Source organism: Cupressus sempervirens, chromosome 9 (assembly GCF_028749045.1).
Source record: "Cupressus sempervirens isolate cs-2001-9-10 chromosome 9, ASM2874904v1, whole genome shotgun sequence".
NCBI lineage: Eukaryota > Viridiplantae > Streptophyta > Pinopsida > Cupressales > Cupressaceae > Cupressus > Cupressus sempervirens.
The window spans coordinates 205,013,940-205,086,028 of NC_143126.1; positions in this window are offsets into that span (position 1 = coordinate 205,013,940).

The following is a 72,089-nucleotide window of genomic DNA, read 5'->3' on the forward strand; positions in this document are numbered from 1 at the left end:
ACAACAGATGCTACATGTTCATTAGAGCTATTGCATGTTTACATTAGAGCTAATGTTATCACTTTGGGCAAGATTGCAAGTTCAAGCTCATCCTCTTATATTGAACTAACATTTAGTCAAAAGAGGTTAGCCAAGCTTATTACTAGAGATACATAGATAAGGCATAAGTTGAAATTGATTTAACTTTAGTTATTGCCACATATAGAAATAATTCAGAAGGTAATCTTTGTTGCTAGAGGTATTTCGAAGAAAGAGACAAAATTTTACACATTGCAGGATGCATTGATCTAGCTCCTAAGCTAGAAATTCAATTTGAAAATTTGGAATAGGTATAGGAACAATAGAATACAAGCTATGCCAATATTGTGGCAAGTCATCAAAAATTCTTTGATAAGTATCAGTTAGCCCCTACAGCCCCAAGTTCCATCAATGACAAAAACAATGGGGAATGAAATAATGAGAAAGGGGGAAATAAGAAATAAAGGAGGAGAGATAAATAAAAGGGGACATGGAAGAATAAATCAAGGAGAAACAATGTCCATATTAAAAATTAGATATTAGATTTTAGAGGATCTTACTATGGTCTCAGGGGGAGAATACATTTTTGAATGAAATTATTTGATGACAAAGTATTTTTTCCACTAATGTTGAAGGGGGAGATTATTGATCTCTAAGCCTATGTTGTCTATTAATTTTTAAACACTTAGTAATTTACTAGTCAAGATTACAAGATCATCATTGTGATTGAGTTATCTAGTATAGGCCAAGCATATAAAGCTTATACCAAGTAGGATAGTGATTACCAAGTATTTAGTAGAGACTGAGTAGATGAACAAGCCAAGCAATATAGTTGAGACTGAGCATATTGACATGTTATTAAGTACTGAGAAAATAGGTATATAGAAGCCGAGTAACAACATGAAGGTTTATGCATGACTGAACATCATAGCATTCAAGTGCTAGGTAGTTTAGTTTGATATATAATTTTATAATTGCACAAAATCATATGTAAACCATTTTGGATGACTTTTCTATGATATTTAATGTTTTTAGATCTAGACAAGGAGTTGATTACACATCATTATAGAAGGTAATGATCCCAAGACATATAATTCAACCAATTAGAAAATGAGATATAAATGGAAAAAGATGATAAAGTGTAAGTCATCAATCAAGATCTAGAAACTTCACTGAACATCTATTTAAGGAGGATTCTAACCCTAAAATCAAAAGTGTTGAGGAGTTGAAATGCACAAGGAGTGTATGCACATGTGAAGGAGTGAAAAAAAGTTTCAAATATAGATCAACTAGAGAGCAATCATAGTAGTGAAAAACTAATTAGAGTTATTAGATTAATAGATCAGACCAGAGATATAGCAAAGAGGAGACCCAAGATTATCTTATAGAGAAAAATGAGGGTCAAGTACTGAATCAATTATTTTTAATTGAGATGAGGTATATCTCTTAATAGAACGGTCTTAATAGATCTATGTAAACCTCTTAACAGAGTCCTCACTTCATTGTGAGTGTAAAATCCTTTAAAAAGGCGAGACTTAATAGTCTCTTAAGCTTTTAACAAGGTAGACCTTTCATAGGGTAGATCATATCTTATGATCCAACATTGTAACCTTAATAGGTTAACTTTATTGGTGCAACAATGAAGATTTGTGGGTTTCATGCCCACCCTAGTTTTACATTCATCTTGAAGTATTTTTGGGTAACCAAATTATTGTGTTAGGTGTTGAACTCTTTATGGATATGATGTATTTCATTTCTATTTCAAAATTACATTTTTAATGATAAATCTATGAGATGAATTGGGTATGGATGAATGAAATTGGTTTTGAAGTCAAAAGTTTAAGATCCAGATTCACCCCCCATCTCAGTATCTTATTTCCCATATACTCATTCCAAAAATATGCATTGTCCAAAAACTCTAGTGTAGCATCATCAATACCATTTATATGTATCCTCATCAATCTTTTCCATGTAGGGAAATTTTCTTTGTTCAACTTTAATACCTCCTTTTTGTACATCATGATCTTTAGCTTTGAGTACCTTCAAACATTTCTCTACAAACACTAATGCTTTGATACCAATTGTTAGAATATTTATAATAAATAAGAGTGGGTGGGCATCAGGCGTGGGTTAGGGGAGGTGAATTAGTTATCCAAGGTCCAGATACCAATTGAACAAACAATCACTTAAACAACTTTAAATCTTATCATTTCGTAGCTCAATCTTTATAGTCAACTTTTACTAACATCAATTAGCTGTCCATTGTCCTAAATATAATAGACTCGAAAAATATAAAAATTAATCACTAAAAAACCATAAATAACATCCACACAAGTTTGACACTAATATTTAACATGGAAACTCAATTTGAGAAAAATCACCAGTAACATGTCACCAATTTTCACTCTTTTGAAGCAAGCTCTATTAGGAGCCAATCTTGTTAAAGGTTACAAAACACATTGTTAAATGTGACCTTGTTAAAGGATTTAATCACCCTATTAGGAGTGGCATTATTAGAGGACTTTATAATATTTCATTAGAATGTCACCCTACTAAAGGATTTAAAATACTATTTACAATGTGTTGGTGTTTGAAAATGCTGGAGGGTTTTCAATTATCCCCATGAGAATATGACATATCTAGGGGTAGCTAACTCCCATTTTCAACATATCATTTCAGACATAGGGCCAACTATAAGGCTTGACCCTTCTTCTACTTTAGGCTTTGCTAAACCTAGGCAGGTAGACCTCAGATTCAAATGATACTGTACCAATGCAAAAATATATCCCTAAATCTATTAAGCAGATTTTACCCTAATTTCTCCTAATGATTGATGAAATGACATAGATCTATAGTAGCTAAATGCAAAGCTATGAATCTCATAAGTTGAGTGAGGGCATTTTATTACAGCTCTTCAACATGAAAGGGAAATACAATTGATTATTGATGTTGATTTTCAACAAATCCTCAAACATGCTGCAATAAGAACAAATTGATCCTACAAATGACCAATGCCTAATCTATTGGGCAATTCCATGAATTGAATACATACATCTATGGTATCTAGGAAATATTTCATACACCACGTTATTAGATCCATCCTATCACTTTGTGATTCAGACATCAATGTTCATTAAGACCTCATTCTTATCAAATATCCTTGTCAAAATAACTAGCAACCCTATCAAACAAATCAAGCACTTACTTGGCCCTTTGTTCCAACAAAAAAACATAGGTGACATAGAACTTTAAAGGGATGCAAATGGGTCTCAGCTCTTTGTTCCTAGACCACATAAGACTGCAAATTATTGAGATAGGAGATGAGAATCAGAATAAAACTAAAGAAATTCTAGCTCACTTGTATTCATTTCCTTGAAATTATACATTCACATGCATGAAATTCAAAACACACAAACACCTAATAGATCTGAAACTTGCTGAATTAACTTCACTACTATTGTTCATACAAAAGAGAAATTGCTGAATGAATGGTGTCTCAGTATTGGGAATACATCAAAAACTAGAACCAAGACCTGGTATCACAGTAATGTGTAATTTTTTTTCAAAGAACTGGAACCCTTACAATGGATGAAAGATAGAAAGATATAGCAAGAAGTGAATTCCCAGATCTATTATGAAAATGACATGTGTCCACTTGAAATTCAATCTTTTGCAACTGAAAAACCTCTCTCTTCTCTCTACCATTTTGATTTGATTTGGTTTCATCATTGCTTTGTAACTGATTTGAAAAATATCTCAACTAAATGATGAAATCTTTATGCAACCAAAAATATCTAATATGCCACAAAAAGTGTTGATAAAACTCCATTTAACTGACTTAAAAATGACCCCACCTACATTTTCCCTATCTTTTATGCATATTCAAGTCATTACCTTGCTAGAAATCACAACTGAACTCTGATACCTGAATTCAGTTGCAAGATAGGAACCTGAGACAAATCCTCCTATAGCTTGATCTAGTGGAATTTTGTGCAAAAATTGACCTCAAAATTGGAAAGTTCATCTTCTCACGATTCTGACGATATATAACATTGCTATATTAGCCTCTCAGAAACCCCTTGCAAGCCAATTTGAAAAATACTCCTTTGGTAGAAATGTCAGGTCTGTCACTTTGAGAGATTGAATATTCAAAAATTTAAATTTAATCTAAAGTTTGAACTTTAGATTAAACTCCCTTTTCAAATTTAAAATTCCTGCACGTACATCCTCATAAAACATTTTAAAAAAGATATTTTAAAAATATTTTATTTTTTCACTCAATGTGCCATTTGGGTCAATAGGCTTTGACCGGCTGCCACGTGTCACTACATGAGTGGTTGCTCTACACACCTACAACATCACCATTTGCCTTGGCTCACTGACATGTGTCAACCACCCGCAAGCCCACATTTCTTAACTAGTGAGCACTTTCGCCTTGCTGGCTTGTGCCCACCATCGATCTTGCCACGTGGCACCATCTTATGCATCGACCTACGAATCTGCCATGTCATAAACTATTTTGGGCCCATGCCACATCATCACATGTCAAGACCCACACTGCCATGTGTCCAATTTCTTCATGCTCACATTGCTTATCCCATGTGCACCTTGGTATTGCGGGCCTGCGCCCACTGCATGTTTTGGCCACGTGTTGTCATCTCCTTGCATCTGGGTTTTGGGCACCACATCAGCTTCTCTGTGGATTCATTCAAAATTTAGCTTACATCACCCAAGGTGGGCCCCTGCACAAGGCTTTATGTCCACACAAGACCATAGACTTTAAGACATTTGTTAATGTTGTAGGATTGTATTTAAAAACGAAAATGTCCCTTGGTAGCATGATGTGGGATAATTGTGCTAAACTATTTCTCTGTTCCTCCTTCCAACGGCTTCTTGTTTGGCACCTGCTAAATGGTCTACTTGTATTTATGGCATCTTCTCCTCTTTTATCTTCCCTCATTAGTTGATCATTTGCTTCTTCACAGGGAATCAGGTGCTAAGATGGGGGCTCGTGTTCCATAAAAATATCCACATCAGAAACTTCAAAAGCTTCTACTCCTCCATATTCGCAAGCTGCACTTCTAAATCTTGGTGGCTTCATGGCATGGATCTTCATCAATTGCACATTACTCAGCTAGCCATCTATAGCAATAATATTTCTGGGGCTATTTCCGAAAGCATTGATGGTTTGACTTCACTCCAGAAACTAGATGTATCTAACAATCAACTAGTGGGACAAATCCCATAATCCATAGGTAATTGCAACTCCATAACAAATTTGGTATTCAAGGTGTTAGATCTGCCAGCAATAAGTTCGTTGGAACAATTCCTCCTCCTTATTAGCATGCCACTCTATCTTTTTGTTCATGCTGCATGTATTCACCCTTGGCGTAAATTACCTCTTCTTTGTCATGCGTGGGTCTGTGACTTGGCTGAGTTTTTTCCTTTTAATGTGCAGACTTCTTTAAAACCTATAGCTTATGTCTTTTGTCTAGCCGTGGACATCTCTGCCATATTTGCGCAGGGTCTCTATTAATACTCCTACAAGGGGCTCTTCAACTGCATTGGTCTCTGTTTTGACATGTTTTTCTCTTGGAATGCATCTTTAAATAGTGTGGAATCCTATTTGAAAAGCTGTGGATGACTGCTCCTTTTAACGCCATGGTTTCCTCTACTCGTGGCTTGTTCTATTTTAACTGGTGCATTGGTTTGAGCATAGCAGTTTCTTTTGATTGCTGCAGCTTCACTTTGACTGTGGCAACCTATGCTCTAGATGCCCTTTGCTTTGAATGGGCAGTTACTTTGTCTATTGGCATGGGTGCCCCTTTTTAACTCGCCTGGCTTCTCCCTTTGAAAATGCGAGAGCTCCCTATAGATTCGACCATTTCACCACATTTATATAGGGCCACACCATCTTCCATTGTCACGTTATCCATACCATTTCAATCTGAAACTTGTATGCTACCTCTAGTCTGAGGTGAAACTTTTCGATTTATCTCTAGTCTTTCTTGGCCCATAGGAGAAATCTGAGGCAGTCCACTATAAAGTGGCAAACTATTGGATGATTGCAATTGAATGTGTTGCCACAACTAGAATAATTATAGAACTCGCCCCTAGGTGCATGCATGTAATACACACTATTATCCAGACCTCTAAAAAATGTTGGACCCATATCATTTCCTTCTGCAGTATGGTTGAATACCACACCCATGAACACCTCAATCCCATGCTTGTGTGCTTCACTTACAAGTGTTTTGAACTCTTTAATTGCATCATGTCCACAATTCCTCACACCTGAGGTAGCATATCAGATCATTGGAGAAAATAGTTGATAGTTGAATACCCCCAAAAATTCATCTTGTAGTCACCTATAACAGAGTTGTATGAGTAATACTTAACTCGTTAAATTCTTGACAGGGTATAAGTTCAATCACATTAATTCCCAATTCCCTTAAGTTTAAGTTTTTCACTATGACTAGACCAAGGTATGTCCCTAGATGATTAACACTACTTTATTGGTCATAGAGATGCCCTTCTTCAAGACAACACTCTCCACCAACTTGATAGCCATACAACATACCATCAAACTTTCCAACAAGGAATGTGTGCCATACATCTCCTATTTTGTTAAGCAAGGGATCAAGAGGAATTTTCTTAGTTACCTTACCTTTGGTCAGCACTTTCCTTAGGGATAAAAATGATTGTTGGCTCCCATGGCATTGTCTGCTCCCTTGTTGCCTACACGGCTTCCATACTTTTGTGTATAATTTGAAATTTATCTCACCTTCTGTCAATGTTAATAAACCTGTATCGCCAACCCTGCCATCTTCTTTAATCAAGATATTGATGACATATGAAAAATAGTCAACTTGACCTCTTAATGATTATGTTCATCTTTATATTTTGATATCTTATTAGTCTGGTGGAAATTAGTTGGGCCCCAAAGTGGGTTTGGCTAAATTTTTTTTCGGTTCCAAACACTTGAATCCTCAAACTGGCCTATTAACCTTTTAATATCCTTTTGGAATTGATTTCAAGCATTAATTGATCATTAAAATCTCATTTTATCATTTTCTACAAATTTGTCACTTTTGTGCTTGGAGGTCTATTGACTGGCCTTAAAAACTGACCCAAACACCTAATCAAGCTCTGGAATCTGACCCACAGATTCTCTCTTCCGCACTCTTGCACCGTTTCAAATCTCATCTCATGATGAATTTAGAATCAACATATATTCGCTGTCAAAGTTGACCTCCCAAAACTACCTGTAAGAAAACATGTCAGAAAACACTAACTCTTGTTCAGAATTTGCTTTGAAAATTGGGTAAACTAATACTTGGGAAGACAAAAATTGGGACATCGATTCACTGTCATGAGGATAATATAAATCTGTGATTTGGGCTCATGATGAATAACAGGGTGCAAATGGCAAGCGGTCAAAGTAGGCTACTCAAAATTATTGACTGGAAACAATGTCATAAAGTAATTTTTGCAAATGGAATGGACTTGGGAAAGTGTGCAAACAGATTCGTCATGACTTGCAAACTGACACACTTAAAGTATTTTTGAAGGACAACATAGTGGTAGAATCCATTTGATCTTACCAATCATATATTAGGAGATATGACATCACGAGAAGGGGTCCCAACAAATTTGCAAATGCTGACACCAATAAAAAGATAAAAATTGCGTTTGGAATCGCATTCGAAAACTGATCAAACAGATTCGTCATAAGTTGAAACTTGAAACACAACAAGTGTCAAATCTCTAAAATACAATGCCAAAGGAATTTTCACATTTTGGTCAAATGGGTCAAAGTTATAACATGTCAAATAGGGCCTCCTAGAATTTAGAATTAATTGCAAAAGCACGAAAATAGTAACTGACCAAATTTGATGGATTCAAAACCTAGTCAAACGGACTCAAAATGACTTGAAATCTGAAACATAGGCTCTTAGGTATGAACAACAAACACTCCCAAAGTAGAAAGTCTTGAAACATTTCTAGGTGCAAGTTATTTGATTGCAAACATAGCCTCCTGTCACTATTTGACATAAGTAAAAAATGTAGATTTAACAATTTCTCAAAATGAGACTTCAAAGAATGGTTCAAAATGGCAATTTAACTTCATGGAACAAGTAGACACACTAAATGGAAGGTGTTAGAAGCATTGAACACCTCTTAAGCCTCAAAGGTATAGCCAAGTACAATCACATCAAAAGCATTTATAGGGCTTGATTTTCTCAACAGTGCTCAAAATTGGGCCTTCAATTTTGAGCGCCAACACAATGGTTAGTAAGTAACATCAAGCTTTGATCTGTTAGGTACAACTCACTTTGCATGTACATATCTAAGTTTGGCTCATAATTTGATTTACTATTTTTCCTCCATTGTCATCTTAGTCTCTAATTCACTTGGAAAACCTTCAAGGAATCACTCTCCTTCTCTTCTCAACTCTTCTCATCTTTCTACTCAATTCATCAGTCAATAACACTAGCAACTACTCCAACTTTCTACAATACTTTGGATCTCACTTAATTTTTTCCCTAGTACCTCTTTAAATAAGTAATTTAGATCTTTTTAAACTTAACCATCACCATAGCTATTAGGGTTTATGATTATATTCACCATGTACAGTGAGTTTGATCACCATTTTCTTTATCTTCTTCTTTTCTAGAAGCTTCTCTTGGAATCCATTCCTTAGGTCATTTACCTAACTCTCTTCTATCATTAAATGATCAAACTCATCAATCCTTATCTTCAACATGCTTTTTATATCCCGAGAAATCAACATAGTTAGCTTGAGGTTATGATTTCTCATAAACTCTTAAAATAATGTTGCTCGGCCAACACTCTGTTTTGACACTCGGTCATCTCTAGGTTACTTGGTATAGTGCCTCTCCCATTTGACTTTTGTAAGTCATCTTGATGGATGCAACCTTGTTGATCTTTTGTTGTAATGGGTTATGATTGTGACAATGAGTGGTCTACACTATTGAGGTGATTGGATTTATGTTTCTGTCTCAATTTCTTTGATTATGCTTCAATTGATTTATGAGATTATGTTATGATGTATGGTTCACTGAGGTTTGTACCAGTGCTTACCAAGATCGATGTCGTAACATGAGGTTGTTCCATGATTACCTTGAGATGTGTGCATAGATTGCACTATGTACTATTACCATGCTACACTGGACTAGGTTCCTGTAGCAGTGGTTAGTCATGTTTATTATTGTGGTTTTTTATGTGTTTTAAATGCCCTTTTAATGCAAATTAATCAACCTTTATTAAATTCTTAAGTAATTAGAAATGGATTGTTCATGTTGGATTATTTGGTTATGTGCTGCGGACATTTACCTTGTCATATTTTGATCTGAGAGATATCTGTGACTTATGTGATGTTTTGTATTTGAGAGGACCTGAGGGTCAGATGTTATACTTTGATTTCAGTATCATAGATTTTAGATTGCTATGCTATTCAGTTGATCATTTTTCATGATGATGCCACTTTGAGATTATATTGTGTTTTATGATGATATCTGGTTATCTAGTATTTGGACATACCTCTGATTATGTTAGGTGATAGATTTAATGCTATGGTTATTTACTTCATTCCTACATTGTTATGCTTTATGCAAACCTAAGTGATGTAAATAGATTATTTTAATATAATTAAATAAATGGTTAAATTAGGTGATTTAATGCATTTATTGCTTTGGCTATGTTATTATATGTAATTGCACTTGATCGTGTTGTTTAGTGTGCATGATTTATATCCCTGGCAGTGGCACATGAAGTTAGTGATTTAGCCATTCATATTTTACCAATGTCGTCCTTATATAGTTGATGTATCCTTAATTAAATGCTTAATTTAATCCTTTCGGTGATTATTAAATTCAAACTCATTTGCATTATGTGATTAGACCAATAAGCGTGTCTGTGCATTTAGAGGTTCGCATTGTTGCGAAAGTTATTAAGAAAATTTCTATGTTTTTGGGTTTTCGAGCTTTTAATTGATTTATTTTTAATTTCTGGCAGCTTTTCCATAGATGAATTCCTATTTCTAGGAATAGCTTGTTTTCATTTGGGTCGATTTGGAGTTTAACTAGGTTCGTTGGTTAAACGCCCTAATTGATTATTCACCTGAAAAGTGAGTAAATATCTAGAAAGGAATTTAATTCCTCACTTCTCACTTTTGAATTAGAAAGTTTGAGAATAAAACCCAAAATCCTCTTCATGAAGATTTACTATTTTGTTCATTGTGGGAGCTACGGGCATGGGATCATCATGAGGTTAGGCTCATTGGATCCAGCTTGGGGAAACTTTGAATTGCCCTGATTTTCAACTACTTTTGTGGGCTATTTATTTTATGGTTTGGATTCCCATTTTTCCCTTTTGGCTGTGAGGTAGGACTTTCTTGTTTTATTTTTTCTACTCTGTTTCTGTTTCTATTTTTGGTAGCCATTTGTTTGGAGGCTGAGAACTAGGCCCATGGCTATATAGCCACAAAAATGCACTTCCTTTACATTGCTTTTCCTAACTTTTTAAAAAATTAACTAAGTCCTCTCCTTCATATGGAAATGCATTTTCATGGCTGTATAGACATTGCCGAGAACTAGTGTTCCCCTCCATTTCTGTATGCTAGTTCTACCCAGTTGGGTGGGTATGAACATTTCCCTATTTTTTGGGATGAGGGTTTGGGATTTTGCACTATTATGCTAGCCATTTTTGCATACGATGTCCGATTCTATTTATTTTTGAATTTTTGGTGTTTTTGTACCCAAAGGTCAAATGGGTTTTAATTTTGGAGTTTTTATCTCATTTTGCATGCCGCCCTATTTTTTCAATTTTTTCTTGGCACAATGTGGGTCATGGACCTAGATGATTTGTTTGGATATCAGTTAGACCACTATTGCACTTTTATGTTGCATCGAGGTGTGTGTCGCATCCATACTCCTAACATTGTGTTCTGTTGAGTGATTTTCATACCTGTTGTTATGGTTTCTTTTGGACCTTTGCTTTTGTTTCATGGACACTAGGATTCACGTAGAATCCATACTCTCAGATTGAGGCCGATGGAGTGAGTTCATGACTTTTGGTCTTGATACATCATTGGGATTCATGTAGAATCCATACTCTCGGATTGAGGTCGGTCGAGTGATTTCATGATGTATGGTTTTGTTGGCTTTGGGATTCAAGTAGAATCTGTCCTTCCTGTATTGCTTTCGATTGGGTGTTTTTCTTTGCATTATGTTCTCATCCTATCCTTGTGTTGTGATCTTCATGATGGTAGTGTGCCACATACAAGTATGTGTGTGTACATTTATCGAGTGACTTGCAAGGCCCGATCTTTTGTGGTACTTCAAGAAGTTATGATCATTGGGGTTGGGATGGGAGTATGCATGCCCATGGGCACTTGTCATAGGATGAGCATGGGTAAAGTAGGGTAGCATATGGAGGGGGCTTCTATCTCACAGCCTGGTGACCTCAGTCCCATAGGGTTGGCAGAGGATAGGAAGTTTTAAATAAGTTATAACTAAATAAAATGTGTGTATGGTAATAAAACTTAAAGGTAATAAAATGTTGTGCCTAGCCATTCCATTGAGGGATGTTGAATCTGCATGATCCAAGCTTGGGCTTTTCGATGCTAAGCGACTAACCATGATGTTAGTCCCTACTTAGTAGCCTTTTGAGTGTTTGACTAGGACCTGTACTCCTTGCATTGTCTTAGGTTCTTGGTTGCAGCCATCATACTATCTGGCATGAGTGTTAGCCATGGATGTTGTTTTGTGTGTTTTGTGGTTGGATCTTTATCTCCATTAGCATAGTGGGTGTGGACCTATGGGTGCCATGTGGTTGGGAGGTGTAGCTACCTTCACCACTACTAGGGACCAGTGTATAAATATGGTCTTTTATCCTAGTGCGACCGTTGTTGGATGTTTTCACTTGGTACTTTGGGTTCTGGAGTATGCTTTCTTGTGATTTATGCTTTCATTAGAATGCTTGGATATCATGTTTAGATGATGTTAGTTTATTTGACGCATTCCCATATTATGATGTTTAGCATATGCTTAAATGATGTGTATTTCTGTATTAGAGTATCTATTGCTTATTGGTTTAGCAGGTTAAATTTCCTTATTATGATGTTTAGCATATAATAGGTGATGTTATCCACTTGTAGGATTATCTAATGCTTTACTAATAGCATGTTAGATTTCCTTATGCTTATGTTGGTAGCATGTTTAGTAGCGACGTCCCTATTACGACAGTATCGACAATCAGATTGGTGGCTTGGGATGTTACACGTGGGGGATGGCTAGGACCCATGATGGTCTTATGATGCTATTGATATTTGGGAGGAGCCACATACTTAGTTTGGTTGTTTTATTATTGTGATGCTAATTCTGTACATTGTGATGTTACTTCTATTCACTATGATGTTGCTTTCAATATGCTCTTTACTGTTATGGTTTAGATGGTAGATGTTTCTCTTTCCTTGTTGTTTATGCATTTTAGTGTTCATTCCTCAATTTGCGTGGATCTGGTACTCCCCAATGTGAAGGTTTCCATGTTTTTTATGCTTTTTATTTGCATTCTATTGTCACGTTGATTTGTTTTCTTGTGTGGAAAGGTATTTCTTCGTGTGAAGCCATTCAAGTCCTCGCATGAGAGTGCAAGTCCTCGTGCTATGCACAGCTATTCCTCCTGCGAAACCATGCACTTTCTCATGTGCAACAGTGCACTTTCTCGTGTGAAACTTGAGACTAGTGTACTTTCTCATGTGAGAAACATGGACTATCTAGGTTTGTCGGATGAAAGTTCAAAAGTTGGTTTTGGACACCCTTTTGGGTTTTACACCTTCCTAGTTCAAAATAGATTTCCTAAGGAGTTTAAAATATATCATTTAAGTATAAGTTGACGTATTTTATACTTAAGATATATTATAATATATGCGACGAATCTTTTGAGATAGGTTTTAGACCTCTTTGAGATAAGATAAAGATTCTAGGAAATTTCAAGGCTTCAGAAATCCAGACTTAGCCAATTTTTAGGGCTTCAGGATTTCAAGCTTTTCCAAATTTTAGGATTTTGCATTTTACCCCAGCTTGGTGTTTTGTTGATGAGTGGTCATCTCTTTGAGCCCTCATCATGTGCATGGTCATTGTTGGCTTTTGTTTGCTTGTGTCAGTTTGGTAGTGGCATTTAGAGATTCATTAGTTGCCGGGGTTGTGGTGAAGTCTTCCGTTGCAATCTTTGTGATCCCTGTATGATGTTGTCATGTACATTCATACTTGTAAAAAAAAAAAAAATTCTGGGTTGTATTTCATCCTTGTTTCCAAGGATCTCTAGGTGGGGCATTACAGTCGATCTCTACTAAATTTCTTTCATGGCACATAAACTATCACTTAGTCGATACTAATACTCAATCAACACTAATTCTACTCAGCTTATTCTAGTGCTTAGTCGACACTAGCATCACTCGACATATACTTTGAGTTTCTTAATCTTTTGCTCTATTGCTTGGTCAAGCCTATGCATTTAATCTATTTTTGATCAAATCTTCAAGGCTTTAGCATTACTCTCTTCTCCCTTGCAACATTATTTAAACAATCACTTTATCTTGTCAGAGTCCAACTAATAAAGTGTCCATTTATAGTTTTCTCTTCATAATTCAACCTTTCCTCTAGATACTTTTATTATGAACAACTTGTCAAATTCTCTTCATTAATCAAATAGATATGACCCTAAGATCAGATGGAAAATTGTCTCATCAATAGGTTTCACATCAATGACAACATAAAAATTGTTCCAATTATAGTTTCCAATACTTTCTCCTTAACATTTTTCTTACTATCTATTAAATTAGTTAAATAAGTTTGAGGACCAATATTTTCCCAAAAATTGTTGAATGAAAGCATTAGCAAGAGTTTAAAAAGAAACAATAGAATAAGAAGGTAGAGAGAAATACAAGGCTCTATCCCTACAAGTATTTGGGAACAACTTAGCCATAAGCCTATAATCCTGAGAAAAATCACTACATAGAGTATGGAAAGTTTTAACATGAATCATGAGATCTCCCTTACCATTATAAGTCTTAAGACGAGGTATCTCAACATGTTGCAAAATAAAACCATGGAGGATATCTAATGAAATGGGATGAGTAACATCACATGTAGGAATATTATAATTTTTATACATTTGAAATTAAAAAATATTGTACTTAGATTGAGTTAACTGAGAGGGTTATTTTTGTAAAGCAGTGCTAGTTTTATCCAATGTACTAACAGTAGGATCAAAAGAAATTCTAGTAGGCATAGGTATGCTAGATGGATTAGGAAAGTTATAAGAAGTGGAAGGAATATGTAAAAATGTTGGCAAAGGATGAGAATGAATGGGCAAAGGGTTCAAATAAGTAAAATGAACCACATTATATGAAGGTAATGAATAAGGAATAGAAATGAGAGAAACACTCATGGGTAGTGAAAGAATAGGAAGACCAACATTTAAAGGAGTGGACACTTGGGTGAAAGTAGTCATAAGAGGTAGAGCATATGTAGGTATGCTAGAAAGAGTGGTAAAAGTTGGGATATAATGTTAAATGTTTGTGGGAGGACGAGGATATCCTAACTCTTGAACACATTCTGTCAAAGACTTCACATGAGTATTGACAAGGTGAGATATACCACAAAAAATATAAATATTATTATCATCATTATTAAAAAGCTTCTTAAGAGATTCCAAAATAGTAATGCTATGAAGATTCTAATTTTCTTGAGCAAGCCAAGTTTCTAATTTATCAAATTCACTAGAAAGGTTATCAACTTGTGAAGGAGGAACTCTTAAAGCATCATCGTCATCATGGGATAAGTGACAAGAGTTATGCTCCATTCTTTGATAAATATCATGAGTAAAGATGTGAGTGTCATCATGAGTTCTAGGAAGAAAAGAGGAATCATGATCAAAATAATCCATGAGTCTATGACTTTGCTTAATGGGAATGTTATAGGTTGGACTTCATGTAATTAAGCTCATAAAAGAAGAGATCACTAAAGGAAACTATAATGAGATATAACCATGCATATATAATAAAGAGCATAAAATAGAGATTTAACCACAAGATAGACAAATCTAACTCTAAAAAGAGAAGGGCACAAATAGGGTTCACCAAAATAAGGTGAAATCAAGGCTAAAGAAGAGAGATAAAGGGATCTAAATTTAAAATAAAAAAGAGAGGACTCATCAGGTTTACCAAAAGATGATAAACACCTAGAATAAACAATCTAACTCCAAAAAGAAAGGGGGACAAGTGGGGTTCACAAAAATTTTTAGTGGAATGAAAGCACTTTAAATAAGATATAGAATCCCATTGTATGGGATCATTAAGCCATTCAAATATGTGTGCGAGGGAAAGGGTAATTTCCAAGTATGATTCCACTTATGATCCAAATTAGATTAACTAGGACCTAAAGGAAGAAGGGAGTTAATATTAAATTTTAATTACAAGAAGGAATGCAATACAAGTAAATGGACTCTCTTAGGTCCTTTATAAGATAATGTGAATGTGGAACTAAACTAATTTCTTAAATAAAGTAAATCTAGAAGCTATGTAAAGATTATTATCCCAATTAATATGTAAATCTAGGGTAAAGATATGAAAGTAAATAAAATATAAATAACTCACATTGAAATATGTAGAGGAAGATGTATTTTTTCTCCAAAACTTACATATCTAAATTGTATTTGAATATCTATCCACGAATCTTAGAATAAAATGACAAAAGGAACAAAACCCAAAAATCTCCCCATACTTTGAGAAAAAAAGACTAGGTTTACCTAGGAAGACATCCTACAACCAAGTTGATGTAGTCTGGTGATTTGGAACTGGCAACTCCATAAATCTTATGAACTATAGGTTTGTAGATCTATAATCCTTTTCACTCCCAACCTGCAAATCAACATAGAAAAGAAAGATTTGGTGGTTGGCGTTAAATGAGGGCTTGCCTTGGTCAAGCCCTAGGTTAATGAATTAATTTTAATTTAGAAATGTAAATGTAAATGACTAAAAGACAAGATAAATATTAGGATTCACCTTTTTTGTATGTATGTAAATTTAATGTAGATCTTGAATTAAGAATGTAGGGTATTTATGCTCTTTGCAATGGATAAACCACAATCCCATCATGGTGTCATGGATATAGAAGTGCATCAATGAAGAATAAGATGACTTCTTTAATGTATATCTCCTCCCTTGATGGCCAACAATAAGCTAGATCTTGAAGAGGAAACACTCAAAAAGGATTCTCTACCGCTAGATAGAAATCTCCTTGCTTGAATGCTTGAAGAACTTCAATACTTGAACTCCTTGAATGAAAAAGACAAAAAATTGGACGTAAGAGAAAGAGATTACTTGAGTGTATGTTGTGAAGATGAAGCATCCAAGTCTCCTTATATATGAGTTTTTGGGCAAGAAAATAACATTGGTTGATTGCATAATGGTGAAAAACTAATTAAGCCCCTGAGGCCTTTTAGACCCTAAGCTCTAGAACTATCAGGCACCAAGTCGACCTGGGTCAACCTAGTCCAAGATCAGGTTGATATAGGAGGACTAGGTTGACCCTAATCCAAACTATGTTGACTTAAGTCAACTTGGTCCTAGAGGTCTAGTCCCAAGTGCCACATAAAGAAGGGGTAGGTGCCAAAAGATAAGGGTGGAAAGAGGAAGAAGATAGAAGAAAAAGGAGATTAGAAGAGGGAGCTAAAAAAAATAAAAAGGCAAGTGCATCCATTTTAAGATGGTACAACCATTAATATTGAATTTGCGATCTTTTCAAGTGTTCATAGACTGCATCAACCCCTCATGCAAACTAGTTCCTCATTGACCTTAAATAACTATTTCATGTTGGTTTCATTGGTGATCTTAGTAACTATGTTTCATTCTTTTCCCTCTAGAGAGGCTAGTTGCTTAAGCGATGACTTCCTAATTAATTTCAAATAAGATACCATTAATAGTGACTTTGAGGTATTTCTAAGTGTTCACAAGCTACATCAGTAACTTATCAAACCCTTTCATGGCTTCCATGAATGGCAGAAGCCCTCCCTTTATAAAGGCCATTGAGGCACAAGGGTTCTATCATCACTCATCTTCAATATACCAAGGTTTGATTCTAACTATCTCACCACCCATGTCAAATACCAAATCAATATCTTGGATGTCTTCCCAGATGAAATTATTAGGAATATTGTAGAGAGAGGCGATATTGAAATTGCAGAGGCATTGCGTATTAAAATGCAATGCACTAGTGAAGTAAATAAAATGAATGCCTTTCCATAAAAATATTTCTCCAAAATAATTATTCTGACTAAGATGGTTGTAAAACATGGTGAAGGTACTCAACCACATGTGAGAGGTAATTCAAATAAATCCACCCACAAATGTAATTATCTTGGGAATTGCTTCTATAGTTAAAAAAAACACTATTCAAGTCAAAATTAATGTTCCATCTCTGATCGTACTTGATGGTGTAACCCCATATTTTAACAATATCCTTTTGGGAATAATTCCTTAAACAACTCAACTCCAAATAATAATACCTAGATGCCATTTCACTCATATTTATATCACCACCAATAGTCATGATGAAAAAAGCACCACTAAGCTAGCCCAAAAGCATATCCAACCCAATCATCATTAGTAAGGTTACATGGAACTTCATTCTCAATGAGAGTTTGAATTTCCATTTTCAAATGTTGCCAACATGCACCTCATCCCATTCAACTCTATTCCCCAACCTTTCCTATTTATCTGCAACCTTATTTCCCTCCCGGTCATGAACTTGAAGCCCTAGAGAAAAGAAAGAACTTCCTCTCCTTGTCAAAAATACATCATCATATTATATAAATAAATATAAATTATTAAATTTTTTTATAGATATATTCTAAATAGATAAAAAAAATTGTAGATATATTTTAAATAAATTAATTAAATCAATCCCATTTACCTGCATAAAGAGCATTATTTTTTTAATTAAAAAAAGGTAGGATAAGGTCCTGAACCCATGTAACAAGAATACCAAACTCCCTTAACTTCTCCAAGCCATTAAAGCCAACACATAGAAAAGGGAAACTCAATGCTCAAACAACATGAGTCCCACCAAATTAGAATTAATAAAAAACCACCAAGTTTGAAGAGTGATAACAATATCCAACCTAACAACACTAAAACCATTAATTAAACTAAAATAACTAAAAAAGTTTGAGAAAGTTTTCCAATTGCACATGTAGTGGGGATTAACAAAATGCATATGAGTTTTAATTCCATGTCTCAAAATTATAAGCAAGACAAAAGCAACCAAGTCTAAATTGAAGAAACACATAAGTATTGAACAAAAATAGAAACCAAAAAAATGAAAGTAGGGAAAAAGAACTAAGCCAACTTAAAATTTTCCCAGTCATCAACTAGGAATTATAGGTCCTCCATCTAGTTGGTGACATCCTTTGGGCTCTTCACCTCCTCATAGATTTTCATCCTTGAGTAGGAAAACCTTCTTGAGTTTTCTCTTTCCAGTAATGGTGCCAAACACAACCTTCCTCATCATTTCCATTTGAAATCCACAAATAGAGGAAACCACCACCCCAAGCTCGATATCAGTGTTTATAACACTTATTCAATTGTATATTGTCATTGATGCTATAGAAATTTTATACTCTAACTGAGCATTTCTAGTTGGGACTGAGTTCAGAAGACTCTAGTATTCACTGAGCAAAAGTTCAAAAGAAGACAAGTTCATGGATTCTTGTGTAAACCAAGTCAAGTTGGTTACCAAAGAAGTTCAGTGTAAAATGAGTTAGGTTGGTAACTATTGTGGTGTCCACAACACACGCCCCATTCCTTACTAGGAATGGGGACCCCCTACTTTTTTCGACTCCCAAACTCACAATTCAAGAGTTGGGAGAAGAAAGTTTCGTAAGAGTTAGAATTTTAGAGTCAAAATTTGAAAAAATTACAAATTTTAAAAAAATAAAATTAAAAAATAACATAAAAATTAAAAAATACAAAAAATAGAAAAGTCAAAATGCAGAACAATTTAAAAAAAAAAAAAATTTATAAAAAAAAAATCATCGCGTGTGCGTGCCACAAAGGGCCGCACATGTGCCACTAAGAGCTGCGCATGCTCCTAAGGGCAGTGCGTGTGCCACCAAGGGCCATGTGCACCCAAAGTGCATGCGCGTCCAAGGGTTGCGCGCCCAAAGTGCGTGCGTGCCCAAGGGCGGCACACGCCAAAAGGCCATGCTCATGCTCCTAAGGGCAACGTACATGCCACCAAGGGCCGTGCACACCAAAAGGCTGTGTGCACGCTCCCAAGGGCCGCATGCCCACCAAAACACTATGCACACTAGAAAGGGCTGCACATGAAATAACACACTGGACGCTCACCTGCACACACCGCACACTTCGCGTGCGCATCATTCCGCCCATTCATCTCTAATTTTGTTTGAGTAACTAGTTTTTGGGGTCTTTCTTTTAGTGTCATTAGGGTGTGTCTTATTTAAGTTATTTTAAAAATCTCTATAGACTAATATGTGCTTCATTGTGTAGGTAAAAATGGCATCAACTTGTTGGGGTCATAAATTTTGACATGTAGGTCAAAATTTAGAACCGTTTACACCATTGGAAAGAAGAATTGAAAATCTAATTTTAGTCCCTAAAATAGTGAGCCTTTAATTGCCCAATTTTACGGACTGACGAAGGTCTTGACTTGAGATTTTTAGTAGAAGACCTTCGAAAAAGCCATTTAAAAATGCCTAGAAAAATTTGCAAAAAAATATGAAAAAGTTTCAAACATTTGATCATTTTGGATAATTTGGATCACTTGGTTTCTCATTGAGAAGGATAGCGCAGTTGGAGAGAAGAAAAAGGTCGAAGGTACAGAGGTTGGACACATGAAACAGAACAAGGTCCTCATCTTATGCAGCTATTAATGACAAGATTCAATGTAGGTGCCTTGGGATTTTAGATCGAAGAAGAAAAAGGAGTTCAAGTTTATGAAAGTGATTGGCTATAAAGATGATATAAATCATCAGAAAGGGGTAAAGAATGTACACAAAAAGTAATCTAAAACCCCATCTAAGAAAAACCCAGAAACCATTTAAAAAATTGAAAACTTTGATTTTTTGGTGAATTGAGCTCTGTGGTGTGCAGGTTTGTAGCTCCACATTTTCGTGCAGCTTCACAGGTCCATAGCTCCGCAAGTCTATAGCTCCATAGGTACGCAGGTTCATAGCTTTACAATTTAGAGGTGCACTGACAGTTAACTACTAGTTCCAAAAATAACACTTTCCATGCATTGGGAATGCATTCTGACGACAGTTTAACTTCGACACACGCCTAATGAAGGACCAGGTTCAATTTTTGGCACCTCCAAGAAATTCTACTTTGACTAATGGCTTCTTCCTAATTTCTCTCTCATATTTTCTCTATTTTTGACATGTAAAGAGCTCATGCATCCAAATAATGAGTAAAATATGGATGGAGTCCCTCTAAGCATCGGATTAGTTGATAGTCTGTAAATATTTAGTTTATTTTTATTGTTAATAATATTATATTGCATGAAAGATATCTCTCACTCTTAATACAAATTGAGGAGATGATTTCTTATAAATACCCCATTGTAAAATGTAACAAAGGCTGCTATTATTATGCAATAAAATTATGCTTTTGGTGCTTGCATTTGGAGTGTAGTCATTCTTGCTTGAATGTGTCATATTTTTTTGAATTTTATTCATGAGATTGTGATTGAGACAAAGGTTTATTGTGTTGTTTTTGGTTGTGTGATCTTTTAGTTTTGGTGCTTGCTATAGATATATGAATTTCATTGACGTAATGAGCTTGAGATGAGATCACCCGATTGTGTTTACATAGCTTTTTGTCTCGCATGAGTGCACTTTCTGTGGCCTTGTGATTTGATGAAAAGTGAAACATCATTCGATTTGTTAAAGTTTCTCACCGATGATTGCATTAGTGGATTCTAGGAAGTGCTACTCCTATTTTCATTGGTTTCCTACCAAATTCTTCGAAGGTTTAACTAGCAGCATGTTGTGCTCTGTAGCTTATGTCCATTTAGGAATTTCAATTTCACGTTATTTCAGTTTTCATGTTATTTGCTTTCAGTTTCATTATTTGCTTTGCTAACTACTTGTTAGAATAGGACCTCATTTTAAGTTGCATTGTTAGATTGCATTCATTCAAAAATAGAAAAATAGAAAAATATTGTTCTTTTGGTGTGATATTTTGAGACAACGAACAAATTTACTTCGATTATGAGATAAAAGAGTTTTTAGAACCAGCAAAGGCCTCCTTGTGAACACTCACATTTATCCTCTACTGAGAGAATTTTTGTACATCACAAGAAAAATACTAAACCTTGGAGTGGATCCTTAAAAAGATTTTCTTTTTAAGAAATGAATTATGCAATGGATTCCTGTTGTTGACCTCGTGCAAAATGAATGCCCAACAGTAACCAAGGAACTTAGTGGTAACTGAGTGACCCAATTTTAGTTGACCTTTAGCAAATTAATTTTATACATTTTTTGTTTTATGCAAGCCAACTTAGTGGATTTTATTTATTTTTTGAAAGGCTACTCAAGCCAATTTGACATTAGGTTTCATATATATAAAAGGTCAAGTTGTGAATTATGAATGAGAAAGTGGTGAATGAGATAAGATGTGAAAAGAGAAGAATATATGATTAAGAGTAGAGTATCCAAGGAGCTGCAAAGGATATTTTGATCAAGGAGGACCCAAAGGATAAGTTAGAATAGTGATCTAAATCTGCAATCTAGTTGCTTCATAAATAAGGTCAATCATTGTTACTCTCTAACAATTGTAGCAGTGAAGAAATCTCTTAACAGAGTTGACTTAACAGTTATTTTGTAAATCCTCTAACCAAGTGGCATTTCTAGATTGAAGTGCCTTAAGAACTCTAACAAGGCCACTCCTAATAGGGTGATTTAAATTCTTTAATAGGGTCACACATAACAATGTGTTTTGTAACCTTTAACAGGGTTAGCTCCTAATATGGCTCATTTTAGAAGAGTGAAAATTTGTAACTAGTTTCATTGGGGCAATTGTGGTGCCAAAAAGATGACACCTTTTTTCTTTTTCAAAAAATCTAATAGCACATACATGCTATGGCCTAGGCTCAGGCTTGTGGAGCCCAAGCCATAGTGCATGTGCTACAACATGTATGCACTATTGTAAATCACATTGAAAAAAAACACCTACTCTCTCTCTCTCTCTCTCTCTCTCTCTCTCTCTCTCTCTCTCTCTCTGCCCCCTCCTTCCTTCCCTCCTCCCCTCTCTTTCCCCCTCCCTCCTTCCCTCTCCATCCCTCTCTCTCACTCTCTTTGCATCTTATCCTATACTCTTTCCCCCATGCCCCCTCCCTCTGCATCTTATCCCATACTCTTCCCCCATCCCCTTCTCTATCTCTCTTTGCATCTTATCTCGTACTCTTCCAACATCCCCCCCCTCTCTCTCTCCCATCCCCTATTCTGTGTCCCTCTCTCTATTTCTATGGATCCTATCCAATGTACTCTTTGAACCCCCATCCCCTACCCTCTATTAATCTCTCACCTCCCTCTCTCTCCTATCCCTTTCTTGCTCTCTTTTTCTTTCCCTCCCTCCCTCCCTCCCTCCATCTCTCCCTCTCTCCCATCCCCTACTTTGTGTTCCTTTCTCTCTTTCCATGCATCCCATCCAATGTTCTCTTTGAACCCCCATCCCCTACTATCTCTCTATCTCTCCCTCCCTCCCCCACTCTTTCTCTCCCCACACTCTCCCATCCCCTACTTTATATCCCTCTCTCTCTTTCTATGCATCTTATCCCATGTACTCTTTGAACCCCTATCCCCTACTCCCTATCAATCTCTCCCTCCCTCTCTCTCCTACCCCCTTCTCTCTCTCATCCCCTACTCTCTCTCTCCCTGCCTCCCTCTCTCTCTCTCTCATCCTATACTCTCTCTCTCTCTCCCTCCCTCTCCCTCTCTCTCTCCTCCTCCCTCTCTCCTTACCCCATTCTCTCTCTCTCTCTCTCTCTCTCTCTCTCTCTCTCTCTCTCTCTCTCTCTCCCTCCCTCCCTCCCTCCCAAACTTGCCTATCCCCTATTTTATGTCCTTCTCTTTCTATGCATACTATCCCATGTACTCTTTGAACCCCCATCCCTTACTCCCTATCAATCTCTCGCTCGCTCTCTCTTCTATCCCCTTCTCTCTCTCATCCCCTACTCTCTCTCTCTCCCCCCTCTCTCCTTCTCTTCCTCTCTCCCCCTACTCCCCCATCTGCTACTTTATATCCCTCTCTCTCTCTCCATGCATCCTATCCCATGTACTATTTGAACCCCCATCCCCTACTCTCTCTCCCTCTCTCCCTCCCTCTCTCTCTCTCTCCCCCACACTTGCCCATCCCCTACTTTATATCCCTCTCTCTTTCCATGAATCCTATCCCATGTACTATTTGAACCCCCATACCCTACTCTCTCTCTCTCTCTCTCTCTCTCTCTCTCTCTCTCTCTCTCTCTCTCTCTCTCTCTCTCTCTCTCTCTCTCTCTCCCCATAATTTAGGATCATCTTGGGTCTTGGAGAAATCTTGCATCAACCAAAAAATATTTCTTTATTTGTAAAGTAGCATTATTGCTGGAACTATATTTTTCTATGTTCTACATGTTTGTTGTGGACACTATAACTAATTTTGAAGAATTATTCAGAGGCTAAAATTTTTAGGAATTAAAGAGTGCCTAGATTATTATTTATGGTTAAAGGAACAAGTCCTAATTCATCATGGTTTGGTAGATATGGCTATTTTTTAAATGCATCAATTTTTTACCAATTTCACAATAAGTTTATGTACATGAATTTTAGGATGGATGCACGGTTCTCCTTAATGAGTCAGCCTTTTTTTAAATAAGAGGTTTTAGGGAACCTAAATTAATACCTTTAGTTCAAATGAAAAGTTCTAATTCATTCAGAGCTAGGAGATATCACCATTTTCCTTAGACATGAATTTTTGGACAGTTTTCATGGAAACATGTGAATTTTTCATTTGACACAATTTTGTATGAGGAAATGGGATATTTTTAAGATAGGGACATGTTATTGGATCATCTGTGGACCTAAATATGTCTTGGTATTAAGTTTCATTCATATTTTCTATAGTTTTGGTTTACTCTTCCAAGGAGGACCTATATTGTAATTAAATGCCTGACTAGCCGACTTGTGGCTTAGCTGGCTATATAAAGAGATTGGATTAATCTAGGAAATAATTATTAAGATTATGAGATGGTAGATGAGATGATGTAGAAGGTAGATCATGAGAAAATCCTAGAGAAGAAGGCTAGATGCAAGTTTGTATTTGATTTCATAACTCTTTGTATATGGTCGTAACCCAGAAGGCCTCATAGTTGGACATGTTGGGATTTATTTTCTAATTATATCATATGGTTGTGTAGATTCTGGTCCCTATTTCTCTATTGTTTATTTAATTTGTATATTTCTTTCATATATAACTCTAAGTAAGGGATGTTCTCTGGTTTGAGTTGGATTAATTCCTCTTGAATTTTCCTGTCCCCAAGTCAAGTGGTATCAGAGCAGTGTTCTTTCTTGAGGATTGGATCATGGAGAAACTTATTAGATTGGTTGTAGGGTGGTAGATCTAAAATCTGATTTATAACTTTTAGAGGGTTATAGTCTTGCAAGAACTATTTTCAAGATGGTTTGTGGTAGAGGAAATGTTGATAATGCTATAATGGACATGTTTTTCCTATCCTTGAGTTAGGTGGTATTAGAGTAGTGTTCTTTCTTGAGGATTGGATCATAGAGAAACTTATCATATTGGTTGTAGGGTGGTAGATCTAAAATCTGATTTATAACTTGTAGAGGGTTATAGTCTTGCAAGAACTATTATCAAGATGGTTTGTGGTAGAGGAAATATTGATAATGCTATAATGGACATGTTGAGACAAATTACAACCAGACTTGAAGCTGTGGAGATAATGCAAAGAAGAGTTGTACATCTTAAAAGATCTTAGTGATGAAGAAGAGGCAATACCTAATCCTAAACCTATACCTAAAGCTGAACAAGATGTGGAAAGACTTTTGAGATTTTTTTAAAAAGCTAATTCCAGACCTGCTGTTGAAGTTGCACACTATGATGGAAGACTTGAGACTGATGCATTGTTGGATTGGATCTCTAAGGTGGAAAAATATTTCGAGCATGAAGGTACTCCTAATAATAAGAAGGTGAATATTGTAGTCATAAAGTTGAAAGGTCATGCATCTCTTTGGTTGGATCATTTGCAAACTGATAGAAAAAAGAGAGGAAAAGAAAAGATCAAGACATGGATGAAGATGCTTGCAAAGATGAAGAAGAAGTTTCTCCCAACAAAATGCCAGGTTAGTTTGTTGATAAAATTTCAAAATTTGAGACAAAGAGACATGAGTGTGAAGGAATATATTGAAGAATTCTATAATCTAGATATCAGATCTGGACATGTTGATGATGAAGTTGAGAAAGTGGCTAGATACTTGAATGGCTTGAGAGTATCAATTCAAGATGAGATCAACTATGCTAAGATGGATAGCATGGAAGAGGCATATTGATTCTATTTGAAAGCTAAACAAAGATTGTCAAAGAGACATGATCAAAGGTAGTGAAGGAGAGGTGGCAAATTTGAAAGAAGCAGAGGTAGAACCTATGGAGAAAGTAGCAGATCTAATGACACAATGCAAGATAAAGGATGGAAAGATGAACCCACTAAAAAAGGTAATTACTTTAGAGGTAGCTATACTGGTTACTCTAGGAATAATAATAGTGGAAAAAGAGAAGAGAGATCTTGGTTTAAAGGTATTTGTTACAAATGTGGTGAAGAAGGACATAGGGCCTTTGAATGTACTAACTCTGGAAAGATGATTGGAGGTAATAGTAGAAATACTTTAACTTGTGAAGAAATTGCTGAAACACCCAATGAACTTAAAAATGGCGAGAACCTGATGTTAAGAAGGATTTTGTGGAATATAGAAGCTGACGAGGAACCTATTTTGAGAAGAAGTTTGTTCAAAACCAGATGTAAGATCACTAGAAAATGTTGCAAAGTAATCATTGATAGTGGAAGTTCAAATAATTTGGCATCTAAAGAGCTGGTTAGCAAATTGCAATTGTAGAGATTGAGACATCAGTCTTACCATGTTGCTTGGATCAAGAAAAAGCATAATTTACTTGTAAGTGAACAATGCCTTGTGAAATTTAAAATTAGGAATTATCATGATGAAGTCTTGTGTGATATTATGCCTATGGATTGTTGTCATATTCTTTTGGGTAGACCTTGTCAACATGATAGAAAAGCTTTGCATGATGGTAGATTGAATCAATATACTATTTGGGTGGAAAGAAAGAAACAAATATTGTTACCTTTGGTGGAAAATTTGATGAAAGTCACTATATTACAGTTAGAGTATGTTCGGTAAAGGTTAATAAGTTTGGAAAGGAAATGAAAGGACAAAATGTTTGTTATGCTTTGATTCCTAGAAAGACTAAGAAACAAAATGAATTGGAACATGCAATTGAGATTGAACCTTTGTTGACTAAATTTCAAGACATTATTTCTAATAATGTACCTAATGGTTACCTCCTATGAGAAGTATGTCATTGTATGGATTTGATACTTGGAGCTAGTTTGCCTAATAAAACACCACACAAATTGACACATAATGAAAATAGTGAGCTGAATAGACAAGTGCAAGAATTGCTAGAGAGAGGTCTGATTAGAGAAAGTTTAAGTCCTTGTGCAGTACCTATTGTGTTAGCACCTAAGAAGAATGGAGAATGTGAATTGATTTTAGAGATAATAGTGAAGTACATATTTCTGTTTCCTAGGATGGATGACATAATGGATAGTTTAAGTGGAGCAAAGTATTTTACAAAGATTGATTTGAAAAGTGGGTATCATCAGATTAGAATTAGAGAACAAGACGGATGGAAAATTGCTTTTAAGACTAATGAAGGATTGTATGAATGGTTGGTTATGCCCTTTGGTTTAACTAATGCACCTAGTACTTTCATAAGATTAATGAATGAGGTTTTAAAGAAATAGAGACATTATTTGATGCCTACTTTTTTTTGTGTTGTATACTGACCATAAAGCCTTGTAGTATTTGGGAAGTCAACATAAGTTGAATCAAAGACATATGAAGTGGGTTGAGTTTTTGCAAACTTTTTCATTTTCATTGAAGCATAAAATTCGATAACTGAATGGAATTGCTGACGCATTAAGCTAAAGAAGAAATTTGTTGATTGAGATGAGAGTTGAGGTACTTGGTTTTGATGATTTAAAGAATTTATATGAGACTAATCTTGATTTTGTAGAACCTTGGAAAACCTGTAAAGAACAAAAAATGAGTGATAAATGAGCTGATTATTTCATTCAAGAAAACATGTTGTTTAAAGGAATTTAGTTATGCATACCTAGAGGATCTATGTGAGAAAACATAATAAAGGAGAAACATAGTGGTTGACTTGCTAGACATTTTGGGATTGATAAGATAGTGAAACTAATTTTAGAAAGATACTTTTGGCCACAAATTTATAAAGATGTACAGAGAATGGTAAGAAGTTTAGAATTAGTCAAATAGAAAAAGGAACTAGTCAGAATTTGGGATTATATTCACCTTTGCCTATACGTGATAAGCCTTGGGAAGATATCAATATTGACTTTGTTCTTGGTTTACCTAGAACTCAGAGGGGTAATGATTCTATATTTGTTGTGGTTGATAAATTTTTAGAGATGGATCATTTCATACCTTGTAAGAAAACATTTGATGCTTTACATGGTGCTGAATTATTCTTCAAGGAAGTGGTAAGATTGCATGGTTCTCCTAAATCTATTGTTCTAGACATAGATACTAAGTTTACTAGTTATTTTTGGAAGACACTTTGGAAGAAGCTAAAAATAGAGTTGAAGTTTAGTTCTACATTTCACCCTTTGATAGATGGAAAAATTGAAGTTGTGAACAAAAGTTTGGGTAACTTGTTGAGATGTTTAGTTGGGGATAAGCCTTCTAATTGGGATTTGGTTTTGGCACAAGCAAAGTTTGCATATAATAATTCTGTGAATAGAAGTACTAAGAAAAAACCATTTGAGATTGTTATTGGATTTCATCCTAAGGGAACTACAAAATTGAGAGACTTGAGCATGGAAACAAATAGGAGTGCTAAGGCTGAAGAATATGCTGATTTTATGAAGAAACTACATCAAGAAGTCAGAGATAACTTGAATAATAGTAAATTGGTATATAAGGAAAAAAAAATGGATCAGAAAAGAAGACATAAATCTTTTGAAGTTGGGGATGAAGTTGTATATGCAAAAACCTAACTTGTTGGGAGCATGCGTAAACAAGAAAATGTTAGTTGTAACATGTACATCTGAAAGATTAGAAACAAATGGAAATACAACTAAAATCAACTTGAGTTTAACAACTTATGCAACCACAAAATAAAGTCATCACATAACCTCAAAGCAACTCAACAAGGGTGCCCATAAGAGGCCTTGTTGGTGTCCTTTGAAGTTATGTGAGGACTTTAATTTGTGGTTGCATAAGTTGTTAAACTCAAGTTGATTTTAGTTGTATTTCCATTTGTTTCTAATATTTCATATGCACATGTTACAACTATCATTTGCTTGTTTATTCATGCTCTCGAAAAGTTACATTTTCACATATACATTTTGGCCCACCTGGTGGGACCCACTTCAAGGGTTCAAACTAATCATCTAATGTGTTTTTGAGTGTATTTTGTGAGTTTAATCTTGTAGGTTGAAGGCTTGCACTTGGAGATGAATTTTCATGATGAACTTCAAATCAAGTCAAAGAGTTCACCATTGTGTTTGAAGCAAAATCATAAAGAATCACTTTTACTAAAATGTCTATAACTTTTGCGTTCAAGTACCATTTGGGATGATTAAAAATGCATCAAAAAGCTGATTCAGCCCTCTATCCAAATCTATAGATAATTTTGTTAGATTCAATTTCTAAAATTAGGTGCACGCATTCAAAGTCACTCTTTCTATATTTCTTGCAAATTTTTTTCTTAAATTTATTTTGGAATGAATTTGAATGCTTAAACACTTGTCTTTGAATGCATGTGGGAATTAAATTTAAATTCAAACACACTCTTGAATGGCTAAAGCTAAAACAATCAAATTCAATCTTGAATGCATGATCAATTGAACAATCCTTTCATTTGGATGAATGTTGTTTTAAAACACAATCTTGAATGCCTTAAGGAAATTGAAATTTTTCATGGAATGAATGTTTACAAAAAATCTTAAATGCCATAAGGAAATTGGATGTTTTCATAGAATGAATGTTTACACACAAGCTTAAATTCCATAAAGAAATTGGATGTTTTCATGGAATGAATGTTTACACACAATCTTGAATGGCATAAGGAAATTGAGCTTTTTCATGGAATGAATGTTTAAACCCAATCTTGAATGCCATAAGGAAATTGAGCTTTTTCATGGAATGAATGTTTAAATCCAATGTTGAGTGCCTTAAGGAAATTGATATGCTTTCATTGGAATGAATGTTTGGATAGAAAATACACTCTTGAATGCCTAAGGTCAATGAAGCTTGCTATAAAATATTTGGATTTGGTGCTTAAAATGAATTCACTCAATCTTGAATGACTTAAGGGAATTGGTTTATTTTTAGCATTTTTCTTATGTTGAAGACGATCAATTTACTTTATGTTGACAAATCCTCACTTTTTATTATGTTGACAACGTTGTCAAGTTGGAAAGAAAAATGCATGCTATAAACATGAGTGTCTTCAAATAGATTACAAAACCTAAAGCTCCATTTTGAAAGAACAAGTGTATTTTAAATCGAAAACCACTTACATAATCACTCCTCTCGCACTTTCAAGTGAGCTTGAGTGCACAAGAAATAAGTGGCCTTATTTTACTTTTTAGGAGGCCTGATTGGGGATTTCATCACCCCTTGGGATGACCTCAACTCTAGTGTTCTGGTAGAGTATAAGAATCAAGATGTGAATCAAAAGAAACCTCTCTTGGAAGCAAAATTTTGTCACTCTTGGCTAAGCCCCAAAGAAATTTATACCTTTGGGAAGTGAAGGTAGAGATTTGGGTTACTGTCTCCCCTTGACACTGTGGCACTATTTTCTTTCATCTACAGATTTGGGCCTCATGTACCTTGCACATATCAAGGACACCCTTAGCTAAATTTGTGTATCCTAGTCGAAACCTTATAGGATTGTTGGTGTGTTCGACGTACTTGAATTTTCAAAACCTCCCCATTTGATAGGGACACATCATCTCAACTTTTCTTGTATATATTTCATTGTATGCTTTGCATGTTATATTTCAAAAAATCCAAAAGCATTATAAAAGTTCAAAATCCAAAAACATCATAAAAGTTAAAAATCCAAAAACATCATAAAAGTTCAAAATCTAAAAACATCGTAAAAGGTAAAAATCCAAAAACATCATAAAAATTCAAAATCAAAAAAAATTAAAAAAAAAACAAAATATACAAAAAGAAGCTCTTGTGTTCCACATCACTTCTTCTATCCATCAAGTTCATCACCATCATTCATCTCTTGTCTTAATCATTCCAATCATTCCTCATTTTCTTAATCATTCAATCAAAATCTATAATGTTCATTCTAGTCATGATTCATAATCCACATCGAGATCTAATTCTCTCATCCCATTCATCATACTCATGATTCTTAATCCAACTTCTTTGTCAAATTCATTCATTCAATCCATTTGTATCTTCATCCAAAATAAATCTTTCTCATTTAATCTATTTAAATCTTCTTCTATTTCAATTTTTCATCAAATCCTCTACTTTGGACTTAGGAGCACCATCATAATCCTTGGACTTTGATCCTTGTTACCTTGAATGACCCAAATCTTATCAAGGTTATCTCAAACCTTCATCCAATATCAAATAAAATCAAGTCAAATCCAATCAATATCAAGTCAAATCAAATACAAATCAAATAAAAACAAAGTCCAAAATTTCTCCTAGTCTCAAGTTCATATTTCATTTCTCATCAAATCTCTCATCACTCCTCATCCAATCTCAATAGATAAGAATTGTCTTAACCAAATGGTTGATGATCTTCAAAGGCAATATGGAGTCATACCTCCCATACAACACACATATCAACTCATTCCTCAAAAATTCATATCCAATTCTAATCCATCTCACATTTATTATTCCTCTACCTATGACAAGGGAAATCTACCTCATTATCCTTCATCAACATTTGATTCTATTCATAGCCTACACAATTCCTCAAACATAAATGTCATGGCCAAAGATATTGAGGAACTCAGGAATTCTATCTTGAGCCTAGTGAGTCAAAAGCAAAAATCTACCTTCCAAGACATATGTCCTCTTTCCCCATGTTTCTAAGACCATAATCCTAATGTCCCATCCAACCCAAATCCTCCATGTAATTCCCCATACTTTTAGGTTAATGTCCAAAGTGATCATCCCATACCTCCACCACCACACAATCCCAATCCTCCAAAATCAACATCATCACCACCTTGTAATAAGTATGTCTTTGTCTAATCATTAGTAGAAAGCTTGGCTAAATACAAAACTAAAAATAAAGTGATCCAGTCACCCAAAGCCATACACCCAATTCCATCTCAAGGTCTTCCTCCAAAGCATGTCATTATGGATTCCTCTTCTCCTCTAGATCTGAGCATTTCTCCATCTCATTATTCCCTTATCCCTCAAGTTCTATATATCCCTCTTAGTACACTTCATGATCGCTTTCATAAGCAAGATCAAGACATTCCCTCTATTGTGCATATTACATATTCCCATCCATCTTAGGTGTTAGCATCCATAGATTCTCTATCTCATGAAGATGTTCCTTCTATAGAATCTACTTGCTTTATTTCTTATCAAGATCACAATGTCCCACCTCATATTTTACCTCCATCTCAAGAGTTAGCATTCATAGATTCTCCACCCATTGAAGATATTCCTTCTACATAATCGACTAGCTCTCCTCCCTATCAAGATCAAAATGTTCCATATCATGATTCCATTCCATCCACTCCATTATTTGATCCTATCCTACTAGATGACCGTATAATTCCTTCTACTCCACCCACTAGCTCTCCTCTATGTCAAGATCAAATCACTCCATTATATGATCCTATTCCACTAGATGATCCTATAATTCCTTCCATTCCACCACATGATCCTATTTTAAATCAAGATCAAAGTATCCCTTCATGTGCGTTTCATGATTCAAATCCATTTTTGAATCCTATTATCCCTCATAATTCCCCTCATGATCCTAATCCTCCACATGACCCTATCAAGCCTATCCAATCCACTCACGAATCCCCTATACATGGACTTGCACCTAGTATTGAAAATACTAAGTATCCCATTAAAGAAATAATGTCTCCAAATGCTAATACACCTTTGACTCATTCCAAATCTAAAATTCCTCCATCCAAACCTAACTATTCCCATCATCCATATTCTAAGTCCATTTTGGGGCCTTATATCAGTAATCTAGTTCCTTCCTCATTTCCATCCATTTTGGGTCCTTATGTTCCAAATCCAAGCCCTTCATCCCTTCTATCCATTTTAGGTCCTTACATTCCAAGTTTGAACCCTTCATTTCTTCCATCCATTTTGGGTCCATACATGCCTCCATCCACCATATCCACCTATTCCACTTCATTCCCTCATGCTACTCATAAAGATCAACAAAGGCACATATCCTTGAATTCATTCCCATATTCACCATCCATAAGCTCTCCATCAAGTTTTTTTCCTCATGGAGTCATAACATGGCCAATGGAAGAAAATTGGATGCCAAAAATAAAGTGAATCTAGCCAAATATCCACGAAAATCCAAGGATCAACATGTACTCTCTAAACAACATGTTCAAGAAAAGAAAAATGCGATCCAAAAGAAATAAGAAATCAGAAGGCCATAAAGGCTGAGAATAAAAAATACAAAAATTATGTGGATTTCAAAGCTACCTAAAGCAACAATGATTCTCAAAGAAAAGAACACGACATTTGATTTTGCTAATCCAAAGGCTTCCCTCACTTATAAATCATCCAAACTTCCATTTTCCAAATCTATTTTGGGTCCTTATGTACCCAAATCCACCATCCTAAATTCATCTCCTTCATCCATTTTGGGTCCCTATACCCCCAAGTTTCCACACTTCCATCACCCTTCAAGGTCTGTGCCAATGATGCTCTTTCCATGTCCTTCATCTACTCGCTCACAAGTCTTCCAACCTAGCATCCATCAACCATGTCTTCCTCCCAACCACTTCAACCCCTTAATCTAAATTTTTTCATAAGTCCTTAACCTCTATTTCCCAACCCATTTTACCCTTCTTTTCACTATCCTAACAACATCTATGAGAAAATTTATAATTTTTTTTTAAATTTTAAAAAGGGATAAATAAATATCAAGGGATACCATCCATGTATCTTGGTGCTTGAGTCCTCCCTTCCACTTCTTCTTATCCATCCATTCACTTTTCCTCTTGCACTTGCACTCTACACAAGGGGAAAGCTCCATCTATACCATACTACCTTGCATATCTTCCATATTTCTATCTACCATTCATCCTGCTTGTCCATCTTTGATCTTGACTATCCTTTACCTCTCATCCATCTATATGCTACACATCTCGCTTGCATCTTATCCATACATTATCCTACATACTCCCATCCGTTCACATATCTTGATCTTGATAGTCTATCCATATCTTGCATCCCATTAGTCCCTTTCATTTTCATATCCTTTATCTTCCATACATAATCCTACGTGCTTCCATTCCCCTTCCATGTGTCTTTGGTCTTGATTATCTCATGCCTTTCCTCCATTTCATGTTCCACTTTTCATCCATATCCTTCATATTATTATCCCTATCATATTCATACCCTCCCTGCCATATCCCTTATTCATTGCACTTTCATGCCTATGCTTGTGATCACTACTAGAAGTAAAACAATAAGCTATTCATATATGCTTTGGAACGACACACGATTTCACTTCTTCCATGCACTAGCCTTCACACCATCCTTCCATGTTCATACATCCTTTCTCACCATATTTTCCTTCCATTTTCTTATCCTTGGTATGGGGAATTTTCAGTAACTCCTTTGAAACATGGTCCTTAGCCCCCCATTGTCCTATACTGGATCCTTTGGCCTCCCATTTTATTCCTTCATTTAGAAATCACCACCCTTTGCCTCCACTTACCATTCCTTGGATCTCCCTTGTTAGTGGTCTAATCTAGTCATTGTCATCAATTCAATCAATTCATTTCTCCTCTAATCTAATTATATTCCCTTCTTCTAATCATTTCATTCACATCAATTTAAATCTTATCACAATCATTTAGCTCATTCAATTCAATTCATCCATCATCTTATCGTATCTTATCCACATTCTTTTATTCATCAGCATATCTCATGACACTGAGCTTCACACCATCACACTGAGCTTATCAAAATAGTAATTTCAAACCAAGCTTGTACAAATTCACATTGTGACTATATGATTTGAGAACCTTGTTCCATTCACACAATTGCCATCAATTTAATCATAAACAACTCAAACAATTCAATCAATTTTTGCCTTATAGGATGTATCCTTCCTCCATAGGCTTAACATCAACTTTCACTATCAAAATCTAGTTCATGGCAAGAACTATGGACTAAATGACTACTTCATCATGAGGTCTTTTTGTGGATTTTATCTTTGTGTATCAGTGATAGCCTCTCCAAGTGTGCCTTGATCTTCAATATCTTGGTATCATTGAATGACTTATCTTGATTCATCGTGTCATTTTGTAGTATGATCTATTTTCATTATTCTTTTGCACATCTATGTTGATTTTCAGTTATGATTAATAATTTCTCATTGGGGGCAATGGGTTAGCACACTTACCACCAAATTCCTTCAAAAGAATTTGGGTGTACCCAAACCTCTCCAGTGTGTACATGTCATTTTCTCCATCCTCACTTTGAAACTTACATCTATTGCATTGAGAGTCTAGTCCATGCAAAGGAACCTTGTCATCTATGCTACTATAGCATTTGGTGCATCACTCCTTTTGCAATATCAAACTAGGGTATGCTCTCCTTTATGAATACAACTAAGTCTTGTGCATTCATGTAGTTAGGTTTCATGTAGACTAGGGCTTCATTGTGATTTTTTTTTTTGAGACAAGGGTCCTATTTAAACCCACCCCTTTTCCTTCCCATGGCATGCTAAAATTTTCACTAGGGGGGAATGTGCTCCCCAATGAGGCTGATCATGGAGGAAAAGGATTCTCCATCTCTTGTTGCCTTAATGATTCCAACAAATGAGACATGGGATTTGTTCGGTGGTCATTTTGCACAAGGTCAATAGAAGGAATCCATTGTGCAGTTCCTCTCTTGAAAAGCTAATCTTTTGGGGATCAACTCCAAGATCTAGTATTTGTCTTGCAATGTACCAAAATCTGCTCAGTTGAAGATAAATGTGATTGTTCATGAGGAGGCCTTTTCTGGTTCTAATTATGATCTTGAAATGAAGTAAATTTGTTTGCTATCTCAAAATCACACACAAAAGAACAATATTTATGTATTTTCTAGTTTTTTAATGAATGCAATTCTAACAGTGCAACTAAAATGAGTTCCTATTCTAACAAGGGGTTAGAAAAGAAAATAAAAACTAAAAGCAAATAACATGAAATTGAAATCCTAATAGACATAAGCTACAAAAAATAACATGCTACGAGTTAAAATTTCAAAAAAATCAATAGGAAACCAATGAAAATAGGAGTAGCGCTTCCTAGAATCCATTGATGCAATCATCGATGGGAAATTTTAGTAATCAAATGATGTTTCACTCTTCATCAAATCACAAGGCCACAGAAAGTGTGCTCATGCGAGACAAAGAATTATGCAGGCACAATTTGGTGATTTCTTCACGAGCTCATTACATCAACAGAAGTTGTAAATCTATAGTAAACACTAGAACTAAAAGATTGTACAACCACAAATAATGCAATAAAACTTTGGCTCAATCACAATCTCATGAATAAAATTCACAAAACAATGAAACATTCAAGAAAGAATCACTACACTCCAAATACAAGCACCAAAAGAATAATTTTATTGCATAATAATAGGGGCCCTTGTTACATTTTACAATGGGGTATTTATAAATAATCATCTCCTCAATTTGTGTTCAGAGTGAGAGATCTCTTCATGCAATAAAATGCATTTCAAACATTAAAACAAACTAAATATATATAGACTAACAATTAATCTGGTGCTTAGAGGGATTCCATCCGTATTTTATTCATTAATTGGATGGATGAGCCCTTTACATGTCAAAAATAGAGAAAACATGAGAGAGAAAGTAGGAGGAAGCCTTTAGTCAAAGTAGGAGCATTTGGAGGTGCCAAAAATAGAAGTTGGTCCTTTACTAGGCATGTGTCAAAGTTATACTGTAGTCAAAATGCGTTGCTATTGCATGGAAAGTGCTATTTTTGGAACAAGTAGTTAATTGTCGGTGCACCTCTGAATTGTAGAGTTACGGACCTACATTCCTACGCTCCTGCGAAGTTGTAGACCTTGACAGGGTCAAAATCTCAAAATTTTACTAAGTGTCAAAATTGAAATTCTGGCATCTAGGTTTTGTTCTTCTTCATCCCAAAGCTATGTTTGGATGTTTTTCCTTGAATTTCTCTATCATCTTAGTTATCTTAGCCACATCCTAAAGATCTAAAGCCTCATATTTATCCTTGACCTTCTATCTATAGTCATCCACCTCAATTTGAGTCTTTGCAAAATCTTTGAGTTTGGTGTCCAACTCTAATAATGCTTCTTCTATCCTAAAGGCTTATCAAATGTCCTCATCATCATAAAAATCCACAAAAATCTTCCTAAAATTTTCCACTACTATCTCTACAGGTAACAATTTCTCTCATTCTTCATCTTCAAAAATATCCAAGCATGCATCACTATAGTGTCTTTCTGATTCCAAAATTCACTCTTGGGCTTGGTCCTTGAGCTGATGAATCTCCTCATGTAATGCCTCCATTAATTTTTTTATATCTTCTATTTTCTCTATCCAATCATCAATCATATCTAACTCTTCTTTGGTATATACATCAATCAAAACCTAATATCTTTGGGCCTTTATGGCTTGTAGAGTCTGCAAATCCTTACTAGAGGCATGTACCTCATCCATAATACTAAAGTCCTGCTTCAAAATTCCTACGATCTTATTCACATTCTCTTGTGTAGCATGCTATAACTTCAAATTCCCCATGATGATTTTGTAGCACCTTTGTCCTCAAAAATTTCTTGTGATTCCTGAAAAGCTCTCAAAAATGGGTCTAGTTGCACACCTCCACCTTCTCTAAGTACAATATTCAAAGTATGCTCAGGGTGTTGAAGATCAAGAGGACAAATGACCTAGGCTAGATATCCCTTTAGGATCTCAACTTACCTTCAAAGTGCTTGGAGTTCAATCTCCTCTTGTTCCATGTACTTGAGAACCTCTATGACTCCCATAGTCATCATTTGTCAGGTTGAATCCTGTGTAGGCCTTCCCAATGTAACATCCTTCAACTCATAATCTTCAAGACTAAGGCCTTCTACATCTATGCCTTCAGGAGGGAGAGCCACTTGTGCAAATAAATCCTGGTTCCATATGGTGGTGATAAATGCCAATGGCACTGCCTCATGTGATGGAGATTTAGGTTTGTTCAAAATCTCTGCAATGTCACAAATGTCTTCCTCTGAAGCATGGAATTGAGGCTTAGTACTCCTCATTATGTCCTTTTAAATCCATCTAGGGATGCATCCTATTCAGGACTTGGCTCTTGATGATGAAGGAGTATGTTCTACTACTTCCTTCCCTTTGTTGCTCCTACTATGAGTTGTCTCCTATTGGGAGGGTTCTTCTTCTATAGCCTTAGTCTCAATAGACCCTATAGCTTGAACCTTAGTGTCTTGGGAAAGTGGTTGAGAATATTCCACCATTTTTCCTTTTGACACTTCACCAGTTGCCATTTTTTCTAGTCTCTCCTTTGATAATGGTTCCTTTTGAACATGCTCTTCCTCTAAACTCTAAGGTGGAGGAGTCACTAAGCCCTATTCTACCACTATAACTCATGGTGGAGATGGAGGAGTAAGATCAGGACCTTGTGTATCTGGTAGCATCTACATCTAGTCTTCTTGTTGAGGTTCACCTGTAGGGGTGTCCCTGATATTATCCTTGATAAACTCTATACCTATGGGCATGAAATCAAAATTTGATATTGAGAAAACATCATCACTTTCTTTAATTTTCTCATCCACCCACTATTGTACTTCATCCTCCAATGAAGAAAGCTCTAAAGGTTGTGCTTGATTGGATGGCAAGGTACTCATGGCAATCTTTCTCTTTTACAATTCTGTGGCTCTAGCTTGCCAAGTTCTTCCATGTAGGGACACTTGTTCCTCTTCCTCTTTTGATTCCATCTCTTCTTCTTCTTCATCTCTCTCCAGAATGCTTTTAGGGATAGATGGATTAGGTACTAATCTTCTACTAATCCTTTGCATTTTCTTCATCCAAATCTTAATCCTTTTCTTCTATTTCTTGGAGGTAGAAGGAGAAGCTGGCTTATCTTGCGTAGGAAGATTGGAGACGTACATAATCTCTCCCTCTTTTGGTTGGCTAGACACAATGGGAGGAAACTGCAGTTCATCCTAGACTTGGGTAGCTCCACTATCTTTTGACCCTTGTGGGCTTTGTTCTTGCTGCTAGGGAGGCACCTATTCTATCTAAATCATCTGAGGAGAGGTCCTCTTTCTTTTGTTGTTTCCCTTCCTCTCAAGAGGGTGATAATATCCAAATGGGCGATCAAGTTGGCACACTATTTTTGGTCTGATAGGAGACTGAGATGTGAAGGTAGGAATTGTTACTTTCCTTCCTCTACCTCTTTCTAGGTGAGCATGTGCATGGACGAATATAGTATTAGGAATTGGATCAAGTGGAAAAGGTTTTTTGATCCAATCCTTCGTCATTTAGATAACATGCCTCGCTTGATGATTAATATCATCCCCTTCTTCCCTATCAACCTCTGCATTCAAAATAGGCCTTTCACAATTTTTTTTAGAGTTGAACAAGGGGTCCAATAACTTCTTAGAATCCTATTGCTTTATATCTTCTGGGATATTCAACTAGAGAGCCTTTTCTACTAGATACAAAGTCATCCTAAAATAGTCCCTAATGTAGACATCATAATCATTTGTGGCATTCATCTAGTGATCTTCAAAAATATCCTCATGATGGGAGTCTCTTCCTACCAGACTCTTGACTTTCCTGACATTGTCAAAATATGGCTGAGGCGAGTTGTATTCTTCAAGAGGATACTTCTCCCACTCCCATTCAAAGGATGAAATATCTTGCTTCCGCTTCACTTGATATGACCCAATGACCAATGGCCATGCCCAACAAGGTCTTCATTGCCTTTTTATCTTCTCATAGGTTGACTCAATTTTTTGAGAGATCTCCAACAGTACTAGGGTATGTGCAGGATCATGGTGTACCAAACTATGGCCTTCAGTGGTAGTGAAAAATTAGCAAATTAGGGTTATGTAACCTTGACACATAATTTTAAAGAGGTTATGGACTTTATATCAAAAATTAGTAAGAAAATAATTTGTAAAAAATTGAATGTAGTTTTTAAACTACTAGGCCTTATCTGGAGAAAAAAATAATTGATTGGTCAAAAGTTTGGATTTTAATGTTGTACTACAAAAATTTTAGGGCAAAAATAAAAAGTATGTGTATGTCTGACCACCTTAATCAAAATCAAATGATAATATTTTTTTAATATAATTATAGATATAAAAAGTAGACTCATGCCTGGATGCGACACATATTTTTGGGTATTTTTATTCCAAAAAAAAATTAAATATGAATTTTCTACCAAAACTTTTTCAGAAAAAAAAAACTCCCGTGTCTGACTACCTTAACTAATAGAAAATTTTACCAAATTTAATTTAATTTTTTCTTATACTAGGCAAAGCATAGAATATGAGACAACTTTTAGATTTAAAAAATGTTATACCATTTGAAAGTTATAGCTATTTCTCAATCATTATGTCAATCGACACTTTACAAAAATCTTCATTGAAAATTAACTAATAAATAGTTATCAAACTCAGAATTTGACAGTAATTATATTGATGGAATCTCGAGAGTGATATTAAAAAACCCTTTTTATTTCATTCATTTTCGATCAAAATAACATTGTCAGATGGCTACCCGAAGTCTAAGTGTCATTGAAACCCTTCTCCAACAAATTTTTTGGGTTGACGAAATAGGCTTGGTAAACACTAGGCCTATATTCGATTAGGCCCAACATCTTTATACCCATATTTGGAGGGAAATTTCAAAAGGGAGATTTTTTTGAATTTTAAATTTGGAAAGAGACAAATTTAAAAGGAAATAAACTTAAGAGGGTAACTTTATACAGTTTTAGAGGAAATTTATTTCGTGAAAGTGCATAGATTAATATTATTATAATTATAATTATTATTACATTATAGTAATATGTATGATTATTATTATTAAATATAATATAGTTCTAAATATAATATAGTGATATATATGATATATATTAATTAATTAAATATATATAGTAGTATTATATGACAAAATTATTCTATATAATAATATATATGGTTATTATTATTATTAAATCTATAATCTAGTAACATATATGATTATTATTGTTATATAATCTAATAATATATTATTATTATATTAAAATATACAATATAATATAATTATTAAATATAATATTGTCCCTTCGACCCATATGAAGGATTCTAATATGTCCCTAGGGGTCCTAGGACCCCTAGGGACATATGTCATCATGTAATGGGTCAAAGGGGGTCATAGGGTTTGACCCATATGAAAGATTGTGATATGTCCTTAGGGGTCCTAGGACCCCTAGGGACATATGTTGTCATGTAATGGGTCGAAGGGACCTATGACCATGTCCCTAGGGGTCCTAGGACCCCTAGGGACATATGTCATCATGTAATGGGTCAAAGGGGGTCATAGGTCACCCTATGACCCCCTTTGACCCATATGAAGGATTGTGATATGTCCCTAGAGGTCCTAGGACCCCTAGGGACATATGTCATCATGTAATGGGTCAAAGGAGATCATAGGTCACCCTATGACCCCCTTCGACCCATATGAATGATTATGATATGTCCCTAAGTGTCCTAGGACCCCTAGGGACATATGTAATCATGTAATGGGTCAAAGGGGGTCATAGGGTTCGACCTATATGAATGATTTTGATATGTCCATAGGGGTCCATCATCATGTAATGGATCAAAGGGGGTCATAGGGCCCTTCGACCCATATAAATGATTGTGATATGGACATATGTCATCATGTAATGGGTTGAAGGGACCTATGACCCCCTTCAACCCATATGAAGGATTGTGATATGTCCCTAGGGGTCCTAGGACCCCTAGGGACATATGTCATCATGTAATGGGTCAAAGGGGGTCATAGGTCACCCTATGACCCCCTTCGACCCATATGAATGATTGTGATATGTCCCTAGGGGTCTTAGGACCTCTAGGGACATATGTCACCCTATGACCCCCTTCGAGCCATATGAATGATTTTGATATCTCCCTAAGGGTCCTAGGACCCCTAGGGACATATGTCATCATGTAATGGGTCGAAGGGGGTCATAGGTCATCCTATGACCCCCTTTGACCCTTATGAATGATTGTGATATGTACTTAGAGGTCGAAGGACCCCTAGGGACATATGTCATCAGGTAATGGGTTGAAGGACCTATGACCCCCTTCGACACATATGAATAATTATAATATGTCCCTAAGGGTCCATATATATTATATTTATAGATTATAATACTAATAACATAATATATTATTATATATTAATAACATATATATATATATATATATATATATATATATATATATATATATATATATATATATATATATATATATATATATATATATATATATATATATATATATATATATATATATATATATATATATATATATATATAAAATATTGCGTTATTATATTTAATAAAAATATAGTAAAAATAATAATAATAAAATATAATAATATATATTATATTTATAGATTATAATAAGAATAACATAATATATTATTATATATTAATAGATTATATGTTATATCTTTACGTTATGTTATTATTATATATATATATATATATAATATTATAATATATTTTTGCATTGTAATATAACTCAAATAATTGATAACTCACAAACTATAATCCATATTCCTTTTTCCCTCCAAAATCTTCTTGGGGCATATCCAATATATGATTTGATATCAAATATCAGATATAACTGGCATCATTTGCCAACATATTCCCTATCCCTGCAAACCTGACAACATCACTTTTTGAGGTTTTTTTTCACGGGTTTTACAAAAAGTCACATTTTGGGGCTCAACCAATCGAATTTTTTTTGAAAATATAACTGTAAGTGTTTGATATTTTCATCTGAACGGGGATCAACATTCGTCAAAAGGCTAAATGCAACATGAAGGTATCCAATGAAGACATTGCAGCATATAGGGAAAGGGACAAAATGAAACACCGAAGAAAAAGACAAGGTATGTTAAATATCGGTCAAGTTGATGATGAATTAGTCAAAGGTGGAATGAAAATGTACCTATTGAAAATGATAATGTCAAAATTGAAAATTTCAAGGACGAAATGCTACCAGGTCATAATGCAAATTGCATAATTGACCATGTCGAACATGACAATGCATAGGAACATAATGCACAAGAACCTTACATATCTCCTAATTATAATTGAAATGAAGGTTCTAGAACACCAAAATGGATAATTGAAATTGATGAAATGATTATTACCAGTTTAGAAGCGAAAAAATCAAAAAGAACCATTCGGTTATGGGCTTCAAGACTATATAAGATGTTTTTCAACAACAAGACAATGGTGGAGCAATGTCAACTTTTCATGCACTTATTAAAGATGCAAAAGATGAGACCTATGCTTTCCAAATTGAAGATTCATGTCAATAAAAAGTTGGAAATAAATGCCATTATTATGAAGAATCTTTTCTGTGCTCTCAATAGCATTGGAAAAAATAGTAGGGAGAAGGATAATAGAGCTGCTCGAAGGGTTATAACAACCTATTTGGTAAGTCATCATTTGAGAAAGAGTAGATATATGAGACAAACTTGTATTGATTTGAATCTAAATTGTACTACTTTGAGAAGAGCACTTAGTCGACGACAGAAAATTGATGATCCTCTTCAAAATCAAACATGGGCATTTGGTTGGAGACTTCCGCATTTTGATAAGAAGCTATCCAATGATGTGAAAGAAGAAATTACACAATTTTTCCACTCTAGCTCATGAGTATCACCCAATGGTAAATAAGTGTTAAAGTTGAGAATTGGCATTAGAGATCGCATGCCACATCCTAAACACTATTTTGAGGTAAGTCAAACTATGTTGTTCAAACAATTTAGAGAGAGTCATCCAAGTCTTCATATATCACAAAGGGCCTTTGAATCTTTGAAGCTATTTTATTGTGTGCCACTCAAAATTTGAAATACATGTTGTTGCAAATATCATGTTGAGTTTTCTATGCACCATGAGCTATTATGCTCCATCTATTCTATTTTGCATAGTAAAAAAATGTTGGAGGATTGTGGTGCTAGTGGGCTTCCAAAATCATCAAGAGACTTACTAGATCAACTTTTATGTCATAGAGTTGAAGGTTGTATCTTTTATAGAAATGCTTTCTTAAATGAGAAGTGTTCAGAATGTGGTGGCTTATCCAAGTTTGACACATGTTTCCATGAGGAGAACAAACAAGATCTTGGAAAGATAATAGTGAAAAAAAAGGTATATAAAATGGTGAAATACACATTGAAGAGTGGGGGTGAGAGCTCTACATGTAAATTGGTTGGAAAAGATATCAGTGTGACTAGTTTTATTTAAGATTTCAAGGCAAATCTTTTCTACAAGTATGCAAGACATAGTCACAGGCCTTAGTGGTTCGATCAACAATTTAGAATGTGTAAGGAGACTTTTCCCATTGGCACTATTATATCAGTTGTTGATTTTGCTGAGAGCTACACATTGCAACCTCAAAATGAGACACAATCTCAGTATTACAACTCCATTTAGATTGCTATTTTTATTCACATAACATATAGACATGCCCTTGATCGTGCGGAAGATAATCAGAAGATTATTAAAGAGTATCATTTTTATATGAGTGATGATAGATCTCACTCTCATGAGTTTGTGCAACATTGTTTCAAGAATTATTTTGATTTCTTACATGAGCATGCAATTTCTATGGATAGATATATCATTCGGTTAGATAACTATATAGGTTAATTCAAGAATGCTCACATTTTTTATTAGTTGTGTAGGATGTGCGTAGAGAGAGGGGTGCCTCATGTTTGGATTTTTTTTGAGTCCATCCATGGAAAAGGGGAACATGATGGAGCAGGGGCATGTGTGAAGAGAGCTCTAGTTAAGGAGCAACCGAAGATTTCAGTAGCAGAGCTTCTTGATGCTCATAGCATTGTTGATTGGTGTAGTTTAGCATTATCACAGGGACAGACTCTTGATTTAGTGGTATGAAAGTTCTTTTGGTTGTTTGAGGAAGGGTCCATAGCTGATAGATCAGATTGTGCTATAGTGAGAGACTCATAAAAATGCATTCATTCTGAGGCTTTGATTCTAGTACATGGACCATTTGGACATGATAGCTAGCTTGCTTTTGTCCTAGTTGTTTTTAGTGTGATTGGGATCACTATGAGTCAAGTGAGTGAGTGGACACATGGGCTCCACATTATCTTACTCCGTTGTCTCTCATACCCTCTATCATAAATGATGACATGGAAAGTTAACTTGAGCATAACCATCTATTAGATCTACTTTAGCCAGGACATGTCTTTGCATTGGTTGCACCATAGGGGAATGATGAGATATATGATTATTGGTTAGCAAATTTTGTAAGAGGTAAACAAAAACTTGCAAAACTGATCACAAATGATTATGGATTCACATATCCTATTGGTTTAGTTGTTGTTGCTGAAACATCGTTGTAGACATATATGCTTAGAAGGAATGAAATTCTTGCATTCAAAGACTATCAAAAGCACAAAATAATTCTCATATATTCGCATCTTATTATAGCAACAAATGTAAAGTTGTTGAAGCATCAAGGAAGACCAAAAGTAAAAGAAATTTTTACTATTACTAATGCTGATCATGAAGCCCTGTTGGAGACCATAAAACAGAGAGAGGACCCTACTAGAACACTTGACTAGGTATATTTACTTCTTATGTTATTTTCTTCATAATGATTCAATGAACTGATGATTATCTTGTTTAATACAATAAGTTACTAATTTTTTTATGATATTGGAATGTAGGTACATCATGAATAGTTGGGGGGGGGGGGGGGGGGGGGGGTGGTGTTGGGGAGAATTCTTAAGATTTATGATTTATTATGATGTAAAATGTGAACTTTTTTTGTATATGGTTTTTGTAATAATGAAAAAGACAGGTTAAATTAGTTGCACATTCTAATTTTTTATTTTGGTAGGTTCTTTGTAAGGAATTATAAGAGGAAGATATTGAAAAAGTTCTTGCAAATCATATTTCCATGTGATACAAGGCTATAAGGACAATTTTACGAGCATTTATAACTATATAAAAGATAATTGCTTGCAAATATCTTATTACAAGTTTGGCTTTTTTCTTATTTGACATAGAGCTGACATTATGATTATTAAAACTATTTTTATCAAACTAATCAAATAACAAAAATCTAGAAAGTATAGATGAACAATTAGAATACTTGATTTCTTAAAAAACAATTTGGGGAAGGTGTCAATAAGTCTGAATACTCATTTGCAATGAGGCATTGAAACAAAAAGTGATTTTATGATGCTAATATTGTGTAAGCCTTTTACTACAAGTCTTATCAATGCATTTTATTATTTTTTATGATGTGAGGTTTCCATTGTATATTTTACTTATTATTTTATTCTAATAATGTGATCTTGTATATTGTCAAAGTCAAACCCTTGTATATTGTCAACATTTAGGACTAAAGCAACATGTTGCATTTGATCCTCTCCATAATCATCTTTATGTTCAAGTGAATCATGGTTCATAGTGTTTCTCCTTTTTGTTGATTCATCATGGTTACCATGCATTATTACAACCATGCCAACTCTTCCTCCATTGGTAAAAACTCGGAGCTCGTGAGGGCTATCGATGAACTATCAAATGCTACAGGATGGTGATTTTGAGGCCTAAAATAACCTATCTCATTTTTGAGAGATCATATTCCATTTTGATTCGGCATAGTGATCTCACTCGATGCCAAAACTTGCAGTGTGCCTCAGTTCATAGGTGCACCAGAGCGTAACTTTGAAACCACTGATCTTGGCATCGAATCATCAACACCATTAGCTCTATGTGGGTGGGTGAGCTATAGTGACACCCTTTTTCTAGCCATGGAGACCATCTATTGTTCGTAGCCACTCTATACAAAGGATTCTCAAAGGTGCTCTAAGTGTGTTTCGAGGTCAATCTTCTGAGGGTCATAACTTGGAGCTCGTGAGGGCTATTGATGAACTATCAAATGCTACAAGATGATGATCCTGAGGCCTAAAATAAAATATCTCATTTTCAAGAGATCACATTCCATTTGGATTCGGCATAGCGATCTCGCTCGATGCTAAAACTCGTAGTGTGCCTCAGTTCATAGGTGCACCATAGTGTAACTTTGAAATTTCTGATCTTGGCATTGAATCGTTAGTGCCATTATCTCCAAGTGGGCAGGTGAACCCTATTGACACCCTTATTCTAGCCACAGAGACCACCCATTGTCTGCGGCCACCCCATACCAATGAGTCTCCAAGGTGCTCTATGTGTGTTTCAAGGTCATTCTTTTGAGGGTCATAACTCAGAGCTCATGAGGGCTATTGATGAACTGTCAAATGCTACAAGACAGTGATACTGAGGCCTAAAATAACCTATCTCATTTTTGAGAGATCACATTCCTTTTGGATTCTACACAGCGATCTCGCTCGATGCCAAAACTCATAGTGTGCCTCAGTTCATAGGTGCACCACAACATAACTTTGAAACCACTGATCTTGGCATCAAATCGTCAGTGCCATTAGCTCTAGGTGGGTGGGTGAACCCTAGTCACACCCTTGTTCCAACTATAGAGACCATCCATCATCTGCGACCACCTCGTACCCAGGAATCTCCAAGGTGCTCTAAGTGTGTTTTGAGTTTGATCTTCTAAGGGTCATAACTCAGAGATCATGAGGGCCATCAATGAACTATCAAATGCTACAAGATAGTGATTTTGAGACCTACAATAACCTATCTCATTTTTGAGAGATCAGATTTCATTTGGATTTGGCACAGTGATCTCACTCGATGTCAAAACTCACAGTGTGCCTCAGTTCATAGGTGTACCACAACATAACTTTGAAACCATTGATCTTAGCATCGAATTGTCAGTGCCATTAGCTCCAAGTGGGTAGTGAACCCTAGCCACACTCTTTTTCTATACATAGAGATCATCTATCATCTGCGGCCACCCCGTATCGAGGAGTCTCTAAGGTGCTCTAAGTGCATTTCGAGGTTGATCTTCTAAGGGTCATAACTCAGAGCTCGTGAGGGTTATCGATGATCTGTTGAATGCTACAAGATAGTGATGTTGAGACCTAAAGTATCCTATCTAATTTTTGAGAGATCACATTCTGTTTGGATGTGGCACAACGATCTGACTCAATGCCAAAACTTGTAGTGTGCCTCAGTTCATAGGTGCACCACAGCGTAACTTTGAAACCGCTGATCTTGGCATTGAATCATCAATGCCATTAGCTTTGGGTGGGCAAGTGAACCTTAGTGAAACCCTTGTTCTATCCATTGAGACCATCCATCATCTGTGGCCACCCCGTACCGAGGAGTGTCCAAGGTGCTCTAAGTGCATTTTGAGGTCGATCTTCCAAGGGTCATAACTCAGAGCTCGTGAGGGCTATTGATGAACTGTTGAATGCTATAGGACAGTGATGTTGAGGCCTAAATAACTAAGAGCTCATGAGGGCCATCAATGAACCATCCAATCAAGTCTCTTAAGTTGAGATATTTTGAGGTTATGTTGAAATTGAAAAGTTGTATTATGAGGACAGTAACAAAGTGAAGTACTAGTTATCAAAGATTATGAATCTATGAATGACTTAGTGGTTGAGAATAGAATCCATGGTTGAGGAGTGGAGCCCTTAACTATGTTGAGATTAGATTTGAAGCCAAGAGTTAGTTTCAAGGTTGAAGGTGGAGTTTAAAATCAGATTTGGGGTTATGTGAACCTTGTGTAGGAGGTTAACAAGTGTGTTTATGTCATGATAGCACTTCAAATTATACATTGCATCCAAATTTGATAATAAAGGTTGTTAAAATGTTATTCAAAAATTATTTCATTTGAATCAAATATAACAAACATAATCAAAATTAATGATATTCCATAAACATGAACAATACACATGATCCACAATAAATTAGACAATACTAGATACTAAATTAATATGTATATCATTGTGTACATAAATGAAAAAAATATATATCAAAATACATGTATCCATAGACAAAATTTCACACAAATATATATCAAAGATCATGTATGCCTAGACAAAGTACTAAAATATATATCAAAATACATAGATCCATATACAAAATGTGGCTGATCATGCTATCAGAATGTGTTTAATATCAATATTTCTGTATACAATGTGGCATATACCATCTCAAAATGTCTCATAATGCATCCTACGACAACTATACTATCCTAGGGTGCTGGTGGATGATCAAAATGTAGCCTCTTCACTGCACTAGGTGGATTGGTTGTCTTCTACATAAACAAAAGAGGAAAACCCAAAGTTAGACTACTAAATTTATATGATTCTTTGTATCTAACATTGAATTACTCAAATTCATAATAATCTTTTTTGTAATGAAGATTTCTACTATCCAAATTTCATAATAAATACCTCTCTCATCGACCTCCTGTGCTAGTCAGGAGTCCTCTTGCAAGCCCTCGACAATGCTTGTACCTCGCTAATTATGGGTTGTATATGTTCAAATATGTTTGTTAGATGAATCTATAATTTAAACTATAACATTATAATTCATAGCATGCTAAATTTATAACATATTTAATCATGAATTCAAACTACAACTTACTATTGTAGGCTCCTCCTCAGGAGAGAGTGGCCACATCTCAAATCTACATAACTCTCCCGTCGGACCTCATGTGCACTAGGAGTCTCCTATGAGATACAAAATAGTAGTTGCTAATATCATGGAAATCAGTTTTGAATTTATTTATGAAGATAAGGAAAATAAAAAATAAATGAATCTTATAAATACAATGGGGCTCCTAGTGCAAATGGAAATCCCTAATGGTCTATGATGTGGAATATGTATAGGCTCATCACCAGTAGCCACACCCTATATACAATAAAGAATGTAATTAAATGGGATTACCACAAACATTTTACAAGAATGCATTGATATTTAATCAAATAGAAAGCACCTAATTACCTTTCCTTTGTCAATGCATGTTGGCTCACCTCCCGCACTTTGTCCCCCCAAGACAGGTGGTACTTGCAAGATAAAAGAAAGATTAGCAACCATATATGCTATTTTATCAAATAAAAAAAAATGCGAAGACAACATAATGTACCATAGATGTCTCAAGGCCAAATCAAATGGCTGAGAGCGTGGCATCATCAATCTGTCTGAGCTCCTCCTTGGTGATCAACTAAACATGAATGAAGATCCCATACATGTAAAAGTCAGTATGGCTTAAAAATTAAAATTACTCTATTATAAAAATTAACTTTAATTCTCATATGTCATAACAAAAAAATGTATACACATACCGACACCGAAGGATTCCATAACTCTGCATTCCCCTCCTCTCTCACATCAGGGTCTGTAGCCTCTACACGTGTGTCTGGTGTATCCTTGTCTAATACAAAATGATACTCAAGAAGATCACCTATGGGACCTAGGAAAATATTCTTGCATGTAATGGAAGTGTGAGGCACACAAATGTGTGATGAGCTAGCCGATGATGAACTGGCACCAACATCATCAACACGAGGAGGCAGGACTAACCTAGCTTGAGATATCATTAGGCTACTTAGCTTATGAATGGCTCTGATGGTCTGAGAGCTAGCCTCTGCCATAATATCTAGATGTTGCACTCGAGGAGGGGGGGAGATATCAATGGGGGGGGACAAAAGTGCCAACTTTCTTTTGCTAGGGAGAGGGTCTATCTAGAGGAGCTCCTAGTCCTAAGCCCATGTTGGGCTTCATGCTCCAATAGTTCACTTTAAGTTTCAACACAAATTCTGCATTTAATTTTCTAAGGAAATAAAATGGTATGTCTAAATTTCCATGTGGAGGGATATCAAAGACCATCCACCAACGATCCCAAAAGTTTGCATGTATGGCATCATTTGTGCACCATTTAATTGATAGTTTGGATTTTTTTGGGTCGACTGGTAAACCCATTTTCGGGTTCACAAAAAGGCTAGCCAAATCCTCTTTAGTTATATTGAGGGTTGCAACCTCATCATAGTCCAAACCATCATAAAAAATCTTGTGCGTTTCATCATGCCAATGAAGAGCAACATTTTATTGGTTCGTAAGGGTTTCAATGTTATCCACTATGGTGTTTAATGTGGATAACATATGAGCCAATGTAGGTACATTATTATATGTTTTATGCAAACCTCTCAATTCAGTGAGATTTTCATTTATCAAATTCTCGATTCGAGGAGGGTTTTGAGGGGGTAGAGGATGATTTGGTGGATGGTTTTGTGGGGGTACTGGATCGTTTGGTGGGGGGTTATGAGGAATATTATTCCCGGCCTTAGTGTCATCATTTTGATCAGCCATTCCTATTGAATTGCAAAACGTAATATATATTAAAAAGAAACCTTAATTTTAACAATTTTTTTCAAAAAAACCCTAGATTTAACTAAGAAAACCAAAATCATACTAAAATCTATTGAATTTAGGTTAAAAATGAGTTTTTTTAAAAAAAACATGCCTTGATATCCGATCGTATATCTGATATCTGATTACGGTGCAAATATTGGCCCCCAAATATGCGAAATAAGGGCCCGTGGGTCTGTGATTTTTTTATATGTAATGTCGCAGGTATTGGATATCCGATATTCACTGCATATATTATATAATATACTACTTTTTTATCATATATTATATTATAATATATTACATTTTTATTATTATATTATATTTTATATATATTATATTAAATTATATTATATTTTATATTTTTATATATTATATAACATTACTATATATTATAATATAAAATATTATATTATATTATTATTATATTATAATATAATATTATTATATTATATTATTATTATATTATAATATAATATTATTATATTATAATATAATATTATTATATTATAATATAATATTATTATATTATATTATTATTATATTATAATATAATATTATTATATTATATTATTATAATGTATTATATTATATTATTATAATTTATAATCTATTATACTTTTTATTATATATTATATTATAATATATTACATTTTTATTATTATATTATATTTTATATATATTATATTACATTACTAAATATTATAATATAATATTATTATAATATTATAATATTATATGATTATAATATAATAATAATATTATATTATAGTATAATTATTATTATTATAATAATAATATATTATATAATATTACATAATATATTATACTATTATAATATAATAATAATATTATATTATAGTATAATTATTGTAATTATTATATTATGATAATATTATTATGGTAATTATCGGATATCCGATATCAAATCAGATATCTGATAAGGCTTGGCCTTACTTTCTAGGTTGGTACTTGGATAGGTGAAAAAAAATCAGAGTGGACTTTGAAGCGCTTTTAGATGTCTTCAAACTCTAGTTTTTTCACATTGCCACTTTTTTGGCACACCATGATCCTACACATACCCACCAATTTGTCACTAGGATATCTTGAGAGCTTCTTAGGATTGATAGAGGTAGCTACCCGAAGATATGTAAATGTCTTGAACTAGATGAAGTAGGCTCCAAGAGCTATGACTTGTGCTTTGGCTTCATCAGATAACCTCTTCCCATAGTTTCCCTTAATGAATCAAATGATCACAAAGATGAACGCATCATTTACAATTCTTTATTCTTTGCTCTGCCCTGAGATCTTCTTCTTTACCAACTGATGGTAGACTATGTATGGCCAAGCATTCACATCCTGCATACTGCCTTTGTTGTACAAACCAAGATAGTTTGTCGCCCTTGCTACAAGTAGGTATACCATGTAAGAAGTCATGTAAAAATTCTTCTTATCCTTCACCATCCTCAGTTGCTCACACAAGTTTTTACTTAGTGTGATGGCCTAGTCCAGTGGTATCTTTGCCTATCTGATGATCTCAATGAAATTGACTATTAAGGTGCTAAGGTGACCTACTGTGGGTAAGCCCATGAATCTGCTCAGGAGAATAATAGAGTACCTGATGTATTCCTTCATATATCCCCAAGTCATATCCACTTTTCCTATTATCTTTCCTCGAGGAGGCTTCTCAATGAGGTATAAAGACTGTATGATGTTAATTGCCTCTTATTGATGGTCCCTGTACCATCTCTCAGTCACTTCATATGACAGTCTGATGAACTAATCGGCTCTAAGAAGATGGAAGACCCTCTCAATGTTGTCTCATTGTATGTCCAAAACCACCTCTCCAGTGACACTCTTGACTACTCTTTCATCAAGAATGAAATGTTGTGACAAGGCCATGATTAGTTCAGTTGACTGTATTTAAACGGGGTGAGATGCTACGTTCACTTACCCATAATGGATCAACGCAGATGCCAAAGTTGACCTCTCTATTGGTTTTTTGCAAATTCTCAGGAATTCTCCTAGATCTATGTGTTTGAGGTCAGTATCTCTGATCTTTGCATAATCATTGTGGAATCTAGACTTTGAAGGTATGCCTTGGAACTTGAACACGACTAGTTTGAGTGTCATTCTAGATGTGGATGCCATTTGATCACCTACATGTTATGAGAGAAGAAAACAAATATTAGTTAATTAGTAGATAAAGAAAAACTAAAAAAAAGCTTAATTAAAGTCTAAATGAGTGTTAAAAAAAATCTCTTTGGTTTATCTCATCTCTTTTATTACTTTTTATTTTATTTATTTATTTATTTTTTGTTTATATATATATATTTTATTTTAAAAATTTTATATTTATTTTACATTTTTTTATTTTATCAAAATTAAAATAAAAAAAAGTGTGGGGTGCACATGTTGCGTGCGTCGGCTCACAATGTGGCTAGGGTTTTAAATGGGTGTAGCCAACTAATGGTGCATGGGCATGAAGGTGCAGTGCACCGCCACCTTGTTGTGGGCACAAGATGGCATGAGCACTGCAATGCTTGGTGTGACCACAATACAAGATGAGTGCCATCGCATTGCACAGGTATGATATCACATACGCACCATTGCACTTGACACGTGTGTGAAGTGAGAAGGTACCATTGCACTTGGTACAGTTGCTATATGAAATGGACACCACCATGCTTGGCATGGGCATGATGTGAAATGGGTGCCACCATGCTTGGTGCATGCATGATGTGAAATGGGTGTCATACTGCTTGTCTCAACTTAGTGTGGAGGAAATGCCAAAGGTGCCAAACTTTTCAAAACAATCGTGCAAAAAAAGGTTTTTGGGGGTTTTTATAACCCCGTGCCGGTGCGCGCGCGTATGTCCATGAATATCATTTCATTTAATTTTTTTTCTAGAACTCCGGTTCTAATCAAATATCTTCTCCCGACTCTCGAACTGTGAGTCTGGGAGTCAAAAAAGGTAGGGGGCCCCCATTCCTAGCAAGGAATGGGGTGTGTGTTGTGGACACCACAAAAAATAGTCCTGAATAAAGGAAGAAATGACGAAGGCATTTCTTCATCAGCAAACATTCCCTCCAATGTGTGTCAAACACCAACCAAACTTCAAGCACCTTGAGCATCTTTCAGATGACTTTACAATCAAAATCTTAGAATTCAAAACCTTCAAATTTAGTGTGTGTGTTGTGTATTCATTCACTTTGATGTCTCAGAATGTAGTCTATCAAAGTTTTCTGATGACTCAAAAAAAATCTTCCACTCCTCCCAGCTCATTCATCTAGAATCTTCATAAATGCTCTTTATCAATCAATTGCTTTACTAGATGAGAGAATCAGTTCGAGGGATCTTGGCAAGATGCTATGTTCTTTTAGTCTTCTAGCTATTTGAATAATTTCTCCTTGTCATTCAAAATGTTACTTTTGATGAAGCAATAGTTTGAATATAAGATACTCTATTTTGAGAATGTATCTTCGCCATTATAGAACTTTAGAATCCTTCAGTCTTAACACCATATTTTTCTCTTTTTAAATTTTTTTTTCTTTTCTCTTTTTTTGTGTCTTGACTATGCTTAGACTGTGTAGCAAGGACATCAGTGTCATTTTTTGCATTTGATCTCTTGTGAACACCCCTTGCGTTCCTCTTTTAGAACTTTTTAGAAACTCTCACACCACTCAATGATTTTAGCAACCTTTCCAGGAGACCCCTCCCATTTGAAATCGTTGAAGTTTAGATCATCTCCTATCATCTTTGACTTCAATTCAACAACACCTAAAACTATCAAATTTTAAATTTGCAAAGTGTTGAGAACTTGTTGGTCTAGGCCTCTGATTTCCACACTGAAAATCCCCTATTTCCACAAGGAATGTGTGTTTCTTGGTTGGTAGAAGACACACAATCATCCAAATGTTTTGACAAAGAAATACCTCTTCTTGAAATTGGAAGCAAAAGTGGTTAGTAAAATCTTGAGAGAAAATCTTAAGTACACCTTAACCCCTAGGACTAACACAACTTTGAAAGGAAAATGTAGATGCTCAAAAATGGTTCGCATCTACGACCTCATCACTTCTTCATACTAATTTGTCTCATTTTCTTATTCTACTAACTTCGATCTTTTGGCTAGATTGACCATATTTTGTCATTTGTATCCTCTTTTGCATCAATTTCAAATCAACTCGAAATCACCCCAAATCAACTCGAAATCACTCAAAATCGGTCCTAATCAACCCAAAACATATCAAACATCACAAATCAATCATCTTTTATCTGCTCCTAGGCATTGTTGTGGCTTTCAGTGCCTTGGAAACCTATCAACTTATCAATCTTATCAATCTGACCTTAGTACTGTCATGGCTCTCAGTACTAGGTCAAAATATCATTCATGTCATTCAATCTTTGACATTGTTGAGGCTTTCAATGTCAGATCATGGCATCATCAACCATTTTAATAATATTGACAGTGTCCGTCAGTGTTATTATGATCAAACCTTATCAATCAATTTCAATCCTGTAGCATTTACAATGTCGGTTAAATGTTACATATCAATTTATTCATGTCATGTGTCCTTGGCATGTTATCAATTTTGATCTATCAATTAATTTGACCATGGCTTTGGTCTACCTTTTCATCATCTTATTCGATATCCATCATCGTCACATTTTCATCAAAGGATACGGTCGCATTCATTTAATCAATTTGGCCAATCATTTGCTAATTTTCTCTATAGGATTAAATAACCCATAATTTAATCCTATTCTTTCTAATTATTCTTCCCAATTATCATCCTCAATTAATTAATTTTATTATCTGCAAACCATGGAAATTCTTAATTTCATAAGTTCCATTTTCCATCATTAATTCCAGTTTCTACTAATTCTTATTTTATGGAATAAAAGGATTTTTAATTCAAATATTCCATAAAATATTTCATCATCATGACACTTGGATGTGACACCTCATGGATTCTCCTTTGACACTTGGCTGAGATTTTTCATAATCAAATATTATTACCTCTTACGCATGTCCCTATTTGGCTTATTCGTCATAGATTCTTGGCTTTAAGTGGGTTGAGGAATCTTATGACGCGTCATAGATTCTCTTCCAAATTTGACTCTCGTGTGTCATAGAATCTTACTTTTGGCATATTCCGTCATATGTGTCATAGGAATTATTATTACCTCTTACGCATGTCCCTATTTGGCTTATTCATCATAGATTCTTGGCTTTAAGTGGGTTGAGGAATCTTATGACGCGTCATAGATTCTCTTCCAAATTTGACTCTCATGTGTCATAGAATCTTACTTTTGGCATATTCTGTCATATGCATCATAGAAATCTCTTGCCACATCGCATATCTATGGGTGGCAAATTCAATGCTCTCACTCTCCATGAAAATTATAAAATGGACACTCTTCCTCTCATTTCGGATCCAAATGCTTAAGTTTTGAAAATCCAAATCTTTGAATCCTTGAGTCTCTACTTCTTTGCATGTTGCATTCTTTCTCTTACATTAAATCACACTTCAAGTATTCTCATGGAATGATCCACATCATAGGCTTTGGCTTCAACCTTGCGTGCACTATAGGAAAATTGGAGCTACAATCATTTGGAGAAGAAAGAAAAACATGGGAGCTACAAACGAAAAAGGGGGTTTCTATTGCTTTCTTAATTAGTTTGGCTTTCATGGTAGACTAGTGGGTGCTAATGTATGTTGATTGAGTTTTGTGATTTTTTCATAGTATGTTATGCTTCTAACCCATTTTTTCTAGTCCTACAGAAATACATGACTGAAAATAAACACGCAACATGCAAGCAAACACACTTGCAGAAATAAACACACTTGCCAAAATGAAAAGCTAAGCTAAATGTGGAAATAGAATCTTACTAATTTGTTTTTATTTTTGTGTCTTTTAGGCCTCAATATAATGCTTTAGAAATTTCTCATTTATGGGCAAGGGAAGAAATTCCCCCTGTAAGGAATTGAGTACAAAAGCATTTTCTCTCAAAATTTCCATGATTTGATAAGGGCCCATCCACAAGCATTGAAACTTGGTATGGCTGCCCGACTTTTCTTTCGCCTTATCCTAGAGTAGAACAAAGTCAAAAATCTTGAATGATTTGATCATGGCTCTCTTGTCAAAAAATCTTTTCATAATACCCTAATGTTTAGCCATGTGCTCCAATGCAGTTGTCCATTTTTCATCCATCTCTAAAAGATTCATCAATCTAATTTGTACTTTGTCAGCATCTTTAGCATACCCACTCATGAACTTCAAAATGGGAATTCTGAGATTAAATGGGAAAATTGGTTCTTGTCCATAAACAAGAAAATATGGAGAAGTTCCTTAAATATTTTTTACTCTCACTCAATCTATCCATAAGGCATATTTGAGTTGTGTATGTCAATCCCTAGGATTCTCCTTCAAAAATCATCTTACCACTGTGATCAAGTTCTTGTTTGTATATTCTGCTACCTCGTTTCCTTGTGGGTAGTAGTTTGAAGAGAACTTGATAATGACTTGATTTTCAAATGCCCACTAGGTTAGGAATGTAGATGTGAAAGCAGACCCATTATCACAAACAAGGGCAAATGGCATTCAAAACCTGGCAACAATATGTTCTTCCAAAATGTCAGTCACCACCTTAGCAGTGAAATTTCTAAATGTCTTAGCTTCTATCCATCATGTGCAGTAATCCATAGCTATGAGAATAAATGCATGTCTAGTTGATGATGGTGGGTTGACCGAACCAATGAAATCCAGCCCGCACTTTGTGAAGGGGTGTATCTTGTAGACAAGTTGTAAGGGCATTGCCAGATTTATTTCTCTGTTGGCATTGGTTTGATAGATATGACAAGAGCGTACATGCTTGAAAGTATCTTTGAATATCAAGGGCCAAAAATAACCTGATCTTAGAATCATATGGGCCATTGCTTCTACCAAACCATGTCCTGTACCATACTTATCATGAAAGTGTTCTAGGACCTCCTTCGCTTCCTCATGGCCTAAACACTTCAAATAAATCCCTTCATAGTTTCACTTGTAAAACTTGTTGTCATGTAGCATATAAGATTCACACTTCATTTTAAGTCCCTTGCATTGTGAACTATTCATCCACTTTGGGTATTAGTCTTGTAGGAGATAATAAACAATGTCTTGATACCAAACATCCATCACCACTCCTTGATTAATGTCAACTTGTGATACAACCATCTTCTTTTGATCATCTTGATCTGTTTCACCATCAAACTTGAATTCCTTTTCATTTCTATCCTAGTTATCATCTATCATTTTTGACAACCCTTGACCTCTAACTATTCTCATAGATTGAATTCTTGAAGTATGGCCATCCACTTTCCTTTCCTTTCACCAAGTTCATTCTACATTAAAAGCATCTTTACTGTTGGATCAAGTATAATTGCATACACCATACTTCTTAGTATGTAGTGATGGAACTTATTCACTACCTTGATTAATGCAAAGGATTGTTTATCAAGGTTTGAATAATTCAACTCTGCATTCTTTAAAGGAAAACTCATGGAAGCAATTGGTCTTTCATCTTCCTTTTCCCTTTTCTGTGCCAGGATCCCTACATAAGAGTGTTCAAAAGCAAAGGAATAGATCTTAAAAGGTAACTCATAATTTGGACTCACCAAAATTGAGGCCATAGAAATGGTAACCTTGATATCTTTAAATGATTTCTTTATCTCTTGAACCCATTCCATCTTATCCCCCTTTTTGAGTAAATCATTAAGGGGATGAACTATCTTTGCAAATCCACTTGTGAATTTTTGCACAAAGTTTATCTTCCCAGAGAAAGACTTCAATTCCTTCCAACTGTAGGGAGGTGCTAGATCAATGGAGATTTTGGCTTCATAAATAACATGTCCCATGAGCTTTCCTTTAGTAATGTCAAATGAAAATTTCTTGGGATTGAGAGATATGCTGTATTTATGACATATATTGAATACCTATCTTAGATCAGCAATGTGGGTGCTTTGATCTTCTAAAAAGATAGTCAAGTCATCCATGTAGATGACTATACATATGTTAATCAATCCTTTGAAAGCTTCATCCATCGCTCATTGAAATGTAGGTCCTATGTTAATTAGTCCAAAGGGAATCCTTCTATAGGAAAAAGTTCCCCACTTTGTTGTAAAAGCAATATTTAGTCTATCTTCTTCATCAACCATCACTTGATTATATCCTGAATATCTATCTAGGAAAGAAATCATTTTTGAATCATTTACAATTTGTAGGACCTCATCAAGTGAGGGTAGAGGATAGTTGTCTTTTTGAGATGCTAGATTCAAGTTATGAAAGTCAACAAAAAGATGAATCTCTCTAGTCTTCTTTTGCACAGGAACCAAATTGGCCACCCATGTGGAATGGCAGATAGGAAATATGATCTTAACATCTAGTAGTTTCTTTACTTCTTTCATGATCAGTGGTTCAATGAGAGGATTTACCAATATTTGTCTTTGTTGGAATGGTTTGGCATTGAGTTTCAGTGGGATGCCATGTGTGATAATCTTAGGATCATATGTCTTCAGCTCTTCAGAGCTCCAAGCAATGACATCCTTATACTCGTTGAGTAATATGAGCATGTCTTCCCTTTCTTGTGAGTTGCACACTTTTCCTATCTATACCATTCTTGGCTCTTCATCAGTACCCAAATTGTATGAGTCACATTCTTTGATTCCCTTTTCTTGGGTTACCCTTCTATTGAGTGCTAATTCATCACAATCAAAGATGCATTCTAATTCAACCATTCCTTTTGGAATAGTGTTGGTTTTTAGATTAAGAATCCCATCTTCATCTTCAAGCCCATTATCTTTAGGTTTGTCATCCGATGTATCATCAATCTCTTGTACCTCAAAATGGTGACTACACATGATAAAATCAAGTATATGTTGATCATCTTGAAAGACCTGAAAATTTGTGATATTGTCAGGAATGGATGGAATGACAACCAATTCTACGGAGAATATTTTCAACTTGGTTCTTTCAACTGGCTGTAAAGCACTTGCTGAAATGGTGAGAGCATCTGCTACCATGTTCTTTCTTCTTGGAATGGATTTGATGTTTAAAGCTTCAAAGTCATCCAATATATCCCATTCCCTTTCTCTGTAAGCAAGTAATCTTTTATTGTTGCAAGAGTATATGGTTTTTACTTATCGTATAACCAATTGAGAGTCTCCTTTGATTATGAGAGCTGTGACTCCTTTCTCTAGTTCAAAGAGAAGTCCTCAAATTAATGCCTCTTATTCTACAACATTGTTAGTACATCTAAACTGTAATCGATATGCGGCATAGAAAGACCTACCTTTTGGGTTGACCAATTCGATACCTACACTGGCTCCCATCTTACACCTAGAGCCATTGAAGTGGAGTGTCCAAGTTACATTTTCCTTGGGTTTTTTGACTTTATGCTTATTCATCCTTAACTTCTCTTTCACTTGAGCCTTGAATGATTATTTCTTAGGAACCCATTATAACTTTTCTTGTGTATAAATTTATGAGTCCCCTTCATAATCTGTAGATAGAGGAAGTGTATGCTTTTCTTGTTTATACTGAATTTCCCCTATCAGTTCTTTGATTTCCTCAACTTTGGGTTTAGGATGAATGACTACTGAAGTCCATCCTTTACCTTTTACATATCATCTTCTCCTTTGTACTTTAATCATCCCTAGAGGAGGAGAAGAAAAACCTCCCCCATTTGATGAGGTATCACTGTATGGCACATTTAAATCTTCACTTTCTTCTTTGATCTTTTCAACAAGGTTGGATGTGTTCACCAGATTTTTGCCTTCTATAAATTCATCTATTGAGGTGTTTTTATCCTTGTTTTCCATTATGTGTGTTAGTACCTTTTCTATTGCTTCTTGGAAAGAAAAGCATTCAAACTCAGAGTGACTAACTTTGTGCAACTAACAAAATCTTGCAAGGAGGAGGATGCTAGGATCAGCTTCCTCTCCTAAACATTGCTAAGTAGTCACCACACTATCTATGAACTATGTCATGGTTTCACTTTTTGGTTTTGGCACCTTAGGTTCTTCATTCTAATATTGAGGTGTATTGGCTAGAACCATATCCAATGCCATCACTTTGTATGAACCCAAATCTGATTTTAAGAATGCTATCTCATTCGAGGCATTGTAATATGTGATCATTGTTTTCAATTTGGGCTCAGCATCTATCTTGATTTGATTGTTCAATCCTTTCCATGGCAATCATAATTGAGTGAAGTCTATAGAAAACCATCCTCTCAAACATTTCATCCATTTTCTACTTAAGAGAAACCCATATGTTTTGGGGATATCAACCACATGTTTGTCAATAACATCCTAAATCCAAGGGTCAACTATCAACTGTATCTGCACATCTTTCAATACACTAATGAATTTTACCTCTTTTTTATCAAACTGTATCACCACTCAATTAGAGGGTTGAGGACTAATTCCTACCCTTTGAGCTATTGATAATGGCATTACATTACATGAAGCTTCAAAATCAAGGAGGTAGTTGTGAAGATTCTTCCCATATATCCTAATGCTAAGAAAAAATGGGGGTACCTCAACTTTTTCAGTGGACCAAGAAGGTTTATTTTGTATTGTTGGTACATTCACTTGATTTTGCTTCGGTTGTCCTCTATTGGTGGCAGATTGTCACTTGCTCTTGGATCAGGTGGAGTTGGTGTAAACCTGGAGGAATCCCATTTGTCAAAGGATCCTTTCTATTTCTGAGATTGCATGTATTCTGATTGTCATTACGAAAGGCAAACATCTCATCATGCTAAACATTAGGTTCCAGACTAAATGGGAATGAGAATTCCTCACTTTCTAGTTGTTCCACTTTTGTATTCTATGCAGAATCATAGGATTCCAATAGCATAGCATTGAATTGTACAGGAGGAGGATTGTCATTTACCTCTAAATTTTGATTCATCTCTTGATTGCCATTATAGTAAGAACCATCATTGTTAAGCACATTTTAGCTATCATCATACTAATTGATATTAGCATATTGAACATTGTTGTTGTTGTTATTAGCAAGAATGCTTCCATTATTTGGTTGGGTGTTCCATTCTTGATTCTGTCTTTGGAAGCCATTGTTGTGATTAGGAGGATTAAAGTTCTTTCCTCTATTGTTGTTTCTTGCATTGTTGTTGTTATTGTTCCCATTGAAGTTCCTATTGTAATTCTGACCAAAATTGTTGTTGTAGGGGTCAACATTGTTTCTTTGGAAGTTGTTATTTTGTCCTTGTGACAATCTAAGCTGTATCAATTCACTGTTCATTTGTCACATAGTCTTCTTCATTTGACCAACTTCTTAAATGAGGTTATTGTCTGTTTCTACGGGAATTGCAGCCTTTTATTCAAAGAAAGCTATTTTTGGAGGCTCATACCCTAGATATGTTATAACTTGATTTTGTGGAGTGGGTGCCTACTATAATAGAATTGGATTCATAGGTATGAATTGACTAGGCACCATGGGTGCTCCCATAGGGTATGTTGGTATTGTGATAACTGCTTGTATTGGAAGCATCATTCCTCCTCCATTAGGATTAACTTTCTTCATAAACATGATTGCCTCCATGAAGACTTTATCCAATGTGTCAATATTTTCTGCAGGAAGTTTTCTCAAAAAAATCATAGTAAGATGATCCATAGCATTCAGATAAATCTGAATAGCGGCTTCAACCAGTATAGTGTATGGAATTTCCAACATGCGGTAGGCCATATGAAAGTGATGGTTGAAGTAGGAAACTATCTTAGATGAGTCTCTTTGATTGATATAAATTGTTGATGTATCACAGTTAGATTGATGAATGTTTTGAATTGTTCCAAGAACAATTTTTTGAATGTGTCCCAATCTCCAATGCATCTGGGTGGCAAATTGACGTACCAATTGAAGGAAATTTCCCCCAAAGAGTAGGGGAATACACAAAGAACTATGTCCTCATTAGCAACTTGCTTACGATTGCAAATTTCCTTGAAAAATTTGACATGATCTTTGGCAGTTTGAGTCTCACCATAGATGAATCTAGGGAAAAACTTCTCAAGATTCTTAGGGAGGTCATTGAGTGCACCTCTTAAGTTTATTAGTGAGTCTACAACATTTGCAAAAAATGCTATTGGAGGGTTTGAGGGACCTAATAGTCATTGTTGAGGAGTAGCTATTGGAATATGTGGTGGTCCACTAGGTGGTTGGAGTGGAGGTGGAGTTGAAGAAGATGATGAAAGTTTGATGGAAGTGGTTGAACTCGAGATGTTCCCTTATCACTATGTGGTTTGTAGAAGTGGGTAAGCCAAAGAAACTTGTGTGAACTTGGAATGGACCTTAATGCTCACTAAAATAGGGATTTTGGATCAATATCCTCCAACTTGCATCAATTTTAGAAAAAGTGCACCTCTGCAGAAGTACACTTTCTCACCTCTCTAAATTTTGCACACCACAAAGTTATGTGCACCTGTGCACCTATGAAGTTATGGATCTACGAACATATGTAGCTGAAAACCTATGGACCTACATACTTGTGGAGCTATAGACCTAAATTTGTCAAAAACTTAGAAAATTTTGAACTTTTGTGAAGTGCAGATTATTGTAGAAGTGTAAAATTCCAAAATTTGGACAAATTTTCTTCCTTTCTGAGAGTCAAAAGAGGCCCCCCTTCTAGCACCACTTCTATTGGGTGGTCATCTTGCACAAGGTCAATGAAAAAAATCCATTACACAATTCCTCTCTTGAAAAGCTAATCTTTTGGGGATCAACTCCAAGGTTCAGTATTTGTCTTGTGATGTACCAAAATCTACTTAGTAGAAGATAAATGTGATTGTTCACAAGGAGGCCTTTGCTAGTTTTGATTATGATCTCGGAATGAAGTAAATCTATTTTGTGGAGTTTTCTAGTGTCTCATCATCAACAAACTCCACAAAAATCTTCCTAAAATTTTTCACTACTATCTCTATAGGTATTAATTTCTCTCATTCTTCATCTTCAAAAATATCCAAGTACATCACTGTAGTGTCTTTCTGATTCCAAAATTTTCCCTTGAGCTTGGTCCTTGAGCTGATGAATCTCCTCATGTAATGTCTCCATTACTTTATTACTATATGATATTTTCTCTATCCAATCATCAATCATGTCTAACTCTTCTTCGGTATATACATCGATCAAAACTCGATATCTTTGGCCCTTTATGGCTTGTAGAGTTTGCTAATCCTTACTCTAGGCATGTACCTCATCCATGATATTGAAGTCTTTCTTATAAATTGCTAGGACCTTATTCACATTCTCCTACATAGCATGTAGTAACTTCAAATTCCCTGTGATGATTGTAACACCTTTCTCCTCAAAAATTTCTCGCCATTCCTGACAAGCTCTCAAAAATGGGTCTAGTTGCACACCTATCACCTTCTCTAAATACAGTATTCAAAGTATGCTCAAGGTGTTCAGGATCAAGAGGACCAACAACTTGGGCTAGATATCCCTTTAGGAGTTCAATCTCCTCTTGTTCCATGTACTTGAGGACCTCTTTGACTCCCATAGTCATCATTTATTGGACTAAATGCCATGTAGGCCTTCCCAACATAACATCCTTCAACTCATAATCTTTGAGATTAAGACCTTCTGCATCTATTCCTTTAGGAGGGAGAGCCACTTGTGCAAATAAATCCTGGTTCTATATGGTGGTGACAAATGCCAATGGGGCTACCTCATGTGATGGAGACTTAGGTTTATTCAAAATCTCTGCAATGTCACAAATGTCTTCCTCTAAAGCATTAAATTGAGGCTTAGTACTCCTCATTATTTCCTGTCAAATCCATCTAGGGCTATGTCCTATTGATAACTTGGCTCTTGATGATGAAGGAGTATGTTCTACTACTTCCTTCCCTTTGTCGCTCATACTAGGTGTTGTCTCCTATTGGGAGGGTTCTTCTTCTATAGCCTTGGTCTCAGTAGACCCTATATCTTGAACCTCAATGTCTTAGGAAAGTGGTTGAGAATATTAAACCATTTGTCCTTCTGACACTTCACTAGTTGCCATTTGTTCTAGTCTCTCCTCTGATAATGGTTCTGTCTGAACATGCTCTTCCTTTGAACTCTGAGGTGGAGGAGTCACTGAGCCCTATTCTACCATTGTAACTCTTGGTAGAGATGGAGGAATAAGATTAGGACCTTGTGTATCTAGTAGCATCTGTGTCCTATCTTCTTGTTGAGGTTCATCTGTAGGGGTGTCCCTAATCTTATCCCTGATCAACTCTGTACCTATGGGCATGAAATCAAACTTTGACATTGAGAAAACATTATCATTTTCTTCACTCTGCTCATCCACCCACTACTGTACTTCATCCTCCAAAGAAGAAATCTCTAAAGGTTGTGCTTGAGTGGATGGCAAGGTACCCATGGCACTCTTTCTCCTTTTCAATTCTGTGGCTCTAGCTAGCCGAGTTCTTCCCTGTAGGGGCACTTGTTCCTCTTCCTCTTCTGATTCTATTTCTTCTTCTTCTTCATCTCCCTTCGAAATGCTTTTAGGAATAGATGGATTAGGCACTAATCTTCTACTAATCCTTTTCTTCTATTTCTTGGATGTAGAAGGAGAAGCTAGCTCATCTTGTGCAGGAGGAATGGAGATGTGTGGAATCTCTCCATCTTCTAGTTGGCTAAACACAATGGGAGACAACTACGGTTCATCCTGGACTTGGGTAGCTCCAATATCTTGGGACCCTTTTGGGCTCTATTCCTACTATAGGGGAGGTGCTTGTTCTGTCTGAATCCTCTGAGGAGAGGTCCTCTTTCTTTTGTTCTTTTCCTTCCTTTCAATAGGGTGATAATATCCAATTAGGAAATCAAGCTAGTACACTATTTCTAGCTTGATAAGAGGTTGAGCTGCGAAGGTAGGAATTGTTACTTTCCTTCCTCTACCTCTTTTTGGGTGAGCATGTGCATGGAAGATTATAGTATCAAGAATTGGATCAAGTGGAAAAGGTTTCTTGATCCAATCCTTCATCATTTGGATAACATGCCTTGCTCGGTGATTAATATCATCCCCTTCTTCCCTATCAACCTTTGCATTCAAAATAGGCCTTTCACCAATTTTTACAGCATTGAACAAGGGGTCCAGTAACTCCTTAGAATCCTATTACTTTATCTCCTCTAGAATATTCAACTGGAGAGCCTTTTTTGCTAGATACAAAGTCATCCTACAATAGTCCCTAATGCGGACATCATAGTCATTTATGGCATTCATCTAGTGATCTTCAACAACATCCTCATGATGGAAGTCTCTTCTTGCCAGACTCTCCACTTTCCTGACATTGTCAAAATATGGTCAGGGAGGGTTGTATTCTTCAAGATGATAGTTCTCCCAATCCCATGCAAAGGACATAATATCTTGCTTCCGCTTCACCTGAGATGGCTCAATGATCAATGGCTATGCCCAATGAGGTCTTAATTCCCTTTTTATCTTCTCATAGGCTGACTCAATTTGCCAGGAGATCTCCAAAAGTACTAGTTTGTCACTAGGATATCTTGGGAGCTTCTTAGGATTGATAGAGGCACCAGCTACTTGAAGATATGTAAATGGTTTAAACTAAATGAAGTAGGCTCAAAGAGTTGTCACTTGTGCTTTGGCTTCATCAGATAACCTCTTCCAATAGTCTCCCTCAATGAATCAAATGATTGCAAAGATGAATGCATCATTCACAATTCTATATTCTTTGCTCTGCCCTGAGAGCTTCTTCTTCATCGAGGGTAGACTATGTATGGCCAAGCATTCAGATCCTACATACTACCTCTCCTGTACAAATTGGGATAGTTTTTTGCCCTTGCTGCAAGTAGGTATACCATGTAAGAAGTCATGTAAAACTTCTTCTTGTCCTTCACTATCCTTAGTTGCTCACAGAAGTTTTCACTTAGTGTGGTGGCCCAGTCCAGTGGTATCTTTCCCTATCTGATGATCTCAATGAAATTGACCATGAAGGTGTTGAGTTGACCTACTATGGGTAAGCCCATGACTCTACTTAGTAGAATAATCAAAATAATAGAGTACATAATGTCTTCTTTCATGTATCCTTGAGTCATATCCACTTTTTCTATTATCTTTCCCCGAGGAGGCTTCTCAATGAGGTATGAAGACTATATGATGTTAATTGTCTCTTATTGATGCTCCCTATACCATCTCTCAGTCACTTCATGTGACAGTCTGATGAACTAATTAGCTCTAGGAAGATGGAATACCCTCTCAATGTTGTCGGGTTGTAGGTCCAAACCACCTCTCTGATGAAACTCTTGACTAATCTTTCATCAGGAACGAAATGTTATAATAGGGCCATGATTAGTTCAACTAACTGTATTGACATGGGGTGAGATTCTACTTTCACTAATCTAAAATGGATCAACGTGAACACCAAAGTTGACCTCTCTATTGGTTTGTTGCAAATTCTTAAAAATTCTTCTAGATCTGTGTGTCCAAGGTCAGTATCTCTGGTCTCTGCATAATCATCATGGAATCTAGACTTCAAAGGTACACCTTGGAACTTGAACATGATCGATTTGAGTGTCATTCTAGATGTGGATGCCATTTGATTGCTTGCACATTATGAGAGAACAAAGAAAATATTAGTTAATTAGTAGATAAAGAATTTTTTTTAAAAATGCTTAATTAAAGTCTAAATGAGCGTTAAAAAAAAAAAAATCCCTTTGGTTTATTTCATCTCTTTTATTACTTTTTATTTTATTTATTTATTTTTTTCGAAATTTGATTTGATTTTTTTAATTTTTAAAATTTTATATTTTTAATTTTTTTTTATTTTATCAAAAATTAAAATAAAAAAAGTGTGGGCTGCACGTGTTGCATGCGTCGACTCCTAGCACAACTAGGGTTTTAAATGGGTGTGACCAACTAATGGCGTGTGGGCACGAGATGGCATGAGCACTGTAGTGCTTGGCACGATCGTAATACAAGATGAGCGCTACCATGCTACGTGGGCACAATATGACATAAGCACCACTGTAGTTGACGTGCGCGTGAAGTGATATGGGCACTGAGGCACTTGGTGTGGGCGCTATGTGAATTGGGCACCGCTGCGCTTAGCACAAGTATGATGTGAAATGTGCATTTCCATGCTTGGCATGAGCGTGATATAAAATGGGTGTTGTAGCACTTGTCTCGCCTTAGTGTGGAGGAAATGCTGAAGGAGCTAAACTTGTCAAAATAATGGTGTAAAAAAAGGTTTTTGGGGGGTTTTATAATCCCGTGCTGGGCCTGGTGCATGGCGTGCCTCGGCACATGTGCTAGTGCGTGGTGTGCATCCCACCTATGCACAGACACATGCACATGGATATCATTTCATTTATTTATTTATATTTATTTAAAATTTTCTATTTTTGTTTTGTTTTGTATATATATATTTTATTTCTAATTTTTTTTGATGACTCTAGAACTCTAATTCTAATAAAATATCTTCTCCCAACTCTCGAACTATGAGTCCAAGAGTTGAAAAAGGTAGGGGGTCTCCATTCCTAGCAAGGAATGGGGCATGTGTTTGGACACCACAACAAGATTAAATGTGAATCTATTGGATCGTGTATGTACCATACAATTGTGACCAAACCAATGGGTGGAAGATTGTGGAAAAAAGGTAAGAAAGTGCAGGAGAGCAACTGAACCTTATGTGATAAATGGGCCAACAACCTAAATGTAAACAAAAGGCCTTGTTGATTTAGCAAACCCAATGTGATATAGAATAGAAGTATCATTCTCCTACCAAAGATGGATAAGTGATCTTTAGGCAAGATAGGACATGAAATTGATTACCTGCTATTTGGAGATGGACTTGTGATCCCATCGGGCATACCAAAATGTATATGTGAAAACCTAGCCTGTTAGGAGCACACATAAACAATAAAATGTTACTTGTAACATGTGCATATGAAAGATTAGAAACAAATGGAAATGCAACTAAAATCAACTTGAGTTTAACAACTTATGCAACCACAAATTAAAGTCCTCACATAACCTCAAAGCAGATCAACAAGGGCACCCATAAGAGGCCTTGTTGGTGTGCTTAAGTGTGAAATTTGGATGTGCTCTCCCAAACACAACTATGATTGAATCCCAATGATAATGAAAGTATGAAAATATGAATGAGCCTATGCTAGATGAGTGAAGAAATGCAAAGAAAATAAATCTACATCATCTACCAAAGGTTAGAAACAATGTAATTAAAATATCTAAGAGCTCTAGAAATGAATTGAAATTAACATGATAGCAATGCAAAATTAAGGAGATGGCTCTCTAAAATCTCTAAGCATAAACTAGCATGATAAAAATGCAAATGAAAAATGATTCTTTTTTGCTTGAGACAAGGGCTTTATTTATAGATTTTAGGGAGACCTTGAGGGGGTGGCACCTATGTGGCATCCACATAGGAGCCACATAGGCCATGTAAGGGTGGCAATGGAAATGACAAAGAAAGGGAGATACTGGGATCAATTTAAAATTGAAGGTAATGTGGGACATGTCATAGTGGAGGAATAATGAAATGAGGAGAGTGGAAGACATGGCATAATGGAGGAATAAAGAAATGAGGAGAGTGGAAGACATGTCATAGTGGATGAGTAAAAAAATGAGGAGAGTGGAAGACATGTCATAGTGGAGAAATAAAGAATGAGGTGAGTGGGAGACATGTCATAGTGGAGGAATAAAGAATGAGGAGAGTGGGAGACATGTCATAATGGAGGAATAAAGAATGAGGTGAGTGGGAGACATGTCATAGTGGAGGAATAATGTCATAAATGTCATAAATAAAACATTTAAGAATTTATTAAAGTGGACACATGTAAGGGATAAATGAATTAAAAATTCATTTAAGGGCTATGTGGATAAAGGAGGACTAAATAATTTTAAGAAATCATTTATTAAACTTGCAAGTGGAGGAAAGGTTAGGGTTAAGATTAATTTAGATGAATCTTAATTAGGTTTGAGAAGATTAAGCATGTGGAGGATTTAAATAAATTGAATTCATTTAAATGGGAATATATGATGTCACTATGCATTAAATGAATTTAACACATTTGAGGGGAATATTTGAATTAAATTCAAAATATAGTAGGGAAGTAAACTTATTTAATTAAGTAAAATTAATTAAATAAGTAGAAGAATATGACAAAATACAATTAATTAATTAATAATGAATCATAATGTCAAAGGAGATATTAAATTAATTAATATAGTGTTTTAGGACAATTTTAGGTTTCTATAGAAGAAATGGATTACTTGAAGAAGAATAGATTTCTATTTGGAACATACAACAAGGTGAAAATGAAGAAGTTTGGGCCTTGTAAAATTCTGAAGAAGTTTGAAAGTGGTAATGCTTTTGAGATTGAATTACCAAAGGATATGGATATTTCACCAATATTCAACATTACAGACATAGATGAGTACCAAGAATCAGATCATCAAGTAGTTGATAAAAAAAAATTATCCTAAGAAGCAAGAAGATGACATTGAAAGAGTTTTGGATACCAAGATAAGAAATAACACCAGAGGAAAAGATTATTCAGATTACCTAATTTAGTGGAAAGACAAACCAATTGAAGATAGTTCTTGGATTACACAAGCTGAGTTGGATCTTTTGATTCAGGTCAAAATATGAGTAGTGCCTAATGTGGACATCGGTTCTTTATTAACCCTAGGTGTCTGATGCAAGAGCATCTTGGGTCTTGGAGCAATCTTGCATCAACCAAAAAAAATTCTTTGTTTGTAAAGTAGTATTGCTAATAGAACAATATTATTCTATATTTTGTGTGCCTGTTGTAGGTGCTATAACTAATTTTTTGAAATGATTTAGAAGCTAATAATTTTAGGGATAACAAAGGGCCTAGATTAATATAGATGGTTAAAGATTCAAGTCCTAATTCATCATGGTTTGGGAGATATGGATATTTTTCTAACACATCAAGTTTCTGCCAGTTTCATGATGGGTTTATATGCATGACTTTCAGGATGGATGCACAATTATTTTTAATGAATAAGCCTTTGAAAAATTATGCAGTTTTAGGGAACCTAAATTAATACCTTTAGTTTAAATAACAAGTTATAATTCAATTAAAGCTAGGAGATATCACTATTTTCCTCAGACATCGATTTCAGATAGTATTCATAGAAACATGTGGATTTTTCATCTTGTGCAATTTCATATGAGTAAATGAGATCTTTTAAGAGAGGGCCATATTCTTGGATCATGTGTGGAACTAAATATGGCTTGGTATTAAGTTTCATTCATATTTTCTATAGTTTTGGTTTACTCTTCCATGGAGGACCTATAATGTAGTTAAATGCCTAACTAGCTGACTTTTGGTTTAGTTGGCTATATAAAGAGCTTGGATTGATGTAGAAAATCATTATTAAGGTTATGAGATTGTAGATGAGATGATGTAGAAGATAGATCATGAGAAGATCCTAGAGAAGAAGGCCAAATGCAAGTTTTTATTTGATTTCATAACTCTTTGTATATGGTCATAACCTAGAAGGCCTCACAACCGGGCATGTTGGGATTTATTTTCTAATTATATCATATGGTTGTGCATAATTTGGTCTCTATTTCACTATTTTTAATTTAATTTTTATGTTTCTTCTATGTGTAACTCTGAGAAAGGTATGTTAACTGGTTTGAGTTGGATTAATTACTCTTGAATTTTCCTGTCCCTGCATCACACCCTCTCCCATCCCCTACTTTGTGTCCCTCTCTCTCTTTCTATGCATCCCATCCCATGTACTCTTTGAACCCCATCCCCTACCCCCGTCTCTCTCTCCCCTATCCCTTTCTCTCTCTCCCTCTCCCTCCCTCTCTTTCTCCC